Here is a 72089-nt window from a genome sequence, read left to right on the forward strand (position 1 = left end):
ATAAAAAAACTTTTTTCTTTATACATATGGGAGCACATATATTTTTATCTCTATTTTTATCTTTTTTGGGTGTGTGACTTGATTCTGTTTTCTTATCTTTCCACCCCCAAATGCACCGGCAATATAAAGTAGCACCATTTCTTCCTACAAAGACACACTAAAAAAAGGGGTAAGGTTACATATAAAAACAAGCTCTTATCTATTAGAAATAAGAACTCATACTTTTTACAACACAGGGGCATCTCCCACCTTGAATATACGTCATATGGACCCAACTTAGATGTCAGATGATTAGACACCGACTGTCCAGCCTGGAACCCTGTATCCAAAACCACAAACTCAGTTCAGAACTACTTGGTAACTTTGGCTTTCATGATTTGATAGCATATTCCTCATTACGTTTTCTTGCCATTCCCATTAAGGAACTAATTCTCTATCAGATTGAATATTGTAAGTAATCCAGACTACCTTTTTGACATAAACTTCTGTATTTATGCTAATCTAAATATTTTATTTTATATATAAATATTTTATTTGCTATATCTGATTATACTTTATTATTTAATATGTCTGCATTAAAATCGATATTACATTAAGAGCAACATTCTTTAGTAAGTATAGAATTAAATAGACAATATACAATCTCAATTAATCATGAAATGTTAACTTAATTTTTTCCTAAATATTCAACAAATGAATGTGATCATTCTCTCTCTCTCTCTCTCTCTCTCTCTCTCTCTCTCTCTCTCTCTCTCTCTCTCTCTCTGTCCCTCTGACACTCATTTTACTCAGCCTAATGCTCTCCATACCCATCCATGTATTAACAAAATGCAATGACTTAATTTTTCCTAACAGCTGCCTATTATTTCATTGTGTAGATGTATCATCTTTTCTTTATCCACTCATCTGTTCTCAGACACTTGGGTTTCCAGATTCTGGCTATTGTGAATAGTGCTGCAAAGAACATAGGAACAAATAGGGCTTTTCTGCATTGTGCTTTTGGACCCTAAATTCTATTCCTAGGAATAGTATTCTTGATTCATATGAAACTCAATTTCCATTTTTATGAAGAATATCTATATTGTTTTCCAAAAACAAAACAAAACAAAACAAAACTGGACCAGTAGACATATTCACCAGCTATGAATGAGAATTCTTTCCCAGCATCCATGCCAGCACTGGTTGTTACTGTTCTTTGTAATGTGTGCCAGTCTCTATAGCATGAGGTGCTATCTCATTGTTTTGATTTGCATCTCCCTAATGGTTAATGGTGTGGAGCATTTTTTCACATCTTTCACAGTTTTTCACATTGGGATATATTTTTTTCTTTTGTTAAGCTCTACAAATATCTTTATATCTTAGATATTAACTTCTTCTTTATCTGACTGGTATTGGGTGAATCCTTTCCCCCATTCTGTGGGTAGCCTTTGTATCCTTGTCAACATTTCCTTTGAGATACAGAAACTTCTTAGTTTAATGTATTGCCATTTGTTTATATTTGCTTCCATTTGCTTGATCAGTGGTGATTTATCCTTAAAGATGCCTTTTAACTTCACTATCATGAAGTGTTCTGCCTATGTTTTCCTTTATGTATCTGCTGAATTCAGGTTTGATATTAAGGTCTTTAGTTAATTTAAATTTGTCTTTTGTGCATGGCATTAAATAGAAATATGATTTAGCTTTTTTAGCATGTAGTTGACCAGTTTTCTCAACATCACTTATTGAGCAGGCTTTCCTTGCTTCACTTTGTAATTTTTGTTCCTTAATTAAAGATTAATCAATAACATAGACAGTAACATATTAATCACAGATTTATTTATATTACTTATTTGATATTTACAACACCCCTTTAATTAGGTTTATATATATGAATATAATTCTTGTTCAAATGCACATCCTAAACAGATTTTTCTGCTACAATTCTGGCAACTGTCACAAAAAATACTAGTAATACTAAAATAAAATGAATTAAAGGCTTTATTTATAAATTAAAATATTTGTTACATGATTGTTCAGTTATTAAATTAATAAAATATATTTATCTGGTATTTTATTAAAATTTTATTAATTAATAAAAGTAATAATGGTTTGGAGGGTCATTTTGGTCTTTTGGGTTCTAATATAATGCCATCATGATCATCACAATCACAATACTGAAAATAATACACAAAGAAATAAAATTTGGGCGTATTCAATATCCGTATTGAGAGTTTTTCTTACCAATTTCAATTCAATTGCAATTTAATCTTTTCACGGTCTCAATTTAAAGAATTCACAATCAAAGCCCAAATCTAGGAAATGCCTGTGACTGATATTTTCCTCTACATTAATCCCTTTTATCCTCAGATCTGAGTAAAGCTAATGGGTCTGGGAAGACCCCTCAGCAATCGCTCCTGTTTGGGGGACCATATGGGACGCCGGGGAATCGAACCACGGTCCGTTCTGGGTCAGCCTCGTGCAAGGCAAACTCCCTACAGCTGCACCGTCGCTCCGGCCCCAATTATTTGACTTTTCCTGAATTTCAGATGACAAACTTCAGGCTGTCAGACTGGACATTCTAAGGCCCCGCCCCCAGGTCCGCCCACATTTCTTCTCCTCTTTCTTCAGCCACGCCCCCAGCAAAATGTCATCACCTGGACTCTCGCGGGATCTTGATCGCCGGTCAAATTTTAGTAACCCGGAAAATGATCTCGCGAGAGGCTAAACCGGAACTACGAAGCAGGAAGCGAGACCCGTTCAGCAGATCCCGGAAGTAATTGTGGCCTTTAGTTGCACCCAGGTTGTCTTAATCCGGAGTCCGCAAAAGACTGCTAGGTTTCCCGTTTCATGGTGGGATCATGTTGCTCCGGGTGAGGGCTGGGGTCCAGTGGCCTGGGCGCCTCTGAGCCGTACCTGTTCTCAAGGCGGAAGTGGCGATGGACGGTGTAGGGAGGGGAGAAAGGGTCACTTTGCAAATTCTCGCTTCTGGGTGCAAAGTCTTCAAATGAATGGTGCAGAGTGCTCTGACGCTGGACCCTGACTTCTTTTCTTTTCTTTCTTTCTGTTTCTTTCCTTTTATTTTCTGTTTTTTTTCTTTTCTTCTTTTCTTTCCTTTCTTTCCTTTTCTTTTTCTCTTTCCTTTCCTTTCCTTTTCTTTTCCTTTTCTTTTTTCTTTTCCTTTTCTTTTTTTCTTCTTCCTTTTATTCTTTTTTCTTTTCTTTTCTGTTTTCTTTTCTATTTTTTTTCCCTTTCTTTCCCCCGTGGACACCCCTCCGCCCCAGATAATTCCACCTTGCAATCTTGCCGGTGGTCATGAGTTTCTTTTCCTTTTCTTTTCTTTTCTTTTTTTTTTTTTTTTTTTTTTTTTTTTTTTTTTTTTTGTTTTTGGGCCACACCCGGCGTTGCTCAGGGGTTACTCCTGGATATCTGCTCAGAAATAGCTCCTGGCAGGCACGCGGGACCATATGGGACACCGGGATTCGAACCAACCACCTTTGGTCCTGGATCGGCTGCTTGCAAGGCAAACGCCGCTGTGCTATCTCTCCGGGCCCTCTTTTCTTTTTTTGTTTTTCTTTTCTTCCCGTGCATTCTCCTCCACTCCAGATAATTCCTCCTGCTAATCTTGCCTTGCAGTCTTAAATTCCTTTTTCTTTCATTGTGGAGTTGAATAGTTGAATACTCTAGGTCTTGTTCACTTCCTGGGAATCTAAGAATAGTTCCATTAACATAACATAACTCTGATTATTTCATAAAAAATGATTTTACGGTTCTATTGTAATGGAGTGTCAAGGGGAAAAACTGGCGAATAATGTTTGTTTTGGGATAAATATAGGTGTAAAATAAAGTAGGAAAATTTGCAAATAGATGTTTTTTGGTCTGTTTCCCCTCAAGTTAACCTGTAAAATCACGTATTTAAACTGATTCTTTAACACACCTATCTTTATTATCTTTCAGTCTTTGCATCACATTTCAACTATAATCGTTTGGGAAACCACTTTATATAAGGAGTATCCATACAATGTAAATGCAATTATAGTAATATGAAAGAGGTGCTTCTTCTGCTGTTAGAAGTGTTAGAACTGATAATTATCAAACTTTTTGTCTTTTAAAAGGGCTGCAAATGTTGAAGTTCAATAAACTTGTCCTGGCAACTGTGTGTGAGCATTTTTTTCTTATTATCATAGCTGAATAAAAACTCTGAGCGGAAGTTTGCAAAACAGATTTGCAAAGTTGTGTTGGATCATTTTGAAAATCAATATTCTAAAGAACTTGGAGATGCCTGGAATACAGTAAGGTTAGTATAATTCCCCTTCATGCTTTGCCACAGAATGCAAGATATTGGTGCTATGCGAGTAAAATATGAAGGAGTCTAAACCTGGTTGTCCTTTCCAGTTGACCAAATGGGCAGAACAAGAAGTAAGCTGGCAGAGGTAGTAAGCAAAAGTTGTTATGCATTTGCTTTGGCTGTTGCTTTGATGCTTGAAATATGAGAGCCTTACATGACACAGTTATACTGTAAGTGGGGCCAGAGATAGCACATGAGGCAGGATGTTTATTTGCCCTGCACACAGCTGAACCCAGGTTTGATAACCCAGCATTCTATATGGTCTCCTGGTCATGCCAGACGTAATTTCTGAGTGCAGAGCCTAACCCCTGAGTCTGCCAGGTGTGCCCCCCCCAAAAGATATACAGTGATTGAAAAATCTTTAAAATATTTGGGAATTTTTTGACTTCTGAAATAGAAATATCTATAAATTTAAGTGCTTTCATATCAGCTAAAGACTCAGTAATCATACTTTTTTTTCTAAATCTGTTGCTATCTTTTGAACATGTATCCTGATGACATAAACACAATTTAAGTGTATTATAGAAAATACATTCAATTTGGTTTGTACGTCTAGTCAGTTTTACCTCTGCTCAGAATGTGTCTGAGTTCTTTGCAGTGAGTGCTTGGTAAATATATTGGGCCTTGTGGAATATTAAGAACAAGTTTGCACACATGCCAAGCTTGTGTGTTTATATGGGAGCAGAATTCTGATTACAGCTCTATAAGCTCCTATATTTGGTATTATAAATCACGAGTTCACAGGTCATCTGAGAAACAGGCAAGAGTAACTTTTTTTTTTTTTTTAATAACAAAGCCTGAGTGCCAGTAAATGCATAAGAAGCCAGTTAGTGATGGCTTTTTGGAGGTAATGGGAGTCTTAATGAAATTATAGGAAAACCAAGTATTTTTAGACTGGGAGAAGAGATATTTTGTTGAAGTTAGGGCCAAAGCCTAGTAAATTTTGCTGAGGGGAAAAATGATCTCATAGCTCATGAGTTTCTGTAAATAGGTGAGGTGGCTTTTACTTAATAATTTTTTTTTTTATAGAGGACAGCTCTAAGTATATTTAAAATAGTAAATATTTGTGAATAATTTAGGTGAGTCAAATAGATTCAGGACAATGTAAGGTGACTTAGAAACTTGGAAATCTTATAATATAAAAATACACTATATATCTAGTGTGTTTTTGGCAGTACTATGAGTCCTCATGGCTACATAATTGTGATCAGGGGCCATGTGCAAGGATTGACTTAGGGCTCTCATGAAATTCAGGTTCTCTGACACTTTCGTCATATCTCAGGATTCAGGTTGTGGTATTTATTTCAAAACAGACTGTCCCCTGTCATAGAAAAAAAGAATACTGGAGTGTAAGAAGCTCATGCTCCTAAGAAGTTTTCATAGAATCTAAGTAGCCAAGCATTGCAGGCTTCTTATGCCAGACAGTATTTTGCTTCTCATTTGTTTCACCAGATGAAACAGCACAAGTACCTTGCCCAGGTTTCCCCAGCTAAGTGGCAGCAATGGGATTTGTGCCCAGACTCTTTGTCTCAATAAAACCTTTAGTACTAACCTCTATTCTTTTTGTCTTGCGCACCTGGGATGTAATTAGGCATACCTGGATGATTTAAACAAAAAAAATTTCAAGAGGTATATTGTCTTCAGATTTTATAGTAACCTGAATACTGATAGTCTAATGAGTTATTTTGCTATTTAATGTGCTCAGACAGATTTATAAATTATTATTTGACCCTAAACAAAATGAGCAGCGAACCTCAAATCCATTTAATTAGCTGTTCCTTCTGCTTCACCTACCTTTTTGTTGGATTTTCATGGTACTTTAAGTTTTGCATAAACATGTGCTAAAATTTGCCATAGGCAAAATAAAGAATTTCTCAGCTCTAGAAATTCTGAGCATGCAAGGTGATATAGCATTATAAGAAAATAAATATGTTTGTGACTTTTAACAGTTTGTTTTCCAGGTGCATTTCTGACCGAGCTAGAAACTAGTTTTTTTAAGTTTTCTTAAATATTGGAGAAATACTTAACATCTATTATCAGCATCGTGTTTGGTAATATTCTTTCTTAGCCACTTTTTGAGCATCTTTTAAAAGTTGACCTTCACTCAGATTTCATGTTCTCTCTTCCTGTTGCATTCAGGTTTTTCTTTAGGTTGCCTATTTGCTGTGACATTGAACTTCTCTCAAAATGTCATCTCAACTTGTGCTACTTTCCCCAAACATTAATCCCATATTGATAAAGGTTTTATGGTAGTTTTGCTTAGTTTTGTATTATATAACAATACACAGAACTCAATGGCATCTTACTATTTTTATCTTAAAAACCTATTGCAGGAGGTGGAGAGATAGCATGGAGGTAAGGCATTTGCTTTTCATGCAGAAGGTCATTGGTTTGAATCCTGGCATCCCATATGGTCCCAGAGCCTGCCACGAGCAATTTCTGAACATAGAGCCAGGAGTAACCCCTGAGCACAGCTGGGTGTGACCCAATCCCCCCCCCCAAAAAAAAATAACAACCTATTGTTGTTTTTCACTTGCATACTTTATTCAGTGATATGCATTGTCAGTTGCTTCTTTTCTTCTCTATGCCTTCACTAACTATGTAGTAAAGACATTCTTGCTAAGCTTTTGAATGACACTAAGAATGTCATTGTTTACAGGGGTTTGGGGGGGGGCTTGGGCTACCCTGGCCTTTCTGTATATATGATTTACAATAGTAGTTGTTAGCTAGTTATCAGTTTTGCCTTACCAGAAGACTTGGAATCTAAAACCAAATAATCAGGAAACTTGTCTGTGCAACTTAAGTAAAGCTAGATACGAAGTCTTTATGAGTTCCTGTGGTTGGAATCACTTCTGTGCATATTGTTACACATCTTTTTAAGGAAATTATCCTTGATTATTATTTTATATTAACAGTTTATATTAACTGTTTTTTATAATTTTTGTAGTCTATTTTAAGAATAATTGCTCTCTTTTTTTAAAAATAATATATTTATTTAGTCACCATGAATACAAACATGGTAGTAGTTGTGTGATTTCAGCCTTGGTGTATATATGTGCACATATAACATAAAAAACACCTGCGTGCTGCATTTTTAACTTTTTTTCACCCAGTTTTTAACTTCTTATCCTGACCAGAAACATATCTTAACGTAGAGCATCTTGTAAAGATATTCTGAACAGAAACTATATTCATAGATTGCCCTTCTTTGAGATTTAAGAAGGAAACAGTGGCCAGAAGAATGAGAAAATACCAACTAATTGTTAGTATAGCCAAGGAATAAAGAAAAAATAGTTTTAAAATATACTTGATCAGACTTCCAGAAATTTTCCTCAAGTCAATTCGTTACCAGTCCTATACAGTGTTTGAGTGAGTGCCCTCTAGTGGCTAATAGTAGCAATAAAATAATTTAAAATAAAATAATTTAATGCATTAAAATGTATATATTTCATTATTTCCTCACTGGGAAACAGTTGCCAGGATTGTCTCAACATGGGAGGTTACACAGGGATTTGGGTGGTTTTTAAATCATTAGGCCTTTCTGGCACGTTCTCACTGGTTATCTTCATTGTGAAGGGTAGAACTGCCATGTAAGCTCTTAACCTTGTCCAAAGTATTTTTCTGGTCTCTTTTATCACTAAAATTTAAGTGAGTTCATAGGTCATTTCTTGTTGGTAATTTCTAGGCAACTGCACTTTTTTTTTTAATTTCTTTTTTTTTTTTCTCCAATGCTTTGTGTTAAATGGTTACTCCTGGTCATGTTCAGGGACTGTGCGATACTGGGATCAAACCTGGGTCTTTACAAGCAAAGTATGTTTTGTGAGCTGTCTTTCCAGACAAAACAATTTGTAGACTTATAATTAAGATAGCATTGTAGAGAAGAAATGGTGGGAGGAAAGACTAAAACAGAAAAGTGGGTTGAAAGTAATAAACAAGAAACAGTGTTCAAATAATACATTATATAATTTTTCAAGACTTATGTGGCATAGGCAAGTCACAATAATCTACTTAAAAATTCTCTATGTATGTCTTCTAGAAAATTAACTCTGCTTGGCTATATGCCCAAGCAAGTACTTATTCTCCTTTCCTTTTCTGTCTACAGTTGTCTCTTTCTTGCTTTATGTAAAAGTACTTTTTGGGAGCTGGAGTGATAGCACAGTGGTATGACATTTGTCTGGCATGTGTCCAATGAACCTGGGATCAATCCCTAGCATTTCATAGGGTCCCCCAGCCTTCTAGGAGCAATTTCTGAGCGCAGACCCAGGAGTAATCCCTGAGCACCACTTAATGTAGCCCTAAAACAACAAAGTGAATTTTCATTATCTATCATAATTTCCACACTTTATTTCAATGTGTTCAAAACCACCAGACGTCATATACTTAAATTGTCACTATAAGGGTTTAAAAAATAAATTATCTGGGGTGGACCAGGCAGTAGGGCGTTGGCTTTGCACGCACTAACCTAGGATGGACTGTGGTTTGATCCCCCGGCATCCCATATGGTCCCCCAAGCCAGGAGCGATTTCTGAGTGTACAGCCAAGAGTAACCTCTGAGTGTCACCATGTGTTGTCCCAAAACCAAAAATAAATAAAATAAAAAATAAATTATCTACTAATTATTCAATAGGTCAGATGAGTTCTGAGTTTTGCTTTTAATTAAAGAAGTTACAACTGAAATATCAATGAGCAAATAATTTAAAATATTTTGGTTATTAAGATATTTGGGACTATTACTCTACTTCCAAAAAATATAGGAAATATTGATATAAAAAGTTCAATTGTCATGCTTTTTTTAAATGATTTTTTTCTTGCCATTACAAAAAACAAATAGGAATAACATTGATACTATTATTTTTCTTTTGTTTTTGAGGTCACATCTAGAGGCTCAGAAGTCACTCCTGGCAGGCTCAGAGGACTCTCTGGGATGCCGGGAATCGAACCTCGGTTTGTCTCGGGTCAGTCAGCCTTGTGCAAGGCAAAACACCCTATCAATGTGCTATCTCTCCGGCCCCCTAACATTGACTTTGGTAGCTGTTATTAATATGAAAAAAATTCATTTGATCAATTTTTAAACTTTAATACAATAATAAATGATAATAATAAAATTAGATTAATTAGATTTTATAGTCAGTTAACAATAATTATACTAATATAATTACAATTAATTACATAAATCATTAGTCAACATAATTACTTCCATAGTTCTTTTTTAAATCTTTGGCATTTGAGCAGTGCTTTTGGCTTATTCCTTGCTCTGCTCAGGATCTATTCCTGGTAGTGGTAAATGAACTGAATATATGGTAAACTGCATGCAAGCAAACTCTACAACTTTACTATCTTTCTATACACTTTACTATAGGCTCATCAACATTTCTATTAAACTTTTCTTTTGATACTTTAAATTGATCAAATTTATAAGTTTTTTTCATCAATTTTATAATGTTTTAAAAACAATCAAACTTTTAGTGCTGGAGTGATAGTGCTATGGATAGGGCATTTGATTTGCATGCTATCCTCAATACCCTTGAGCACAGTCAGATTTGATACCTGAGTACAGTGCCAGGAGTAAGAACACCACTAGGTTTGTCCTAAAACAAAACAAAATTAAAAACAATTCTTTGGCAGGGCCAGAGCAGTGGTGCTAGTGGTAAGGCGCCTGCCTTGCACGCACTAGCCTAGAATGGACCGCGATTCTATCCCCTGATCCCCCAGCGTCCCATATGGTTCCCCCAAGTCAGGAGTGATTCTGAGCATTTAACCAGAAGTAACCCCTGAGCATCACCCCAAAAATTTTTTATTTGGTGATTTAAGGACACAGTGTAAACAGGGAAAAATATGATATTGTATTAAAGATTTAAAACAAAATATTCTGGGAAAATAGAATGTGAATGATAAAATTTCTTTCTTTTGAAAATGATTGTGATTTTTGTTTTTATTGTAGTAGCAGAAATCCAACTTAAAACCTTAAGTATGGGCTCTGCCACAAATGATAAATAATGGTATCATGTAACTCAGTTATTATGGTTTCACTGGATGCATTTCTTTTTTTGTTTGTTTTGTTTTGTTTTTTGGGCCACACCCAATTGATGCTCAGGGGTTTCTCCTGGCTAAGCGCTCAGAAATCGCCCCTGGCTTGGGGGGACCATATGGGACGCAAGGGTATCAAACCGCGGTCTTTTCTTGGCTAGCGCTTGCAAGGCAGACACCTTACCTCTAGCACCACCTCACCGGCCCCACTGGATGTATTACTAAAAAAGTAATGTAATTGTGTCAACTTTTATGGTATGCTGAAAAATGACATCTTTATATATGTGGAGAAGATTTTTATGTCAACTTAAAATTGAATGGTATATATATTTTTTCAAAATAGTATAAGTGTTATATTAGCAAGCCATTGGTCAGTCACTGACTCTCAGTTCCAGTTCTGTTGGCTGTTGATACATTTGATCATCTGACTTTAGAAACTAGTAAAGAACAAATTGAGAATATTTGTGAATCATTGGAGGTGGCATGAAGCAAAGCACCTGCCATTGTCTTCTTGAGACTTCTACTATGATCTCTGCCTGCCATCTTTTGGGTTTATTGCCATCTTTTAAGTTTCAGAGTTGCAGCAAACTGTCTTTCAGCTCCAGGCTTCAGCCATTCAGAGCAGGCACTTCAGGATATGTGTGTAGCAGGGAGTTATGAATAATGGATAGAGAAGTGAGTGTAGAAGAAGCTGTTACCCATACCCATGTAAAATTTTGCTTTTAAAGGCCATGCACCTAAGTAGCATAAGTAGACTCTTTAATGAACTAGTCCTATTGAAACTGTCCTCCAGGCACAGTGTGGCAAACTATTTTGCCAGACTCATTGTCTGCAAAACAGTCCTTTTAGGGAGGCCAGTACCACTGAAACTAAATGAAACATTTTCTGCCCTTTTCCTTTGTGTACCATTAGTACTGCAATAAGAGGGTTTTATTCCTATTTGACTTTAAAACCAGTCTTTGAATTAGGTATTTATACTTAATTGGTAATGTGACTTTGGGTACATTGGCACATCTCTGAAATTCTAAGTTGCCTCATTCCTAAAATTGAGTTAGCCATTCTAGTGGTGGACATGAGTGGAAAGGACGTTTTAGCTGAAGAAGGATTTCTGTTGAGACTGAAAGGACAAAAGATTCCAGGAAATTCAAAAACACTGTGCAGGATATGAGGGAATAGACATTTTTTTTCTAGTTGAAGACTTATTTATCTACTTGTTAAAGAATGATATCAAATAATTTCTCAGGATTTTGGCCTCATTCTGCTATAATTACAGTGTTTTTAATTTGATAAGATATTTTCCTTGCAAGTCAGTGACTTTCTTCACTTATTAAAATGTTTTTAAAGTACCTTATTTTACTTGACTTGTAATCTACACTGGGCCACACTAGATTACTTTTTAAAAGGTGTTTTATATATATATATATGCCCATGTGTGTATTATATACACACACATATATATATGAATTTCCATAGGGTCTTGTTTAAGTGATGCTTAAACATTTTTAACTAATTCTTAAGCTATTTAAAAGAATACACATTTATGGGCCAGAGATATAACACAGTGGTAGGGTGTTTGCCTTGCACACAGCCAGATGGTGGTTTGAATCCCTGAATCCTGGCATCCCATATGTTCCACTGTGCCTGCAAGGAGCGATTTCTGAGTACAGAGCCAGGAGTAACCCCTGAACACCACTGGGTGTGACCCAAAAAACAATAAATAAATAAATAAAAGTAAAAATAAACATTTAAAAATAGCACTAAAAATTTTGGAATGAAAAGTAATGAACCAATTGAAAGTATTCTAAGAGATTAATACTTTTAAGAATAGTCATTCCAGTCTGTATTAAATTATATTTCTGATCACTCTTCTCTAATATTACCTAAAACCCAGACTTATGGGCCTTGGGAGATAGCACAACAGATAGGTATTTGCATACATAGTGCATTGTCCCCCAAAGATTCAGTGCTAGGAGTGATTCCTGAATGCAGAGCCAGGAATAACCCTTGAGCATCACAAACTGTGGCCCCAAAACCAAAGATTAAAAAAAAAAAAAACCTTGGATGAGTATTCATGCACTTTTTTAGGGTAAGACTAGGATGGACTGATTTTTTTTTTTTTTAACAGTGGCATTCAGGGATTTTTCCTTTGGGATTCATTTTAAAGAATTGGCTCTCAAAGTGTTGTCCTAGAACTCTCCATTATCACACACACACACACACACACACACACACACACACACACACACACACAAAAGCTTGAAAATCTCAAGTTGTGCCTCAGACCTATTGAATCAGAAACTGCTTAGCAGCCTTCTACAAAACCGTGATGTTCACTAAATTTTGCAAAGCACATACTTAAAGAGGTTGTCATCCTCCAAAATAGCTGAAACAGATTCAGTGGTGTCTGTGACACACCATCATTGTAAGAGGCAGTGAAAGAAGAAAGCATTTTCACATATTAGTTTCCAATTGAAATGCACAGGCACACTTCAAGTTGCAGGTGTTCAGTTTCCATCCAACCATTTCTCACACAGGCAACTGCAGGGCGAGTAGCAGCTGGATTTTATTTAATTGACCATGGTTAATGAGGCTTTCGAATAACTCAGCCAGAAAGGTCAGCTAGTAAATAAATTAAATATTTCCTGCTGTATCATCTGTCAGTTCAGCGTCTGATTGTTAAGAGATCTGTTACACAGAAAGAAAAATCAGGAAGATAACTCTGTTAGCAAGGGGAAGCCAGTCTGCATTATCAATCCATAAGTAATTTTTAAACTATCCTTGGTTTTGTATCATCTGAGCCACTGATTGCTTCATTAACTCTGTTACTGTAGAGTTCATTGTAGTTAGCTTCCCGTAGCTTTATTTTCATGAGAGGAAATATTTAACACTGAATCTCTGATAGAGAAGTATGGGAGCATGTTGGCTTACTGTGTATGTTACAGGGGTACAATTTACCAACTCTTTAAATTGTGTTTTAACCTATGCTGACCATTAGCATAATCCAATGTCAAAACTACCACCAAATGCCACCCAGTACGTTGGGCCTCCTTTATTCTTTCAATCCTCTATCTCCCCTTTTCACCTTTGGCATCAGTTCTTCAGTCATGAGTCCAGGATTTGCTTTTGTTTGGCACAGTTTCTTTATAGATCACATATGAATGAAATCCCCCCATCTTTCGATTTTGACTTGTTACTCTTAACATGACTTTTTTTCAGTTCCATTTTGTCACAAAAAGCTATCCTTAATTTTTACAGCTGAGTCATATCCATTGTAATGCACACAACATCCTTATCTCTCCATTGCTCATTTGACTATTGTCTTGTTTCCTTTTAATATCCCTTTTTTGGAGGGGGGACGGTGGTTTTAGTTTTTTTGGGCCACACCAGGTGATTCTCAGAGATTACTCCTGGCTATGCACTCATAAATCGCTCCTGGATTGGGGGATCATAAGGGATGCTGGGGAATCAAACCGCAGTCCGTTTTAAGTCAGCCACATGCAAGACAAATGCCCTTCCGCTATGCCACCACTCTGGTCCCTAAATATCCCTTTTTTGTTTGTTTTTGGTTTGGGGCCACACTTCAGTGGTTTTCTTGGCTTATTTCTGGTTCTGCACTCAAGATTCATTCTTGATGGTGCTCTGATAACAATTTTGGGTGCTGGGCTTGAGCCCAGATTGACCATGTGTAAGGCAAGTGGTGCCCTACCCACTGTACTATCACTCCAGCCCTTCTTTAAATACCCTTTGATGGTAGAGTTTTTTTCCTAATAATAGTCACTAGTTTAAAATTTTAACTAACAAAACAATTCTTTGCAGAAAGGTAGACTAAAATGTATTATGCTTAATTTTGATATTTGTAAATGAAGGCTAATTTTTTACCTACCACACTCTTTGGTCTGACACGTCTGGTTGTAGTTTTATCATTTCTCATACTTTTCTTGTGCTATACTTATTATCTATACCATTGTTACTTTAAGTTTATTAGATACCCTCAACAGTGGTGTCTTTAAAGTTATGAGAAGTTAGTTTCTGCTTGCTACTGGTGGAATCTTTTGTGCTATTATTTTCACCCACTGAACTGGTAGGCTTCCAATTGGCTTCCATGGTGTGTCTGCTGTGCTCTGAGGGTGAATCTTAGTAGTTACTGTTTTGGAACTCTCTGAGTAAATAGGTTGACTGCTGCTCTTTTTCTTCCTTATTTATCCCCAGTGACTTTTGCTATTTCAGGTTTGTGAGTTTTGAGTCCCAGAATGGACTAGGAGGCTACTTTCAATTCCATCATGACCCTACCTCTCTCTTGCTGTGATTTAAAGCTCTGTGATTCCTTACTACCATCACTGCTCTTTTAGGGCTTTTCTGTGATAGAATGAATGGACATAGGAACAAGATATTCAACAAATGAGGTCAGCAAACCAAGGAACCATCTCTGCCTGAGTCTGTGTTCTTAGTAGGAGTTATAAATGTGTGCTTTGTGCTATGTGAAGTGAAGCTGAAGTACAAGCATCAACAAACAATGGGTGTAGGATCTTTGTGGGCTGTCACCAGAGATCCTGTAGTGAATGTAGAAACCTCAGTGGAGGGGAAGGGAGTCTGTTTTTTGTTCCTAAAAGGCCCTAGGGGATATCATTCAGGAGGAGGTCACCTTCACATAGAGGATAAATAAATAAGCATGTATGAGATGTGGATGTGGACCAACAAAGATAGCCTCAGGAGATATATATATATATATGTATATGTATATCTATGCATGCATGTATGTATGTATGTATGTATGTATGTATTCTGCTATAAGGTACTTAATTAGGCTTAGACTAATTCTTTCCTGTGGAATTAAAGATCCTAAAACAAATACTATTTCAGTGGTCAAAATTCAAACAAAAGGAAAATATCCATAATGAACATTAATGTTAAAGTTTTAAATAAAGATGATGCTGATCTGAGCCAAATGGAGCCTCAGAGAAAAGGAAAAGTACTGATTCTGGCTTTAAAAATTAAAGGTAAATTTGTGTAAAACTAGAACCTCTTTTACTTGGCTAGTAATATAAAATTATATTGATTTGTATAATATTAATGTTTCTTTTCTTGTTTTTTATTTCTAGGGATATACTCACATCTCCATCCTGTTGGCAGTATGCTGTCCTTCTTAACCGATTCAATCATTCTTCTGAATTGGAAAAGGATTTACTTTTGAAGGGCTACCACACACTATTTCAAGGGTCTTTGCCCTACTATCCCAAAACATTGAAGTGTTACTTGAGCCGAACTCCTAACCGACTGCCTTCAGAAAGGCACCAAGTGGGAAATTTAAAAAGATACTATCTCCTGAATGCTGCTTCTCTTCTTCCAGTACTGGCTCTGGAATTAAGAGATGGGGAAAAGGTTCTGGATATGTGTGCTGCTCCTGGAGGCAAATCGATAGCTCTATTGCAGTGTGCTTATCCAGGTATTTTGCTTCAGTTATCCACAGCATAGTACTTTCTTCTCTGGAGAGAAATGTATAATTGTGCTTGCAAACATTGAAAGTCTAAAAACTAGGATATATGGAGAAGAATTATCACTGCCAACTTTCTTGCAACAAAAGAATTGACGTTTAACAGCATATTTTTTTGTATCATCTGATTGAGAACTTTTAAGATAGTTTCTGTCCAAAATACATATAATGGCAAAACACACCTATAATTATATGTTTTTGATAGTCTGTTTATTTGGGCCACACCTGTTGGTACTCAGGATTATTTCTAGCTCTGTGCTTAGAAATCACTCCTGGCAGGCTTGAGGGAACATATGGGATGTCAGGGATTGAACCCAGGTCAGCCATATGCAAGGCAAATGCTCTACCCATTAAACTATCACCCCTATCCCTGATAGTCTATTTTAAAGAGCATAAACAGGTAAAGATGTTTTCATTATAATAAATATATTTAAGGCATTATTTTAAATGTGATAAATATAAAAATTATTTTAGTTGGGGGAAAGGGGAAAATTATTTTAATTATATTTTTTGGCATGCTTCCAAGCGATGTGCAAGACTTTGAAGTCCCTTCCAGAACTTCTTAGTTAATCTGGCCAGTGGTTCAGTAGGCCCAGAAAGCAATTGCTTGGGCCACTCTGGTACTACACAGGGTTTCTATTACTGCCATCATAGTGCTTGGTTGGGATCAAAGTGGGTCACTTGCATCAAGTCTTGTACTATCTTTCCTCCCTACAAACTAAGGATTTTTTGTTAATGTGACATTTTACATATTCATTTTAATTCTTCTAAATTGGTACCTATTTTATGTTTATAAGTAAATTTCAAGTGTTCATATGGCAAGTGGATTGAGTATATGATAATGCAACCTTAAAAGATTCGAAATGTTATTTTGAAGTGACTTTTTACTATTAGTTGCTAATATGAAAATAATGAATATATACTTATTTTGTTTATATTGCTTGCCATATTCAGTGGGAATCAGGTCTTAATCCTGGGTTTACATTTGGGGCTCACTTTTTGAGAGGCTGAGGATTAAATGGTATACCGGGGGATTAAACCTGAGTCAGCTACATGCAAAGTAAGCACCACACTATTTCTCTGGAAAAATTTATATTTTTAGAAATATTCTTACGTACGAGTCAATATTCATCATACAATTTTTTCTAATAGAGTATATGAATTTTTAGTTACTTTAAATTTCCCTGGATGAATGTGACTAGAGGAGATAGTATTCAGTATCAGGTCTGTCTAGTTTTTGTCTAGATTTGTTTGATGGATTTTTTATATAAATTTAAATGTAGTTAAATAATAATAAATAATAAATGTCTTTATTTATATATATTAGATCATAGATTCTCAAAGTTAATTGGCTTACTGCCTTTCTTTTGAAAAACAAATTACCCAGTGTCTCCCTGGAAATCTACTTTTTTTTTTTTTTTTGGTTTTTGGGCCACACCCATTTGATGCTCAGGGGTTACTCCTGGCTATGCACTCACAAATCGCCCCTAGTTTGGGGGACCATATGGGACACCGGGGGATCGAACCACGGTCCGTCCTATGCTAGCGCTTGCAAGGCAGACACCTTACCTCTAGCGCCACCTTCCCGGCCCCGGAAATCTACTTTTTTTATGGACCCAAACAGAAAGTTTGTTCCCCAGTGTTACCTGAAGCAACTACCACCCTTCTGTTTTTCTCCCAGTGTCCAATTGGGCACTTCAGGAAGGGATATACAACTTATGTAGTATAAAACTTTCACAAGTTCTTTCAACTCCTAAGTAAAAAACTCAGATAACATAAATGATTTTCATCAATCATTTTTATTTTACTTTTTAAAAATTTTGGTTTTGGGCAACACCAGTTTGTTCTTGAGGGTTATTTTCTAGGTTGCAAAGACATGGCATGTTCGTACATAGCAGCAGAGATAGCACTTACTTGTGTTTTTCAGGGGGATTTGAACTTGAAATGATATGTGTGCAAAACAGGTCCTTTAAGGCCCTATGCTAATTTCTCAGACTCAAATATTGGTACTGTTGAAGTTTTGAAGACTTGCGACAACTTTTTGAATAAGATTTCTGGATTGGTGGAAAACTTTCTTAAAGTTAGTGAAAGATGATCTTGAAAAGAGATGTCATGTTCTTATCCTTCTCCATCTTCATGATCTTCTCATTCTCCTCCTCTTTCTTTTCCTCTTTCATCCACTTCCTCTATACCTCCTCTTCCTTCTTCCTTCTCCTTTTATTAAAAAAAATAAGGATTTAGGGTTTTTATCTTTGTCCACACCAAACAAAACTTCACATAGGAAAAGGGATATCTTGACAAGAGATCATCTCCAATAGGAAGTTAAGAATTGAATTTTTAAAGTATTCAAGCCTACCTATTCATTTAAATAGATATCCCCACTTGATAGATATCTTCAAGGCCAGTTTGATGATTGTTCATTTCTTTCCTTTCTTTGAGAGCTCTTTTTGGAAATAGTTTATCTAAAAATGTTCAGAACTGTGAATCTATTTGAGCTAGGTATTATTAAAGAAAACATATTGTTTATTTTTAGAATTATGACTAAATATGCTTATTGAAACGCCGTATTTTTGTAAGAAATCAGATATTTTTTGTTTATTCTAACTTGTATGATGTTTTATGAAATCATGTTTTATAAGGAGATTTGGTCTCACTTTCCATGTTTGTCAGTAGCATCCTTATTTTGGCTGAGAAATCTGTTTGAAATACAGAGTTTTTGGTATTGTAAATGAAGGGAGAATGTCAACTCTGGGTCCCATTTTGAAGAGATGACACTTAATCCTAAAATTAGGCTTATTAGTAGGCTATAAATGTTTTAACATGCCTATGGAAGGGAAGGTGATTTGATTAGGAGTCCAGAGGCAAACTGGTATATTTTGGATTCAAAGTGGAGAACAATCTTCCTGTTCTTACATCAAGGGCAATGAACTACAGGCAATGTTCCAAGTAAAGTAGCTTTACATCTAAGTAGGACTAATGATAATGGTGTACTAAGAAATACAGATGTCTTCATGCTGATGCTCAAAGCCCAAATTAGGTTAGCAACAGTGCTTGAATTTGGAATGCAGAAGCAATGCTAATCAAAGCTTTTATAAGCAAAAGTAAAAATGATGGTTGCACTACTGTGTATCTCTATACCAAATTTCTTTAGATAATTTTAAGTCTGTAGTTTGGCCCAAGAGCTTTGAATGATAAAATAGCTCAAGGTTTAGGTTAATGTAAAAATTATTCTGCTGTGTTTTTGGTCTTACCTTTTCCCCTCTCCTTACGTTAATACAGTGATAGACTGTCACACTTTTTCTTTTTCTTTCTTTTTTTGGTCAGCACGTCCTTTACGATGTTCTGATTATAGCAGGAAATGTACCTAAATATTCTGATTCTTATAGGAAAGCATTAACATAATAAGGATGACCAAGCTTGGAATAGTAATTTAATCACCTTTCTTGCTGAGTTCTAAATCCCTTCAGGCATGAGACTTTCTTTGCTGTCAAATTTTTGGCATCTAGTTAGCCTGTACAGATAGAGAAAACTAGAAAGAATTCTATCTTTGTCCAATTATTTTGCATCTTTGTTACTTCCTCCTACCTCCAAAGCCTTTTTTCTATACTACAGGTATGATTTTCTCCATTTTGCAAACTTTTTCATTGTTTAAGTTTTGTCCTAGAAATGACTTTCTTTGAAAGCATTGCCTGAAATCTCCATGTTAGATTACTTCATCGTGCAATGATTTAAATAATATATATTTTTGAGCAATACTTTTGTCAGTGACTATATTAATCTTATTTCACAAATCTGTGTTTTCTAAAGTGTTTCAGTGATATATTTTCCCCGAATTTAGGTGTTTCTCTATATAAACATCTTTCTGGGAAACTATGGCTCTGAGGAGCAGTATGACTCTCACTGTGTATATCTCATTTAACTCTGCAATTTCATTAGCTGGGCATTAGTAGCCCCATTTTAAAGTTAAAGTGGAGGTAAGGGGAAGAGCATGAACTCAAGTTTTCATTACTGTGCTCTTGATTCTGTTTTGTCATCTTTATTTTTTGTTCAATTATTGCCTTGCTTAGTGACATTCATTATCTTGAGGACAAACAACTTTTACTTATTTGACTGTTGCATCAAGCACTTTAAGTGGCCATACTATATTTTAATCCATTGTCAAGTTATGTTTTAAGAAATTCATTATTAACATTGGTATGTTAATTTATTATATTCTTTATGGATAGCTCAAAGAGTCTTAATTTTCACAACTTTTAGTATATGGACTATATTATTTCAGATTTTTTTACCAGCATATCAAATGATCATAATTATGGCTTATGACTCCAATGAGTAATTAGCATGTAAAGTATATTTTCTCCATGATAAGAGAACTAAAATAAATTAATAAATGAAAACAAAGTCACCAGTTTAGTTTCCATATATGGATCATTGTCCAGATGCATAAAGCATAAAGGGATTTGTCAAATGTACACCTTTTTTTGTTAAGGTGGAAGAAAACTATTTTAGATAAAATGATCTCAAATAAAACTATTGAAATTTTTGACAATTTAAGCATGAAAGTTATTTTATTTCATTGTACTAAATTTTAGTTGAGTCTTGGATTCTGATACCTGTATTGCATAATTTCAACTGATAAAAATAGCAGTATAAAGCTCTGTTTCAACCAGGAGCTATTATGAAATTTTTACATGATAATATGCCCTATCCTGATGGCAGGTGTGGAACTGTGATACTTTTAGTGAACTAAGGATTCTGTTATCTGCATATGATAAATAATATGCTCACTAAACCTTCTATAGAAGAAATAAATTTCATAAGGAAGAACAAAGTTTTTTATAAAACTTCTGTTGTTTTTAAATAGTCAGTAGTGAACTTTAAGAAGCAGTCAAAACTTAGAAGGTAAGCTAACTTTTGACTTAGTAGTATTTGCTTAATTTGAAAATTTTCTTGTTGATTTTATTTGCTTTGTGAAAATACTGGAATGGATGATAAAGCCAGACAGAATCTTCCCAAGCATATCTAAATCATCATGAATCTGAGATTCATAAATTTGAGACTCGTAAATCTGCCTCCCCTCATGGAGTAAGCTAGGATGAATTTTCATCTCCACAGCACTAAAAGGACAACTCTACCTCAAGTTAGGTAGTGGGTTAGGTTTAGTGGAAATTCCTTCAATATTTGTTATTACAACAAGATCTATGCATATCATTATACTAAAGTTGCAGAATGTGGTCCAGGCATTTGTCTTTCACATGTCCAACCTGGGAGGATTTAATCCCCAGCATTCCTATTCTTTCCTGAGTCCACCAAGAGTGATAGAGTGATTCCTGAGCACAGAGCCAGGGGTAAGTTCTGAGCACTTCCAGGTTGGCCCAAAATTAAACAAACAAACAGGGAAAAAAATTGTGATTGCAGAACATTGAGAATAAGAAAAGATCAAGGTAGGATAAATTTCCTTTAAAGGAACAAGAGTTAGACTGACCTTTAAGAACAATAATGTAAATAAACAGTTTCTTTATCCATTCATCTTTCTTGCATAGCTGGGTTCTTTACAGATGGTTGTATATAATGAATTATAAATAGTGATGCACTGAATATAAGAGCTCAAACAAGACTATAGGTTTTAAGTAGTTTTAATGTTATTCTGTAATTATTTCTGCATTTAAAAGAGTTCATATTTGATATAATTATATAGTATAGATAATTTTACTATTATTTAGTAAATATGCATGCATATTAATGACTATCTAGATATATATAAGTGAAACAAAAGCAAAGGAATAGTTACCAGGAAGAGAACCATTTACAGAAGCATTTTAACATTGAGAAGCAATATAGCAAAGTACTTAATTGTTATTTGTGTTTGGAGCTAAATAGCCAGATTTCTTACTACTTGATTTCTTATTACTCTTAGCCTCAGTTTTATCATCAGTAAAATAGAATTAATATTAATGATAGTGGTTCCATCATAACTTTGTATATATTATAATGCATGAAAAGATTCTTATCTCAAAACCTTGCACATAATGAGGATAAAAAATTTTTCAGTTTTTATTATAACTCTTGTAGTGTTATAAAGGATAATATGAAGTTTTCAGTTATAAATAGCATTTCTCTAGTAATCCATAATTGGAGCTCTTATTCTCCAAGATTAAATCTGTTTATGTAATGGTGAGAACATCTGAGAAAATATATAGACATGATTTGTGTTTTATGTCTTGTTTGCATATTTCTAGTTTTAGCGATAATATAATAATTACAATGTTTATGCCTAAGATCTAATTCTGTATGATTTTGATGGATTGATTTTTTTAAATGAATTTTAATGTAAGTACAAATTTAATTATTTATTTGCATTCACTTAAAGGCTTATTTTCTTTTTTACCATTCAGGTTTTTTTCATTGTAATGAATACAACAGTCTGAGATTGAGGTGGTTGAGGCAGACCTTGGAATCTTTCATCCCACAAACTTTGATAAATGTAATTAAAGTATCTGAATTGGATGGCAGAGAAATGGGAGATGCACAGCCAGAAATATTTGACAAGGTACTCATATTTCTTTGTGACAAACTGATAAGACTCCCAATGCTATCACTGACATGTTGCTTTGTGTTTTTTTTCCATCTGCTTTGATGCTTTAGCCTGACAGAGTTTCTCAGGACTCTGGGAAATACTGATAAAGTGACCATGGAAACAGTTTTCATTTGTTGGTCTGCATGGTTCAAAGGAAGTGGTACCACTGTGATTGTTAATATAGAATGGTCTTTATTTTCAGGTACCTCACAGATACTCAGGAAAAGATCTGTTATTTTTTGGGTCAGTAGACTAACATGTGCAATGCACTGCTTTCATTTGGGAACATTTCACTTTAAAGAATGATGGCTGAAAGAAAGTTGCTTTCAGGAAACTGAAATCTTAGTTCTTAAAAAATAAGTCCTGAGAATTCAGAAAAGAAAGGAATATATGTTTAAAATTCATATCTGTCATAAAATATTTTGCTGTAGTTATTAGAATATATGTTAGACTTGTAGTTCTCACCTCTTTCTTTTTTTTTGTTTCTTGGTTTTTGTTTTGTTTTTGGATCACACCCAGCTGCATTCAGGTGTTATTCCTGGCTCTGCCCCAGAAATCACTTCTGCAAGGCTCAAGGGATCATATGGGAAACCAGGGATCAAACCCAGGTTGGCTTCATGTAAGGCAAATGCCCTACGTGCTGTGCTATCGCTCCAGCCCCATATCTTCCTTTTTTTAAAAAGACAATGATAAAAAGGAAATAAAAACCAAGCCTTGAATATACACAGTACTCTTCTGAAAAATATTAGTAAAGAAATGTTATGGAGAAGATTGACTTTGTTGTGTTTTGATTTTACAATAAATGTTTTAATTTCTTGCTATTTTTTCCCTGTTTTACATTGCTTACTTAAATATATTGTATCTAAGCATGCATTTCTGTCCATGTTAACATTATGTGTCTTTTCCTTCAGGTGTTAGTTGATGCTCCATGTTCAAATGACAGAAGTTGGTTGTTCTCTTCAGATTCTCAGAAGGCAGCTTGTAGGATAAACCAGAGGAGAAATTTGCCTATCCTGCAGGTAGAACTCTTAAGGTGAGGTGTCTAATAAAACATGTTTTTTTTGGTTTTAAATGTTAGATGAAAAAGGCATGATTTAATATACATCAATAATAGACTTTAAGGGACCAGAGAGATAGCATGGAGGTAAGGAGTTTGCCTTTCATGCAGAAGGATGGTGGTTCGAATCCTGGCATCCTATATGGTCCCCTGTGCCTGCCAGGGGTGATTTCTGAGCCTAGAGCCAGGAGTAATCCCTGAGCACTGCCGGTGTGACCCAAAAACCAAAAATAAATAAATAAATAAATAAATAAAATAATAGACTTTATTTGGTTGATATTAAGTAAACATGACACATGGAAGTTCCCAAACATAGTTTCCTATGCAGGGATCAGTATTTTATGCCAATTTTAAAAATGATCCATCTTTTTCTTTCGACTTTCATGAGGTGCTGCTCTCTTTTCTTCTGTGACATAGTTTTAGGTGTTTGTGTTTGTGTTTTTGTTTTTTTTTTATTTTAGTCAAACATCTTTTTTTTCCCTTTTGATTTTATTAGTCACTGTGAAATGCAAATTTATTCATGATTTGTTTCAGGCAAATAATATTTCAATATCAGTCCCTTCATCAGTGTCCACTTCCCTCCACCAATTAACACCTGCCTCCCCATGTTTGCCTAACATCCACCAGTCTGCTTCTATGAAAAGCAATTTTTTCTGCCACACCCAGTGAGGCTCAGGGGTTACTCCTGGCCAGGTGCTCAGAAATTGTTTCTGCCTTGGGGGACCATATGGGACCCTTGGGATAGAACTGAGGTTCGAGGTCCGTTCTAGATCAGCTGCTTGCAGGGCAAAGGCCCTACCACTGTGCTATCACTCAGGCCCCAATAAGAAGCATTTTTAAAAAAAAAATTGGCACTGCTGTTTACAGTACTCTTAGGGTTTTATGCATAACAGTTTACTACCTTTGCATATTTTACTGTTTCCCAAAGTGGGCAGTACCACCCCTGGGTGCAGGATAAGTGCACTGAAATGATCCAGGATTCTGAATAACCTCAGCTGAAATTGGTAGGTACTTTCTAGAAGTTTATTTTAAGAAAGTTAATTTCTGTTGGGCAAGGAAAGGTGCTCTAAGTTGTTTTTTGTTTGTTTGTCTGTTGTTGTTTTGCAAGTGGTCAGTGTGTTATATGCTTGGGAACGTCTTTTATTCCAAGCCTAGAACATCATACTATTTCTTTCATCAGAATCTGAGCAGTTATTTTGAAAGCAGGTTTGAGCAATGTAGTTTTATGTGTGCGTGTGAATGCTTTTTTATTTTTTACTTTCCTATTTCTTCTACCACCTGTAATGTGGACCTGTGCCTGTCAGTAGGTGTAGAGAGGTTGAAAACCAATGGCCTACCACTTTGGTTATAACTATGGTGTGTGGATCAATAAACAGGACAGGTGCTGGTGCACAGGTCTGAAAAGATTGAAGAACCCAAGTCCAGGTGACTCAGTTTCCTAGGTAGTTCTAGCTCTTTGTTTATATAGCTCTCATTTATCTCCTCTTTAAAAAGTTTCTTGAACAGTTTCCTTCACCACTAAAAGATATTTGATAAGATATTTTTACTACATTTTTGTTTGTTTTTATTAATATCTTTATTTAAACACCTTGATTACAAATATATTGTAGTTGGGTTTCAGTCATGTAAAGAATACCCCCCTTCACCAGTGCAATATTCCCATCACCAATGTCCCAAATCTCCTCACCTCCAGCCCCCTACTTGTACTGTACTCGAGGCAGGCTTTCTACTTTCCTCATTTATTCACATTATTATGATAATTCTCAGTGTAGTTATTTCTTTAACTGTAAACTTTGTGGTGAGCTTTATGTCATGAGCTGGACTTTCCAACCCTCCTCTCTTTGTCTCTGAGGATTATTGCAAAAATATCTTTTATTTTTCTTAAAACTCATAGATGATTGAGACTATTCTGCATCTATCTCTCTCCCTCTGACATATTTCATTCAGCATAATAGATTCCATGTACATCCATGTGTAGGAAAATTTCATGACTTCATCTCTCCTGATGGCTGCATAATATTCCAGTGTGTATATGTACCACAGTTTCTTTAGCCATCTATATGTTGAAGGACATTTTGGTTGTTTCCAGAGTTTGACTATTGTAAATAGTGCTGCAATGAATATAGGTGTGAGGAAAGGATTTTTGTATTCTATATTTGTGTTCCTAGGGTATATCCCTAGGAGTGGTACAGCTGGATTGTATGGGGGCTCAATTTCCAGTTTTTGGAGGGATCTCCATATCACTTTCCATAAATGTTGGATTAGATGGCATTCCCACCAGCAGTGAATAAGAGTTCCTTTCCCTCCACATCCCCGCTAGCACTGCTTGTACTCATTCTTTGTGATGTGTGCCAATCTTTGCGTGAATTGGTACCTCATAGTTTTGATTTGCATCTCCCTGATGATTAGTGATGAGGAGCATTTTTTCATGTGCTTTTGGCCATTTGTATTTCTTCTTTGTCAAATTGTCTGCTCATTTCTTCTCCTCATTTTTTGATGGGATGAGATGTTTTTTTCATGTAAAGTTCCGTCAGGGCCTTGTATATTTTGGATATTAGCGCCATATGTGATGGGTATTGGGTGAATAGTTTCTTCCACTCAGTGGGTGGCTTTTGTACCCTGGGCACTATATATATATGTCTAAGATAAGATCTTTCTCTCCAGATTTATTTATTTAATTTCCCATCCTAGAAATCCTTTTGGAAGCCCATGAATCTGCACAAAATCAACTTGTCTTGAGGGAACTTAGTGGTAAAAAAACGAAAGAAAGAAAAGAAAAGATTACCAGTGGTATGAAGTTGGAGGAAATGAAAAGGTAGACAATATCAGGATATTGTTAGAGGATCTTACGCAGTTTGGTGATGTGAGGTGTGATGATTGTGTATGTTAAAACTGTAATTAATACCATTGTAATCTGTTAACTAAGCTATACTAATAAGGAAAAAATAACTTGCATTATTTATAGTAATAAGTTAGATTGCTTCTGTGTCTTTATGAAAAATTGGTACATTTTCATATATTTTGCGTTGATCTTATCTTTTTTATTGTGAGTTGTTTCCTTGCAAATTGGCAAATCAAATCAAAATGGAAGCCCCATCAACTTGCATTTATTTCTTCTTCTTTCTTAGTAATTGCCACATGACTATTCATTTGCCTAAGTCAGAAATTCATCTTTAGCTCCCCTTTGTCTTATATCTAATCAATCACGAAGACATTTCAATTGTATCTTATTGTTCTCTCCATCCTTAAGAGCTCATCTTAAGCCACCAACATCTATCACGTAACTGATTTCAACTGACCCCTCAGTGCCCTCATATCTTCAGGTATGAGTTCTATTTCACTCTCCGCAGTAAATGTGGAAAAGTTTCAGGTATATTTGAAATGTAAATCTGTTCATGTTACTCTCCTTGAAATCTTGCAGTGGTTACCTATTATGATTACTACTTAAGACACCATAGTAAGCTATTCAAATCTTTTTTGGTATGTTTCCTTTTTACTTCATCAACATCATCTCAGGACTTTGCTTCCAATTAAGCAATTCCTCATTTTCCATATACTGTGTCATATCTGAGGCCAGTGCATTTCCTGAACTTTATGCTTCAAACTTTTTCTAATTGATCCTCCAGTATAAGGTATGAAAACTAATTTGTTTCAGTTCTTTAGGAATTATTTCTTCCTCTTTAGGATTAGGATTGATAATTAGTCTCTTTATATTCTTACTTTTCATGTACAGGTATAATGATGGACAATTTCTCAGTTTGACATTTTCTCAGTATTTATCTATTCAACAGGACAGTCAACCTAACGGAGCAGATAGTGTCTTAATGTTTCTGTTCGCTGTAAATTATTTGGTATTTAGATTTGAAAGGGATCAGAAAATATGGGTTGAATATTATAATTGATATCTCAAATTGGTAGCAAATTTAGTCCGATAAATGGTCAACATAAATTTAAAGCAATTTAAAGAATTCATTTTGATTATATTACTGTATATAACCAAAGTATGATATTTTAGTCTTAGTAAATACTTTCATTTAGTATGGTAGTAAGTCTTTTATTATACAGATGGACATGTTGCTTTAAACCACTTATTCTTTGGGTTTATTTCTGGCTCTGTGCTCAGGGGGCATTTCTAGCTGGCTTAGGAGACTATATGTAGTTCTGGATATCTAGGTCAGCCATGAGCAAAACAAGTGCTGTACTCTCTCCTGCTTTAGTATACTTTCTTTAATATAGCATTTTAGTCATCAAATATGAAGATCATGCCAATAAATAAATCTCATAATAGCACCTTATATCATAACAAGTAAAAAACATTTTTTTCACCATTTTCATAATCTTCTACCACAAAAGGAATGAATTTAGATCTACATCACTGTAGTAGTATGTTGGCAGGGCACAAAGCTGATTATTACAATCACAATGAGTATATATTTTCATGTAACCATGTATGATTAGAAAAGATTATCAAATTAACCATCTTCTATTCCTTTCATTGATGCAAGTCTGCATTGCCTGCTCTGCAGGCAATGAGACAGTTCATCTCTTTTTTTCCTCTATACTTAGGGCTCTGTGCTAAGACATCATTCCTGGTTGTTCTTTGGGAAATATATGTAGTGCCAGGTATTGAACCTTGTTTGATTGCATGCAGAGAAAGCACTCTACCCTCTGTGCTATCTCTTTATCATTATTTTAAATAAAAAGGCTTTTCTCTAACATATCTTTGAAATCTTTTTCTCACTTTGTTAAAATATTCAATAGTTAGAAATAGAAGTTTTAAATGTAAGCATGAAAGAGAACAAGTTTGGGTCTCATGATTTTAATATTATTGATTCTGTTGTGGTTTGGACAATTACTTCTGTCTTTCCTTACCACCAATGATGTTCCTGAATCTTCTTGACCCTTGTCTTCTGCCATTATTTTCTTCCATTCCTTCCATTCTACTTTCCTTCTCTTCCTTGTGCTTTGGGCCAAGAGTCATCTAGGCATAGCCCCTTTAACCGATTCATTCCAACATCCAATTAGTCTAAGTACCGCATATAAATGATATCATCCTGTGCTTATCCTTCTTCTAACTTACTTTATTTAACATGGTATCTTCCTTCCATCCATGCTGCAGTATACTGTATCATTCATTATAGCTGTGTAGTATTTTGTTGATTTTCATGATCTACTCATTTGTTGTTGGATATTTAGGTTAAATTCCTAATCTTATATATTATACTGGGTGCTGCACTAAATAAGCATGTGCCTATGTTCTTGAAAATGAATCAGTTTCTGTCTTAGATAACCAAAAGTAATATCTCTGGGTCATATGACAGCTCAATTCTAAGTTTAATGAAAACTTTTCTTTCTGTTTTTTGTAGGCCCAAACAACATTGTACAGTTTTGGCAAGGATATATTTTATCTGTATTTGCTCCCAAATATGGCACCTAAAATATTTATATCTTCTATAATTACATATTCAGTTACTCTGCCTTACTAGAAATTATCTACTTTAAACAGAATACTGTTTTAAAAATATTTTATAAAATATTTAAAAAAATTTAAAGGATATTATAGAAAAATGTATTAATCTTACATATTTTTTTATGAATTTGTAGTCTCACACTATCTATTGTTGTGCTGACTAAAAGTTATACATAGGGGATGTAGTACTCATACAGTTTTCCATTGGAATTGTACTCTTTTAGTTGTGATGCTTGTACACATTCTAGATATACTGCTTGTTCAGGGTTGCTGTCAAACTCATGCACATTTTGCAAGGGTTTGCACTTCTGACTATAGTGTTTAGCCAACATTTACTTGTGATACTGACACTAGATCATGCTATAGTATATTTAGTGATCACTTGAGTGCCAGGAATCTCAGACAGCAAAGCTGCTAGGCAAAACAGTAAGGCTGCTGGAATTTGTATATACTATGGCATTTAGAGTCAAACTCATGGCCTCAAGCTTGTAATACATCACTTGCAATGATCATTCCTAGCGATTATTATTTTAATAGAAGTTTTGTGATGTTAAAAAAAATAACGGGGCTGGAGCAATAGTGCAGTAGTAGGGTATTCGCCTTGCATGCAGCTGACCACAAACCTGGGTTCGATCCCAGGCATCCCATATGGTCCCCCAGCCAGGAGTGATTTCTGAGCACATAGTCAGGAATAACCCCTGATCGTCACCAGGGATGGCCCAAAAACCAAAACCAAAAAAAAAAAAAAAATAACAAATAAAAAAAAAAACTGAACCCAATAATATTAGTTGATATGAACTATACAACTATACAAAGAGGAGTGAGATCTGGGAAATTGGTGATGGGAATGTTGCACTGGTGAACGGGGGTGTTCTTTACATGACTGTAATCATGCAACTATAATCATATTTGTAATCACGGTATTTAAATAAAGATAATTATAAAAAAAAGAAATTAAAAAATGATCAAACTTAAACACCAAATCCAAAGTCAATGACAACAGAATCGGTTCCCAATTTACAACATACTAGACACAAAGAGGACCTGGTCGCAACCTCTGAGCCAAATCTCGCCAAAACCACGATTGAAATTTATTTTGAGAGCCACACAGGGAGCGCACTGATAGGGGCTAGGAGAGAGTCCTAACTCCTGGAGCAGCCACCCGGCAACCAGAAGAGCCAAATTAAAAGTGTAAAGAGCCACATGTGGCTCGAGAACCACAGGTTGCCAACCACTGATATACCAACAGCCTGGGGGGTAAAAGAGGGGCATATAGGATGCATGCTGGGAACAGGGCTGGAGGGAGGACAACATTTGTGGTGGGAACGCTCCTGATTCAATATCACAATGTACATAAAATATCATTGTGAAAGATTTGTAATCCACTTTGATTAAAATAAAAAAATGAGGGAAAAAATAAAAGAAAAGCCATAGGAAGGGTAGGAACAACAACAACAACAATAACAAAGAGCTGTGGAATAGGCTTTTTAGATGGTAGAGGAGGTTTGCTTTGCTGCTTACTCGCCCAGCATAAAGGGAGAAAATCTTCCTGCTCCCATTCTGAGAAGGCCACAAGTTTTCAGCCTGAAATTGATCTACCTGGGACAATTTGGCACTTTGTTGTAAATTATTTTTTCTTAAACGTAACTTCTGTTTTGCAATAGTTTTACTTCCACTACAATCAATTAATTGATTTACCTATATAATTACTCTATTGATCAATAAATAAACCTTTTTGCAATTTAAAAAAATATTAGTTGATATGTAAGTTTATAAAATTCCTTGAGTAATTAATGTTAGAATTATATATAATCATGAAATGAATAGAGTAACATGACCTTTTTTCATGCGAATTTTACCAGAAACTATAATAGATGATCCCCTTACCAAATAAGTTTATCAAACACTTATTGAAGTCTTCTTTTGCCTTATCCATATAGAAGTAGAAAGATTAGAATATTCTATTGAACTTTTGGTATATCTTTGAAAATATTTTTAGAAGATAAGAATAGACAAATATAATGTATACTTGAACATTCACCATAATCTGTTTTTTTATTAGTGGGGTATTATTTTTTAAATAAGAAACAAATAAAATTTACAAATAATTATTTAGTGTGTGTGTTTATTTTTAAAATTTATTTGGGAAAACTTCCAAACAGTATTCAAATAGCCTGAACATCACTCCCTATGATGTTGTGCCAGAGATTTCTATACTTAGAGCTGAAGATGCTCCAGCCCCACAGTGGCTGGAGGTAGAGGCTCGGCCACTCACTAGTGCAATCTCAATGGTGCTAGCGGACCCACTCCAACTACTTATGGTCGTGCTCTAGAAGCAATGCTTTTAATTTGTTTTGGTTTGGTTTGGTTTTGGGCTACATTCTTTGGCATTCGGGGCTACTCCTACCTTTGTACTTAGGAATACACTCCTAGCTGGCTTGGAGTTTCAAACCTAGGTCAGATCCATCCAAGGCAAATGCCTTTTACATTTTTACACTGTGCTATCACTTTTTTTCCCCTCTTTTTCTTTTGCCATGCCTAGAGTGCTCTTTCTACACTCAGGATCATTCCTATGGGCTTGTCAGAGAATGCATGGCATGTTGGGGATTGAACCAGGGTTGGCTGCATGCCAGGCTCCCTACCTACAGTGCTATTGCTCTGACCCCTCAACCATTGAGTTTTAAACCCAGAGCTCTTTTTCCTCTTTCTCTTCCTCATTCTCTATTCCTGTCTCCTTTTCCTCCCTGTATTTTTGATACTGTATATAATTAAAAAACTTTTGAAATGGTTTATGTGTACCTTCCTTTCTAAATATTTATTTATTTATTTATTTATTTATTTATTTATTTATTTATTTATTTATTTATTTATTTATTTATTTATTTTGGGGAGGACCTTCTGGTGGAGACCAGAAGGCCTGCTGGACAAATTCTAAAAGAGCTATAACACTCTAAAAAACTTTTTTTTAACTTTATTGAAATACTGTGATGTAATGATTTCATGTGTACATCAATTCAATACCATACCCACCACCGGAGTATCTACTTACTTCCACCAATGTCCCCAAAGTCCTTCAACTTTTTTTTCCTTCTTTCCCACCTCAGTTTTGTGGACCAGCTCTTTTTAATTTTGTTGCCTTTGATAAAAAGGTACTATCTGAGTGTAAACTTTCATTATATAATTTCTCAAATTAATTTTACTAATCATTAGTATATTTGTACTACATAATTATAAGAAAATATAGCAAATACACTGATTATATTATGTATATTATATAATCATTTATATATACATATATGTACATATACATGAATATATGTATATATGTGTATATATGTATATAATTCAAAATACATATTTATATATACATATGTGTATGCATATACATATTTATACACACATACACATATTTAGAAGTAGTTATATTACAAAGTTGCCTGACTGAAGTGATAGCATGGTGGTAGGGTGTTTGTTTTGCACTTGTCTAACCCAGTACAGACCTGGGTTAGATTTCCAGCATCCCATATGGTCCCCCAAGCCCTAGGAGCAATTTCTGAATATAGAGCCAGGAGTAATCCCTGAGTGTTACCGGGTGTGGCCCGAAAACTAAAACAGAAAAAAAGTTGTCATATTTGTGCAAGCAAAGTTACCTGAATTTTATGAGGGAGAGCATGATCTAAAGAATGATTTGTGGGGCCGGAGTGGTATTACAGTGGTCAGGCATATATTTGTCTTGCATTTGCCTAGCCCAGGATGAAGGCTGGTTCCATCCCCAGCATCCCATGTGGTTCCCCCCCCCCCCCAAGTCAGAAGTGATTTCTGAGCACAGAGCCAGGAGTAACCCCTGAATGCCTCCAGGTGTGCTTCCCCCTAAACAAAACAAAACAAAAAAGAATGATTTGTAACAAAAGTAGATCTAAACCATTTTCTCAGTAAATCAATCACACTTAAAATACTGTGTCTTCCTGGTTTCTCTTTTTCACTATTTGACAAATATAATCCAATTTGTGAATTTACTGAAAAAGGAAGTTTTGTAATGTCTTAAAATATTACATATATAAATCATTCAGATAAAAATCCTAAAAATGATATTGTTACAGCAAAATTTTATTTTAAAAGAAACATTTAAAATTATGATTCTTACTATTATGCTCTTAAACTGAGGTTAAAATTATAACTAGAGACTGTTGAGCTTGGACCTTCATCATTGGTGGACAATACTATTGGAAACAGTCTTTGGAGATATAGTTCTAGTTAAATACTAACTTCAAAGAAGTTAGTATTGTCTTCTTAAAGTTCTACTAATTTTGTTAACTTTGCATATTATCATAAAATGTGTTAACGTATGTCTGGAAAAGAAAATAAAATGAAGATCCTACAAGTACTCTTACTATTTTTCTTCTCAACTTCATTATTTTAGTGGCAGAAATTTTAAACTCAGAAGTCCTGAGTTTAAAATTTTTTAATTTGCTGAGAGCAGAAACTACAATTTAAAAATATTAAATACCACCCATTAGGGGCCGGGTAGGTGGCGCTGGAGGTAAGGTGCCTGCCTTGCAAGCGCTAGCCAAGGAAGGACCGCGGTTCGATCCCCCGGCGTCCCATATGGTCCCCCCAAGCCAGGGGCGATTTCTGAGCACATAGCCAGGAGTAACCCCTGAGCGTCAAACGGGTGTGGCCCAAAAACCAAAAAAAAAAAAAAAATACCACCCATTAAATAAAATTATTAATACATTTTAGAAAGGTTGAGGAAACCACCATCCCTGTGGTTTGTTGCAATTGTATTTTAAATGATCAAAGTACACCTCGGATAATGAAAATAACATTTATTAACATTTTAAATAGTTGGTTATTAGCTATGCATGTGACTATTTCTTTTTTCTGGGGGGGGAGGGGGCAGGTCACATGTAATTTGTTTGATGGAGCACGGAGCCGTAGGGCTCCCTATGCCTTTCCCCCTCTCCAGGCGATCTGAGATGGAAACTGAAACTGTTGAGGTCAGGAGGTTCTGGTACTTTCAGTGAGTGGAGGAAGGACTCTTTATACTCCTCTTCCTCCAGTGCTCTTGCTGGGGCTTCTGAGGTGGGCCTCTTACTCCTTGGAGGCCATGTAGACCATTAAGTCCACGACCCTGCTGCTATAGCCATACTCGTTGTCGTACCAGGAAATGAGCTTGACAAAGTGATCATTGAGGGAAATCCCAGCTTCAGCATCGAAAGTGGAAGAGTTGGTGTTGCCATTAAAGTCAGAAGAGACAACCTGTTCATTGGTGTAGCCCAGGATGCCTTTGAGGGGCCCCCTGGCAGCATTCTTGATGACCTTCTTGATATCCTCATATGTAGCAGCTTTCTCCAGGCGGCAGGTCAGATCCACAACCGACACGTTGGGAACAGGGACACGGAATGCCATGCCGGTCAGCTTCCCTTTCAGCTCCGGGATGACGTGGCCCACAGCCTTGGCTGCCCCGGTGGCAGCAGGAATGATGTTCTGAGACGCCCCTCGGCCATCACGCCATTGCTTTCCAGAGGGGCCATCCACGGTCTTCTGGGTGGCAGTGACCGCATGGACTGTGGTCATGAGCCCCTCCACGATGCCAAAGTTGTCATGGATGACCTTGGCCAAGGGGGCCAAGCAGTTGGTGGTGCAGGAGGCATTGCTGACAATCTGCAGAGAGTTGTCATACTTCTCATGGTTGACGCCCATCACAAACATGGGGGCATCAGCGGAAGGGGCAGTGATGATGACTCTTTTGGCTCCACCTTTCAGGTGAGCACCAGCCTTCTCCAAGGTGGTGAAGACCCCCGTAGACTCCACTATGTACTCAGCACCCACCTCACCCCATTTGATGTTGGCGGCATCTCGCTCCTGGAAGCTGAAGATGGGTTTTCCATTGATGATGAGCTTCCCCTCCTCTGCCTTCACCGTGCCCTTGAACTTGCCATGGGTGGAATCAAACTGGAACAAGTAGGCCATGTAGTTGAGGTCAAGGAAGGGGTCATTGATGGCCACGATTTCCACTTTGCCAGAGTTAATGGCAACTCTGGTGACCAGGCGCCCAATACGGCCAAAACCGTTCACTCCGACCTTCACCATGGTTTGTCAGGAATGCGGTTGGTCGGCCGCTGTGTAAAAGAGGCGGTTTCTATGGAACGTGGAGGAGCAAGTAGCCAGTCATTGACTGTTTATTATTCTATTAACTGTTATCAAAATTTGGAGGTTTTCACGTTAAATAGGGTGATTATGAAAAATAATAAGCTTGTAGTATATAGGGAATAGTGAGGTTGCTAAGGTAGCTAAAGTGGGCATACTGAACTTTGCTCAGCCTAAGGATGGAGTGAAATCATAACTATTTTACTAAATAAAAATATTACAGATTTAATTTAAATCTGAAGATAGGCTTCTATAATTGGTCCAAATCATGAAAATAAAAAAAAATCTTATGTAGCATTCAGAGTTTGTCAAAATATATAAAGAGTAAAATAAATAAATATTGAAAGAAACTATAATACAGATTTTTATATTTTGACTGCATGTGCATTTAAAGTGACAAATCAGAGATGCAAAGTCATACATGTTTTAACTAAATTTATTGTTAGCATTTTTTATTTTACTTTTTTAGGGGTGGGGCCACACCTGCCATGCTCAGGGCTTACTACTGGCTCTACGCTCAGAAATTGCTCCTGGTAGATTCTGGGGACCACCAGATGGGGTGCTGGGCATTGAACCTGGGTCTATCTTGGTTGGCTGCATGCAAGGCAAACACCCTACCATTATGTTATTGCTACAGCCCTTATTGTCAGCATTTTAATTTTAAGTAATTTTTAAGGACATACTTTTGAAACAATTAAATTATATTAAATGACATATATTCACTTATTTATTAAAGTAGTCTAATGTCTCTAGAACTAAACTTTCCTGATTGAATCTAATCAATGCAAGACGTAGTTATAGAAACATCTTAATGGATGAAAACATATATTTTTTATGACTGTAAGAACCTAATTACTCTGTGTGGAAGAATTTAGCTACTGGTCTGTATGTCTTTTTTTTATTTTTTCTTTTCTATCTTCAGGGAAACACTGACTCAGAAACAGGGATAAATCAGAAAGTTCTTGAGGAATTCATTAAAATTTTGCAAATGAGTGATGATTATCAGTAAGTTTAAGATGTGTTAGGTATTTTGTTAATCCATGTAAATTCATTAACTATCATGTGATTTATTGAGATGATAGGGGCTTAAATTATTTTTCTTAATAACTTGAATGCCGCTGATTTATATCAAATTAAACTAAGCAAGGGTCAGAGAGATATTAAAGTGAATAAGGTGCTTCCCTTGCATGTGGCCAACCAGGTTCTATTTCTGGCACCATATGAACCTCAAGCACTACCAGAAATGATTCTTAATCAGAGTCAGAAGTAATCACTGAGTACTACTGGTTGTAGACCAAAAACAAAAAAGGAAAAAAAAAGATGAAACTAAGTAACAATAGCAAATTATTTTATTATAATAAAAAGTAAATAACATGCATCTAAAACACAGGGACACATTTTTTATTTTATTTATTTCCCGTAAAAATTTCTCTTAGTGACTGTTAAGTATGGAAGAGTGTGATATGGCTGGTTTTGATCTGGGAAGAAGCACTTTATTTTTTATAACCATTTGTGCATTCCTGATTATTATAATTTAGCTCTAATGCTCTTTTTAGCTCCCCTGAATTGTTTGTTTGTGTGTGTGTGTGTGTGTGTGTGTGTGTGTGTGTGTGTGTGTTCTGTGGAGAGTGGACATGGGCATGGAGTACACATATGGCAATGCTCAGGGCTACTCTGACTCTTCCTTTAGGAATTATTTCTAGCCAGTATTAGAGAACCATATGGAATTCTGGAAAAGCCAGACTTGGCCAAATCTTATAGAAATCCTGTGACTCTTTATTTTTTCATCCAAAAGATTTTGATGGTATTGGTGTTATTCTGTCACTTGCTATAGGTATCTGAACTCACCAGTCTATTGATCTAAATGGAATTACTAAACTGTTTTTAGCAAACTTTATGGTCTTATTATTCTGGTATAACTTGGCTACTGTGGAAATCAAAAGACTTGTTTTTAGAAGGAGATAACTGTTGTTTTATTCCAAAGAATTTTGTAGAGCGGTGATTCTCAACAATTTTTCTGAGTGTGCCCCTAATTGACTTTGTTTCTTTCCTGCTGTGTTCCTATTTTATTAGTTGCCCCATGCCCCATACCCATTTACATTATTTTCATTTGTGAAATACTTGGAATATTCCAGGACCCCACTGAAATCCCTGTGTCCATCACATTAAATTTGTAGGAGTTCATTTAAACTTTAAAAAAAATGTGAAAAAACTATCATAAATCTGATAAATAATCCATACTCCCATTTACCATAAAGCAAAATTAAATCTGTTCTTATGATTTTCTTTAAAGTTTCTTTTTCTTTTTCTTTGAATATGTGGGGACATTAAATTTAATAATAAAGATCCCTATCTTGAAATTAGACAAACTTGTTGTATTCTGTTGATACTCTTCTTTAACCTAAGTGACAAAAGAAAAATGGATTTTCTATTTCAGACTTAGCTTGGAATTTTTAATTCATATCTCACCACTCCCTATAGACTTTGTTAGCAGTTGTGAAGATACACTAACCTTGAGATCTCCAAGTTGGAACCTTCAATAAATATTTAAAATATTTTGTTTTCTCTTGACAGGAAAGTGTAATCACTATTTTTTTTACCAGTACTATATTAAAAAATATTCCTTCTTCAAGGGAAATACATACTACCTGTATTGAGAAGATAATTATCAGCATTGTTTTGTTTACTAGGCTGACAAAGGAAATAGCTTCTGGGTATGATATAGCTGAAAATAGAAAAGTCATATTTCTTTACTTGAATTTATAGAACATCTCTGATAATAAACAGTTTGATACTGAGAAATTTGATTACTTACTGTGAGCTCAGAAAAGGGTACCCTAAAGCCTTGTAAAATAATGTATTTAGAACTGATGATAGTATTGGGTAACTAGACATATCTGTTTTAGATGTTTATAGTACCTGAAACTTAATTTTCAATCTACATTTGTAAGATGGATTGTGCATGAGCTTCAACTTTTCACCTTAATGTTTTCTTTGTAGTATATAGTAGTGATGGGATTTTTTTTTTAAATTTGCTTTCCTGCCCAGAATTTGCTAACAGAAATAGCAAACTATTGCAAACAGTAAACTTATGAAAAACAAGCAGTGGAAAATATGAAAGAAATGGGAACTACAGAAAAGGAACAAAAATAGAAACACTAGAAAGAAATACTAGAAGCTAAAAATGTAATGTGAACAAAGGAAATGAAACAACTACCTGAATTGCTTAAAGAAAAAATATAAAAAATGTAAAGGAATGAAATATTTAGGAGTGGGTGGAAACAAAGAAGGAATATTAAAAAAATTAAGGTTTTGAAGCTTATAACTATTGGTTGAACATATGATTTTATTATTGTAGTAATTTAGATATTTTTATTGATATATATATATATATATATATATATATATATATAAAATGAAGTCAATGCCTTTTTAAAATGACTGTTATTTTCTTCCTCTTTTTTTTTTTTTTTTTGGTTTTTCGGGCCACACCCGTTTGATGCCCAGGGGTTACTCCTGGCTAAGCACTCAGAAATTGCCCCTGGCTTGAGGGGACCATATGGGATGCAAGGGAATCAAACCGCGGTTGCGATCTTTCCTTGGCTAGCGCTTGTAAGGCAGACACCCTACCTCTAATGGCACCTCGCCAGCCCCTATTTTCTTCCTCTTAAATTAGAATGACCACCTCATCCTATACCCAAATAACCTTATTTGAAAGGTAGTCACACTTTAGGTATCATATATCTCAATTTTAAAATAGTGGTCATGATATTACACAAAGTCAAGTTTATTACTATTACCAAATGGTTCTACTTAATTAGAAATAAAGCCAAAATTGCTAAATAATAATACTTAATCATATGCAATATTTTGTTTTCTATAGAAGTTTTTCTATGATCTCTATGGTGAGAGGAAAATAGTTATTATTTTGTAAGTAACTTATTGAAGAGGTTTATTTTTTATAAACATGTTGTTTAATACTTAACAACTATCATTTAATCAATTTTATAAGAAAAGTTTTAGACTGAGGAATTCATGTTATCTACTACTTAACAGCTAACTAATCAATTTTATAAGAGAAGTTTTAAATTGTTTGAGGAATTCCTATTTGGAAATTTTAATAACTACAGTGAAATATATTTTTAGTTTGTGGATAATCCATTTCCTGATTTATGTTTTAATTAATGTTGAAATCATTTAATTATTTAAGATACTTTGAGAATATACTTTTGGGTTGTGCTATGCATTAAAATACAAAAATATATGATTTTAAATAAATCTTGTTTGTTTTTTTTTAATCTTGTTTTTAATCAGGTGAAAATTTATTTGTTGAGATAAAAAAGAAGAGGAGGGAATTCTATGGAGAATCAGTGTAGTTTTCAGAAGCTCTGGGGGTTTGAGATGGGTCTCTTGAATAAAAATTTACATGGTCAGAAGGGTACTGAAAAATAGTTGTACATGAATCAAAATTTTTCAAGTATTTAGAAAAATGGATGGGAATGAGTTTCAATTTTTTGTATGGTTAGGCAATTATACCTAAGTGTCTTTTATTTTATAAGAGGCAGAGATATATCTCACTCTAAAGAGTTTTATCAAAGAAGAATCCATGTGAGTTATGTAAGAGATTTCTTAGAAGAATTAGATTGTATTGAAGCAAGGGAACTAATTAGGCATTCAGATCAGTACTTCGTAAACTCTCTCCACTAATGCCCCTCATTTAACCCTAAAATGTTTGCATGGCCTTAGTTACAAATATATAAAATAGGTGTATAAAGCAGGCATTTACTGATAATAATTCATAAGGAAATTAATTTCATTCCAATTTTCTTGTCTGCTGTTTATTTATTTTGAATCTCTTTTCTAGTTTCTGCTATTATCTGAAATCTCATCCTCCAGTACACTGATTTTGTTTCTTCTGCTGACCAGACCTTTCTGTGAGTTCTGCCATCTCTGTTTGTCACTTTCTCATTTCTGTGATCATATCCTCTTATTTTTTTATTGGCTGCCTGTTATATTGTTTCTTTAAGTTCTTTAAACCTCAACATTTCCTCTCTGAAGTCTTTGTTAAATCATATATCTATGGTTATTCCTAGTTGAGTCTTGAGGGCTACCATCTTCATTAGTAAGTTTGGTAGGGTTTGGTATTGATTCCCCATTGTGACTTTTGTACCCAGGAAGTGTATTTTTGTGTATTTTATGGAGTTATAACATTAATGTATCTTCTCTGTGAGATAGTATAAAGTGAAGAAATGTGCTGCTGCTTGGGGGAGAGATTTCTGACAGGAGGCCAAATTTGTGGGGTTCTAAGAACAACTTCTTAGCTTTGGGTTCTTGGAACTGGGGATAAGGCTTTCCTGGGACTTTGGAGGAGGGGCTATAGCCTTGTCCTGAATCGGAATAGCACAAGAGAATGAAAAGAAATTCATAAGAAAATCCTTTTTTAAGAAAATAAATTTGAAATAATTCAATGATCTAGAAATGAAATGACAAAGGTCTTAGCTAAGTGAATGACAATTTATTAGAGACTAGTAGTCAGCCTTGAACTGTTTTTTTTCCCCAAAATAATATTTATTTTTAATTATTTTTTAAACACCATAGTGGTTACAAGGTTGTTCAATATAGTCTTGATTCCTTCCTCCCCCCACAATTGCAAAGTTCTTCATGATTGAGTTTCAGCCTTTCAATGTACAATACCTTTTACCAGGACACATTTCTCACCACCAATGTACCCAGTTTCCATCCCTTTCTCACTTCCTACATGCCTCTGAGACATTTTTCTTCTTTTTCTCTCTGTCTCTCTATTTCTCCGTCTCAATCTCTATCTCTGTATCTTTCTTTTCTCCTTTTTTCCTTTTAGACACTATGGTTTGCGAAATTGTTGCTAAAGGGGTATCATGCCTATCACTTAATCTCCTTTCAGCACCCAATTCTTGTCCCAACTGATCATTTTGAACTATCATTGTCATAGTGCTTCCTTCTTTGCCCTAACTACACTCCTCCACTATTTGTGGCAAGCTTCCTACTTGGAATGTTCTTCCTGATCCTCGTCTTTATTGTCTCTGGATATTAATCATACTTTATTTTTTTTATTTTTTTACATCCCATAAATGTCTATCCCTCTCCCTCTGACCCTTTGTTCTCATCATAATATATCCATATTCACTCATATATAAGGAAATTGGATGATTTCATTTATCTAATAGATGCATATTGTTAAACAATGGAATAACGGTATTTTATTGTTTATAAGTATTTTTACTGAAGAATTAATTAAATTTATTGATGGTATCAGAAATGGGAAGGAAAAAGAAGTTACCAAGAATATCTGGTTAAGGCATGAGCTGTAGAACTCTATTGCCTTAATATAAATTCTGCTTTGGATACTTCCTGAGTCATTTTGAACAAGTTGCTTAACACTCTTTCATTTATTTTCTCATCTACAAACCTAGTATGATAATTCATGCTCAGAATTAAAAGAGTGAATAAAGTAACATCTGACTTTAGGGGAAAAAATCAAGAACAAAGTTCTAAGGAGTATATATTTAAGGAATGAGAAGAAAGAATAGGCAGAAGGGTAGTAATTTAGCTAAAGGGGAAATTCAAAGAAGTAGGAGATGAATAAATGTACTGCCCAAGAAGCAACATAAAAAGAATGTTTATTGAAAGTGGATGAAACAGATTCAGGGGCTGGAGTGATAGCATAGAGGTAGGGCATTTGCCTGCATGTGGCCCACCCAGGACACACCAGGGTTTGATCCCCATAATCTCATAATGCCCCCCAAGCTTGCCAGGAGGTTGGCCCCCAAGCACACACACACACACACACACAAGAAAAGAAACACAGATTCAAATGTTGTAAAATGAAGCCTGAAATATCCTTTTAAGGTAATGTTCAGTTTTTTTTAAGAAGTTTTTAAAGGAAACATAATTAGGAAGGTAAAATTTAGTTGTAGTTTATGTTGACCTTAAATAATTTTTAATTAACTCTAAATTAGTGTTGTATTGTTTTTAGTAGTTTCAGTCTTCGTTGAGTTAAAATTCTTTAATACTAGAATGTTTGTGATTAATCTTTAATAAAAAATTAAAATTATGCATGATCATGAGATGTTTGCTTTAATTTATTTCACCACAAATTCTGTACAATAGCATTTTATTTTATTTGTGTGTGTGAGGGGTTTGGGGGTATACTATAGTGAATACTCCTGTCTTTGTTCTCAGGGATCACTCACTCATCACTATGCTTAGAAGGACCATATTTGGTTCTGGGAATTTAATCCAAGTCAGCTGCATACAAGACAAGCACCTTAACCACTGTACATATGTCCAGCCCAATAAAGCATCATTTTAGCAGGTACTCATTTATGTTTTAGTAGCTATTAGGAAATAGGTAGCCACAACTATCAAGCTTGATTCTAGTAGCATGAGGTAGCCACTATTTTCAGTTCAAAGCTTAAGAACTATTAATTCTTAGTTTTGAAATTGACTTAAAATATATATTACTTTTTGGTTTTGTTTTGTTGTTTTATGGCCACACCCAACAGCACTTAGGTGTTACTCCTGATTCTGCTCTCAAAAATCACTCCTGGCAGGCTCAGGGGAACCATATGGGATGCTGGGGATTGAACCTGGGTCTGCCACGTGCAAGGCAAATGCCCTACCCACTGTACTTTGTATATCACTTCTTTACCATCACGGAGTATATGGCAAGATAAAGAGATATAATATATGTATGTGGTATCCTATGTCTCATTGCTATAGATTCCTTACTTAACTTTTTTACTCAAATATTTGCTTCAGGGTACATAACAGTGGTAAATCTTACAGTTCTTTGCATACTGTTAAGTGAGAGTGATAGTTCAGTGTTGCACTCATTAGCCCTGTAACTTTTGTAAGGTCACTATTGCATCTTTGCGACCTTCCATCTGATAAATTGTGCCAGATTTTATTTCCTATATATCACATAACATTTTCTAGAATACTGTGTGTAATGCTCTTTATATGAAAAATATGGGGCCAGAGGGATAGCACAGCAGGTAACTTTTTTTGCCTTGCACGAGGCTAACCTGGGTTCAATCCTTGGCAACCCATATGGTCTCCAGGGCCTGCCTGAGCAATTTCTGAGCACAAAGCCTGAAATAACACTTGAGTGATACTAGGTATGTCCCCAAACCAAACAAAATTATATGCATAATAAACAAAATATTAATATTAAATATATCATTTCCCATTCACTCATTGAACATAGAAAGCAACAACACATTTGATTCCTGGAACAATTCTATATTCCTGTTGATTTAGGAATCTTATATTAGAAAACGTAAAAAATACTTTCATGGAGAAATTTGTGCTGGTACTCTATGTCCTCTGGACACAGCTCACTTATTTAGTTTGTTATTTTGGCAATGAGATATGAATACTTCCAGGAGTTTTCATACCTTTCTTTTTTCTCTTTTTGGTTTTTGGGCCACACCCAGCAACACTCAAGGGTTACTCCTAGATCCATCTGCTCTCAGAAATTGCTCCTGACAGGCTCAGGGAACTATATGGGATTCCAGGGTCCATCCTGAGTCAGCTGCATGCAGGGCAGCTGCCCTACCACTGTGCTATTGTTCTGGTCCTCATTTCTTACATGATTTAGTATATAACATTTTTGTTTTTATTTTTATTTTTTGATTATTTTACATCTGTACCAGAAATTGTTGATGAAGTGTCAGTGATTGTAATAATTTCAAATGTATTAAAGGGAAATGTAAAAAAATGTTTATTCTTACAAGTTCATAAATAGGAGGAAATCACTTTTTGCTTTGGTCAAAAGATGGCACTATTGCCGTATTGATGCTCTCTTCTACAAGTTGGGCTTGGTCTTTTTAATACAGAATTAAAGCTAATAATCTTATAAACACTACCCCACCCCCACAAAATGTCAAATTTCTAATCAAGGACTGGAAAAAATAGTAGAAAATGAAATATGCATATATACTTTTTAATTATTTTTTTAAAAATTATATTCTCTTTAGATTTAAATTTGATGTAGAAACAATAGGTTATCCAGCATCATGCTTTTAATTGCTTATTTTAAAATACCTTTCCTTTGGAACTTTGATAGTTGTTGGGGCTTGTGAGAAACTTTACTATTTTTTTTTTTTTGAGGCTACATCCAGCTGTGCTCAGTGCTTACTCTTGGTGGAGGATCTCTTGGGTCCATATGCACTGCTGAGAATCTAACCAAGTGAGATACATGATAAGCACCTTATCCACTATATCCTCACTATGGCCCTAGATACTTAAACTTTTTGGTGAAGATTTTTAAAGTTATTGAGCTCATGCTTTCGGAAATGATTTGTTTCTTTTTTTCTGTCACTATATTTTTTGGGAAAGGGGGATATCTAATGGTTCTCAAGGGCTGTTTCTAAATTCTGTGCTCAGAAATCTCTCCTGATGGGCTCAGAGAACCATATGGAACTCCGGTGATCAGCTGCTTTTAAAGCAAGTGCCCTCCCTGCTGTATTTTTGCTCTGTTCCTATCAAGCAGAGTTGATATTTGGAGGGGTATATGGACTGTCCAGAATGCAAAGGTAATCTGTCTTGTGCTAGGAAGTAATATGTGTTCTCATCTGGTTTCTAAGCCAATCTATTGACTATGGCACTAAAGGCTTAATTTTTCTGTTTCTCTAAGCAGATTTTTCAAAGATAAGAAAACTTCAATGAAAAGTACTGAACAAATTGGAAAAATGGCTTTATTGATTGTGAATTCTTTAAAAGTTACTTCTAAACTAAACCATTTTGTGTGAGGCAAAGATCTGTTATATTACAATGCAAAGCAATCCAATTGTCTTTTTTAATTATTATTAGAATAAAAATACACTGATGAATCCTTCATAGAGGTGGCATAGTTATCTATCATGATTTTTAAGGGTAACATATAAATTATTTACTTTTTAAAAGTAATTCAGTTTTTATTAAATATATAATTCATCATTTAGACATAGTACAACATGTATTTTATATAATTACATAACTTATTTGAAATCTAAAGCTGAATACAAAATCTTATTCTAAACCTCTGAGGCCAAGTGTGTTTTTAGAATTCTGATATATTTTGAATGATATAAAAGGTAACAGAGTATATATTTGGAATATTACCTCATTCACTCTTTCTGATATAAACTGGAACAGCACCCTATATCCAAACATTATGTTTCAGTGAGACATAGATTGCTATGCCACACAGGCTTTCTTGATCATAAATAGCCTTACATCAAGTCAGTTGAAAGTTAAAATATGTTTTTTATTTAAACCATTGTGATTTACAAAGTTATTCATAGTTCTAGACATACAGTGTTTCAGCACGAATCCCCCCCACTAGTGTCAACCTCCCTCGCATAACATGCTAGGCCCATTTTTAATTTTTGTTGTTAAAGTTTGTGCCTCATGATTTCATTGTTGTTGACTTGGCTTGAAAATTTAGTTCTGTCTTTACTTAACATCATTAATATATGAGACAACTTGTCTCCTTGGTCCCATCCTTTCATATTTGTCTTTTCTTCTATTCAATTTCTTTCCTTCCCCACACTATATTCTGGGGTCGAGTGTTCTTGACACCCCCCTTTAAACCATTGCATATCTCCATGTTATTCTAAATATCACATATTAGTGATATCATCCTATATTTATCCTTCTCTTTCTGGATTCATTTAACATATTATCTTTCAGTTCCATCCATGTTGCAGTGAATTGCATGATTGCATCATTCTTTACAGTTATGTAGTAAGTATTCCATTGTGTATATGTACCACATCTTCATTATCCACTCGTTTGTGGTTGGCCATCTAGGTTGATTCCATCTCTTAGATATTGTATGGAATGCTATGATGAATAGTGGTGTGCATACATTTTTTTGGATCAGTGTTTTACTGTCCTGGGGATAGATACCCAAAAGCAGGATTGCTGAGCCATGCAATTAGATTCTGAGTTTACTGAGAGCCCTCCATATTGTTTTCCACAGTGGTTGGACAAGGCAGCATTCCCACCAGCAGTGGATGAGAGTACCCTTCTCACCACATCCCACCAACATGAATTGTACCAACTATTTTTGATATATGCAGTCCTCACTGGTATAAGATGATATCACTGTTGTATTAATTTGAATTTCCCTAATGATAAATAATGATGAGCATTTTTTTCATGTGCCTTTGGCCATCTGTTAGTCAAGTCAAACTATTCTGCCACACTTAGGGGAAATCAGCAAGAACTATAACTGTAGATTGCTTAGATGTTTTTGATTTCACAGTAGAATTTTAGGAACTGGTAGGCCTGAAGTATCATTCAGATATATTCATATACTGCTGAACATTTATAAAGGTTTTTCTCTTTATATGCCAAGAAATGTTAAGTTGACATTATATTCTGTATAAAAGTTAATCTTTTAAAATAACATGTTTTGTTTTGTTTTATTTTTAGCTGCTTTTATTGTCTCTGTGGTTTAAACCCAAAATGCATTTCAACACATTCCATAATACACTTAAGGGCAACCAAAGATTTGGAGAGACTTATATAGCTAACCTCTATCATAAAGCAAGTGTACTTGGCATATGTCCTATGGCTAAATAATCAATCACCCTTTTTTAGTTAGGAGTACTTGGGATAAAGCATTTCCAACTCTATTTTATGCTACCTGTTAATCAAGACCAACTTTATTTCCTATAGTTGTGTTGTGAGATGGGATCATATTTCAAGTTTCCTGTAGGGTTAAACCTGATTAGCACTTGGGCAGGAGACTTCTGAGGGAAATATACGCATTCGGAGAAATGATAGATGGGGTGTGTTAAGTGGCAATTCTCCTTCCTTTAAAAGTACTTCCCTCAGCTCTACATTATAGTTGGACTTTGTATATTGAATAATATATAAAACCCAAGATAAATGTCTGCTAGCTTCCATTTAAGTTTAAAGTATTAGATTAAAGTACTTAATCTGAACAAATAATACTTTCACTTCATTTTCTATAGTTTGTTTCAGTTTTTTTCTGTCTTCTTTCTGTATGATTAAGTAATAAGATCTATTCATCTCTGTAGCATGAATTGTAATTACTAGTAAATAATACTAGTCCTATATAATTAAGTTGCAGTTTCTTTTCCTGCAATCTAATGGTCTAACACAAGTGAAAAAATAGAAGGTAATTTAGATTGTTGCTAGCTGTAAAAATCTTTGAGAAATAAAGTTTCCAAAATCTATTTGGGAAAGGTTTGTAGAGGGAACTTTTTCTCAAAAAGACTTTGTTTTGTTTTTCATCTTATTAAAAGAATAAAAGAAAAAAATTAACTGTGCATAGTACCAAAATTTATATTAGCATGCTGAATTATATTGTCTTATACAGGATTTTATATCCAACACGTCCTGTTTTTCTTCCTAATACTGAGTAATGTTTTTCTAAGATCTTTACTACAACTGTTAGTTTAATTGGTACTCTTAAAGTATTTCTAACTCCAATATATGTTATCTTCCAGAAAGTTAAATTTGTTGGTGGACTTGTTAATTTATTCTTACTTAAGTGATACTTTTGAAATATGTTTTGTTTCTTTCTGGTTGGAATAATGTTTAAAAATATATGTATTGACTTCTGTGCATTTTGAGTAAATTTTAAAATAAGAATAGTGTCAGAGAGATCATATAGAGTTTGCCTTGCAAACTGCTTACTGTGGTTCAATCTCCAACACCACATATAGTTCCTTAAGCTAAGTTCCTTAAGATAAGTTCCTTTCTGCCTAAGAAATCCTTAAACACCTTACCAGAAGTAAGACCTGCAGTACCTCAGTATGTGAGTCCAATTTCTTTTCCCAATAATAATTATTTGATTCTCTCTCCTTCTCTCTCCTTCTCTCTCTCTCTCTCTCTCTCTCTGTCTCTCTCTCTCTCTCTCCTCTCTCTCTCCTCTCTCTCTCCTCTCTCTCTCTCCTCTCTCTCCTCTCTCTCTCCTCTCTCTCTCTCTCCTCTCTCTCTCCTCTCTCTTCTCTCTCTCCTCTCTCTCTCCTCTCTCTCTCCTCTCTCTCTCCTCTCTCTCTCTCTCTCTCTCTCTCTCTCTCTCTCTCTCTCTTTTGGATTTTAGACCACACCTTGAGGAGCTCAGGGGTTACTCCTGGCTCTGTGCCCAGAAATTTCTCCTGGCAGGCTCAGGGGACCATATGAGATGCCAAGCATCAAACCTGGGTTTGTCCCGGGTTGGGCCTGTGCAAGGCAAAAATCCTACCGCTGTGTTCTCTGGCCCATAATTATTTGTTTGTTTGTTTTAAAATATGTGATTTGTAAGTTGGTATGGGTATATATGTACTAGTTCTACTGAAATTGGCTGAATAGTATATACTCAGATAATTATATTTTAAGATGTTGGTAATTAAAATATAAATTTACTAAATTATAAATAAAATATTATAATTATAAAAGTATGTATAATTATAAAGTATAATTAAAATATTATAAATTTACTAAATTTATCTCTTAATTTTATTGTAATATCAATAAAATAATTTTGGTAACAACTTTGAGCTAATCTAATCTAATTGCTAATTTAATCTAATCATTGATTTGTTAAAGATTAGCCATAAATTGTATACATTTTACCATTCATGAACCCAAAACTGTAAAACCTATTAAGTGTATTGATAAATGCTAGTAATAGGAAAAGTGTTATACTGTCTGGAAAATTAGATTTGGACATCTACATGAATTGGTTTAATGCATAAGAAAAATACCTTTAGTGACACAGTGACATTTTGAGCTATATAAGCTCTGGGAGATCTTTTTAGCCCTAGATATCCTTTTATCTTTTTCTTTGAATACCAAAATATGGCAGTTGAAATCATAACTACTACAAACAAAGGGACATATATTATATATATATTTCAGTAATTCTCATCATCAGCAAAATAGCAATATCTGTTATATAGAGTTCAATATTACCATTTTGCCTAGGGTCTTGTGATTAACTCAAATTATAAATATGTCTTTGTATTGTTACACACAATTTTATGTTGTAAATTAGTGTATTTAGATAATACTGTTTTAGAAAATCATGAATGTCAGAATGAGAAGAAAAAAGCGTGATCAGAGCAATAGCGTGGTGGTTAGGGTATTTGCCATTACTCGGACCAACTGAGTTTGATCCCCATCATCCCATGTGGTCCCCTGAGCATGCCAGAAATGATTTCTGAAGGCAGAGCCAGGAGTAACACCTGAGTGCTGCCAGGTGTGGCCCAAAAGCAAAAAAAAGGCAACAACAGCAAGAAAACAAAAAAGAAGCAGCCTATATTGATGATATAGAAACTAACTTGAATTTATATCTAGCCAGGTACATATTACTGGTCAGAAATAACATTTCTATGCAACTGTAATTGCATAGAAACTATAGTATGCATTTTTATGCAACTGTAATGAGAATTGTTCTTAAACAATTTGGTATTGACTTTGGTAAGTTTGAAGAAAGGCTCAAAATAAGTACAATAACAAATAATTCTTGCAGGATACCTCTATCTTTATAAATCATAGTTTATGTAACTTGCTTACAACAGTTTTAATTTTCCTGATTTTTATGAAGTTATTTCACTTCACTATTACCAGACTACTCAGTACTCTCCATTAATGCCATTGTGTCTACTTCTAGCCAGTTTTTTCTTTCTTAATTCCATGTTTTCCACCCCTCACCTCCTCTTAGTATTCTCAAATTTTCAAGGGCAAAGGTTTGTCTTCATTTGATATTATCTATTCCAAACTTTTGTTTCTCTGTTTTACAGAGATGTGTGAACAAATCTAGTCCATTGTTCTTTTACACTATACTTTTTTCACTTTACATAATATACTCCTGTTCTATCTGATTGCACCAAACAGCAAGAGTACATCTTTTTTTATATGTACATAATATTACATTATGTACAGATAACATGGATTTTGAATCCAATCCTATGTCTTTGTCTGTTTGGATTAGTTCTATATTTTAGTTATTGTACTAGGTGCTCCAATGAGCATGAATGTGTATATATCTTTTCAAATTAAAGTTTTTGTGTTTTGAAGATAAGTGCCAAGAGTTGGGATCATAAGGTCATCTGGAATTCCTATTCTTAGTTTGTAAGGAAGTATACATGCTGTTTCCTACACAGAATAAACCAGACATTTCTAGCTACTCTTAGAGGATTTCTTTTTCATCATATCCCCATCAAAACAGTTTTCTTCCCCAATATTTTTGAAATATGTCACTCTCTGATTTGAGTTGAGACGTGTACATTTATAGTGATAGTTCATAGAATATTATTTAAACTTAGTGTAATACAAAAGATGTCAGGAATGTATTTTTTATTGCTACTCTTATACATTGCCTGAAATGTATTGTCTTAAAACCATACACAACTATTATATTACTACTAATTTTTTCAAAGTCTGAATTACAAATGTTATGTGCTAGCAAAGCTTTCAGAGGTTCTAAGGAGTGGTATTGTTTCTGTGTTTATATACCTCCAGAAGCCATGATCTAAAGACCTTTAGTCACATTTGCAAACTTTAATTCTAAAGATAATGATGGTATTAGGAGATGAAATCTTAGGCGTGATTAGGTCATATGAATGAAGCACTTAGAAAGAGGAATAGTGCCCTTTTGGGAAGGGACCATGTAAGCATTTAAATCAAGCATTTGAAAGAAAACCTTAGTTTTTTTTTTTTTTTTTTTTACTATGTTAGAACCAAATCTATGAACCAGAAATCAGTTCCTTTTAAGGAAATCATTAAGATAATGTCTTTATTACTTTTTGTAAGATAAGTATCTTTATTACCCTATTGCACTTCCATTTTTTTCTGCCTTTCTAATTACTGTGCTTTACTACTTTGATTGTTTAGATATCATTGTCTTTATGAAATGATAATTAAACAGGCACTTTTTCATGTGGCAAGTAGAAAGGCTCTGTAAAAGGCTGTACAAAAATGGCAGATATTTATTATATCTATGGTCAGAAATAAGTAGGTGGGATAAGACTATTAGCAAAATGATACCGTATTTTTCATACCATAAGATGCACTTTTTACCCCCAAAGTGCATCTTACGGAGCGAATGCCACCTGGAGCTGAAGCCTGATGAGTGCAGGGGAGGCAAGTATCTAAAAAATGTGTGCATCTTATGGTCAGGTGTGTCTTATAGAGTGAAAAATGTGGTGATTTAGGCAAAATATTTTTCCTTGGGGGAAGGTTTAGTTGTCTTTTGCAGATTACCTCAATAGTGCTAACTTAGAAATACTTTGATTGAGTTATGATTCTGCTTTTTCTCTTTAATATTTGAAGAAGCTAAACTGCAGTTAAGTATTAAGTTTTGGTGGACTCTGCATTGTTTCTTTTCTTCTCTTTAAATAGTGTTTAGTTGTCAATACTGATAGTTTTTACCTTTTTTTTACATAATTTTATGTTATGAAAAATTCTAAGATTGGTTTATGGAGTGACTAAATATAATAATCATTATTTTTTAATTTTAATGATATTTACTACAGAATGGAATGATATGGTAAAATTAAATTTTCTTCTCAATTGTTTCAATATATATGGGAATACTACTGAAAGGTGAATGGTCCATTGAAGAAATTTCTTATTCCTTCCACACCTTTCCCTTCCTGCTTTGCACTTGTTAAATCTTCTAAGTTTTCTCAATTTGGGCATTTTATCTCTTCTATTCTTTTATGTTTTGGAGAGATTTCCTCTTACCCCAATTTTCTAGGACTCCTGTGCAGTGACCATTTTAGAATTTCATTCTCCTTACTACTCTCCTATGTTTAATTCATTGTTTTCTGTATCATATTTCTCTTTCTTATACTTCCTCATTTTGCCAGAAATATAAACTATTAATCATCAGATATATGAATATTCTTCTATCTTTCTTGACAGTTGGCTAAAAATAGGATGCAATGTAAACTGCTTATTTTTTTATTATAGGATTTGCAGTGCATTGTTCATGGGAGCCAGTGTGATTTCTAGATCTTTTTAGGTGAACTATTTATCTTTTTTTGAGGTATTTAACATCTTCCCTTTGTACTCAAAGTTCTAAAACTTAATAATGTTTCATCTTAAGTGAAGATGTCCTTCATCCTAAGGTTAATTTTTAACAGTATCACATAAAATCTACTGTACATTTTTTAACTCTGTTCTCATCTCATCCTGAAGCTCCCTTGTTCACTTCATTTCTCCTATGATGTTCTCTTTCTTAGATAATGCTTCATTACATTGACTATTTCTTTTGTATAGAAGGCTCTTCACATATCTGCATGGCCTAATTTCTTAACTCTTCAGGTCTTTGTTCAAATGTCACTTCTAAAATGCCATCCTAGTTAAATTTATAATCTATTCACTACTCAAGTAGTTCTAATTCTCTTATCTTGGTTTCATTTTCTTCATGGAATCTATTATGAAGTAAATGTATGCAAACCTATACTGCATTTATGTATTTGATTCTTTTTTTTTTGGGGGGGGGCTCCAGATCAGTGTTCTAAAACGTTTGTAATTTCCTAAATAATAGATTAATACTGATATCTTTTGTTATTTCATCCGTTTTTATAAAAGAAAAAGTGTATTGTTATTCAGAATAAGTGCCTTTCAATAACACTTAAGTTTATGTGAATAATATCATTTTTAGAAAATCGCTAAAATTGAAGAAGAGCTGTTTGCTACTGAAAACTACCACATAACTAAAAGGTTAAAACTTTAGTACACCCAATATCTGTCTCCCAGTAAGGAAGAATAGCTAGAGATTTGCTCAGTAATCAATGTCCAATGACTTATTCAATAATGTTTACTTAATGAAGTCTTACAAAACTCTAGGATATACCATACTGACTATGCCTGATGTCATTTAATTATGAATGCTAAGCAGGATCAGGTTTGGTTGTACTGGGTTGGAGTGAAACTGGAACAGAAAAGATTTGAAAGTTTTTTTTTTATATTTTTTCATAGTTGTCAGTAGGTGGCATAACTGGAGAGGGCATTCGTCACTTTTTCCTTGCAGTGCTTTTTTCATATTTTCCATATAGCTATTGTCAAATTGTATATTTTACAATATATAAATGATCCAGCGAATACAATTTCCTAAGATCTTAGTCAATCTTCTGAGGTAATGACAGTGAGCAGGGGACTAGGTGACCCCTGATTTGTAGCCTATTTAGTAGAGCACTGAATGCCTGAACTTGACATTTAATGTCTAAAATATTGGGTGATATTATGGGATTGAGCCTTTAACTTGTGTGATTTGATGTTGAACTTTGACAGTGTCAACTGTGTAGAATGGTAGGACATGCAGTCAGTATCTAAGAACTGAGATTGCATGATAAAATAAAGCATACACATACAAAAACATTTTATATATGTATATTATAAATATGAATCTATATTTATATAAATGTATAAAGTATTCATATATACTTCTGTATGTTTATATATACCTATGTAGTTTAGATTAGTTTTCTATGAATTCCATAACAAAATTAATCAAAATGAAATAAACAGGTTTGTTTTTTCAGTTTTGAAAGTTAGAAGTATAAAATGTAGCTTTTCTTGATTTTTTTTTTCCTTTGTTAATCAGTATCTAAAAAAAGTTCTTTTATTTATTTGGGGGGGGGGGTGGGCCACACCAAGTGATGCTCAGGGATTACTCCTGGCTATGCGCTCAGAAATTGTTTCTGGCTTGGGAGACCATATGGGACACCAGGGATCAAACCCAGGTTCATCCTGGGCAGCATGCTAGACAAGCCCTACCACAGTGCTATTAATTCAGCCCCAATGAAGTTCTTCTTTACAGGAAACCAGTCATATTGAATAAGGTCATACTTCAATGGCCTTGTTTTATTTTAATTCTGTTTACCTTGATAAATATTTATACATGCATTCTTTCCTGGCTATTCTGAGACATGTATCATTAGATGATTCCATTGATAGGTGAAATCATAGAGTATAATTACATAAACCCAGATGTAATAGGATTATACAATCCCTATTATTCACCTAGGGCTATTTGGTATAGCCTATTGATACTATTGTTACATATGTCCTTCCTTCCTCTTTTCCTTCCTTCGTTCGTTCGTTCCTTCCTTCCTTTCTTCCTTTCTCCCTCCCTCCCTTTCTTCCTCCCTTCCTCCCTCCCTTCCTCCCTACCTTCCTCTTTCCCTATCTCCCTACTGGGTTCAAACACAGAATCTTACACATGTAAGCTCACTACTATTGAGCTGCATCTTTGACCCTGGAACATGATTTCTTGGGGTAAAAAAAATGTCCTGATGAGTCAAGTTGTTCTATTATTCTCTTAGTAGTTAGCCTTGACTTCCTCTTCAATTTATTGTTAAGTCATTCTATCACAAATTTGTATCTGTCTTCAGATACTCTATTTCTTTTTTCCCCCACTCCCTGATACTTTTGTTTCACGTTCATGCTATCATGTAGTTCCCAATGAAGATTCAGAAACTTACCTCTTTTTTGGAGGTAACTTCCATTTGAACTCTAGAGTCCTGTTATTGTTCTTGATATCTATCTCTACAAATAGGTTCAAGACTTTTCACTCGGTCAAGAATTGGGTGCTGAGAGGAGATAAACTGATATGCATAATAACCTCTTCAGTAACAGTATTGTAGACCACAGTGGCTAAAAGGAAAAAAAGGAAGAATGAGAGAATGAAAGAGAAGAAAAATATCTTCCATAAAGGCAGATAGTGAGGAAGATGGGGGAGGTTGGGAGGGAAACTGAGGACATTGGTGGTGAGAAATATGACTGGAGAAGGGATAGGTTTTAAAAATTGTATGATTTAAACTCAGTCATGAACAACTTTGTAACCATATCTCATGATTATTCAATTAAAAATTATTCAAAATTTAAAAACAATCATCCAACCAAATGTAACTGAGTTTGGAACTGAGGAACTGAGTGCAGGGTGCTGAAGTAGGAATGAGCCTTAAGGTAACAGTAAAGTGATGGATATAATACTCTGCAACTACTAGATTAATGACATCAGTGCTGTGATAAATTTATCTTCAAAAATTCCTTTTTCATCTTTTTTCACTGAAACTTGTCTTTCATCTGTAAAATCTTAATTTCCTTTCTAATGTGCTTCCTTTATTTTTATTTAAAATTTTATTGATATATATATGATTTACAATGATTTATCATACACATAATTCCAACATCACACCCATCACCAGTGCATCCCCTCACTTTCCTAAGGACCGAAAATCCCTCTTTTTCAAGCCAGTCCACCCAATTTAGTTGTATGGATCAGTTCTTTTATTATGTTGTCTTTAGACTTTTATTGCTACCTTACTATGTATTTTTAAGTCCCACCTATGAAAGGGATCACTGTCTACCTCTTTCCTTTTTAATGACTTCACTCAGTATAATATCCTGTTGTTTCAATCATGTTGCTACTATTGCATGGTTTTATTCTTTTTTAAAGTTTCATAGTATTCTGTGGCATATCTATGCTACAAATTCTGTTTGTTTGTTTATTTGTTTTGGGGTCACACCCATTGATGCTCAGGGGTTACTCCTTACTATGCACTCAGAAATTGCTCCTGGCTTGGTGGACCATATGGGATGCCAGGGGCACAAACCACGGTCTGTCCTATGTCAGCCACGTGCAAGACAAATGCCCTACCACTGCTCTACTGCTCCTACCCCTATGCCACAAATTCTTGATCCATTCACATGTTGGATGTTTGGTTTGTTTCTATATCTAAGTGCAGCAATGTACATAGGTATACATGTATTGTTTAGAATTAATGATTTTGTGTATCTGACTTGTCTCCCTTCATCTTTGCTTTGTCTACCTTTTTCCTGATTTCTTAGTTTTAATTCTGATATGTTTCCATGACTTCCCTTTTCACTGAGCCTTTTCTTTTTTTTTAATCTAGAAGCCAATATTTTAATTATATGCAATCAATAAGAGCATTTATCTGAGTTCATTATTAATACATGAGGTGACCTTATTTGCTATTATTATTTTCCTACCAGCACAAGAGTAAGGCTGTTTCTTTTTCAAACACTCATTTTCACATTGTTTGGACAAATGTTTGTTATAGGCTCTATTCTAGACAATGGTTATAATCAATGGAAATAGACAACTTATTTTGTTCGCAGATAATAAACAAGTAATTAAAGTTATTTTTAAATGAATTTTAATTAAATCAACATGATATAATTAAAAGGTTGCCCATGATTGAATTTCAGTCCCACAATGTCCAATACTTAACCTTTCACCAGTGCACATTTCCCAAATCCAATGTCCCCAGTTTCCTGTGCCCTTCCTGCTCATCCCCCTTCTCCCTATTTCTATGGCATATATTTTTATTCTCTCTTTCTTTCCTCTTCTCTTTTCCTTCTTTAAACACTGTAGTTTACAATATGTTGACTGAAGGGATGTCATGCATCCATGTGTATATAAACAAATTTCACGTTTTTATTTTTCCTAATAGATGTATAGTATTTCATTGTGTAGATGTATCACAGTTTTTCTTTTTTTATTTACTCATCTGTTCTAGACCATGGGTTGTTTCCAGATTCTTGATATTGTGAATAGTGCTGCAATGAATAGAGGAATGCAGATGCCCTTTCTGCACTGTGTTTTTGTGTCCCTAGGTCTATTCCCAGGAGCATATTACTGGGTTATCCAGAAAGTCCATTTCAGTTTTTTGAGGAATGTTCTTATTGTTTTCCAAAAAAGGCTGGACCAGTCTACATTCCCATCAGCAGTGGATGAAAGTCATTTGTTCTCTGCATCTGTTCCAGCATTGCCAACCCCATTTCTTAAGTGCAGATCTAATCTTAAGTTCCACACAATGTAGTCAACAACCAATGCATTATTGCTTGTTCTTATATTGCTTGTTCTCCTTTTGGTCTATCCATAAAAAAGGAAAACAAAGTAATTATTAAACACACTCTTTCCCATATTGGTTTTATTAATGTGCTCCCAGTGATCTGAGATATGTCATATATAAATAGCCATAAAGCTAGAAGACATTCATAATCACAATAATTTGAGAAGGATTGACAGGTTAGATTCCACAGTTTTCTTTTATTGTACTGACCAATTTTTCTACATTACCTGATTACTGCAGGTCTGCAATCAAGGCATTGCGTCCCGGAGGGTTATTGGTGTACTCGACCTGTACACTTTCCAAGGCAGAAAATGAGAATGTGGTCAATGAAATTTTAAACACCTGTAATAACGTAATGCCTGTGGACATCAGTGAAATGGCAAAGACTTTCTCCCAAGACTTCTCTTTTGCTCCCAATGGCCAAGAATATGGACTCTTAGTGATTCCAGATAAGGGCAAAGCTTGGGGTCCAATGTATGTAGCCAAATTGAAAAAATCATCAACTGCATGAAAAGATGACATGTTTTTGTTAATTGTGAGAATGTATTATTAAATGTATTTGTCTAAATTCTCTACATATTACTGTTTATTTATTTTTAGGTTTTGGTTTACACCCAATGAGGTGGTGTTCCTGGTTTTCTCTAAGCTTTCTCAGGGATCTCTCCTGTGGAGTTGGGGATATTGGAGGTGCTGGAGATCAAACTTAGTTTGGCTGTTTACAAGCAAGTGCCCTATCTCATTTACTATTGTTCTAGTCCCACATTACTGTTCAAATAATTATGGTGCCACTTTCCTTGAGTCTGTTTATAATACTCTATAGTTAATAATTTATCTGAATCTAGGATTGAGAAATGTCTAGGTGCATTTTCTCTCTCTCTCTCTCTCTCTCTCTCTCTCTCTCTCTCTCTCTCTCTCTCTCTCTCTTTCCCCCTTCCTCTCCCTCTCCCTCCCTCCCTCCCTTTTTGGTTTTGGGTACCTGGCAGTGCTCAGGAGTTACTCCTGGCTCTACGCTCAGAAATCTCCTGGCAGGCTCAGGGGACCCTATGGGATGCCAGGATTCAAACCACTGTCCTTCTGAATGCAAGGCAAATGCCTTATCTCCATGCTATCTCTCCGGCCCCACATTTCCTCTTTTATTGGTATGGGGGCCACAGCCATCTTTGCTTAGAAATTACTACTCTCTTGGTTCTTGGATTAGGGGGAGCTCTCATTCCAAAGCTTGGTACCATGTGGTGGTGGGAATATTACCCTTGGGACTCTGATATATAAAACATTCCCTCTAGCACTTTGAGCTGTCTACCCATATCTGGTTGCATTCTTTTTCCCTAGAAATTTATCTCTAGCAGTGATTTAAGGTGCTACAGATGGTGTTTGTTCTATATAATAAATCTGTTGTCTTTTAGTTGGCATTTTGTAGTTGAATTAGTCAGAATACATAGTTTTATGCATATCACGTGGAGATTGCATTCTATCCATGATGTTGGTGTTTTAACCTTTAAAATACACATTTGCTGGCCCTCTCATTATTTTTCTCCTTATCAAAATTAAAGAATATTTTTTCAGAACTTACCCCCATCTTTTTTTTTCTGTAAGAACTGATTGGTATTCTAAGACTAACTTTGTAAGCAGCACTATTTCTACTTCTAGCAAAATAGGTTTCTTATTTGCCAAGTTGTTTTTCGTTAAGGACTATCTTCTGTTTACTGCAAAGGTCAGTGACTCTATTGACACAAGCTTTATTTCTCCACTTTTTGTGTGCATTCACAAATACAAATTGAAAGGGTAAATTATGTTGAAAGGCCGTTAGAACAGCAGACTCACATGCACATGTTTGACTTTCGACATTTAGTTTGTAGAATAATGGAGTCTATCCAGCAGGCTATAAAGCAAGTACTTGAAACTAAACCAGAATGATTAATAACTGCAATAACCAAACTATATTTGGAGAGTTTTCTTACATAATTGCAGGCATGATGAGCACTACAGAATCTGATTATTCAACAGTTGCAATTTGGAGAGGCTTTTTATTTCACTCCTTTATGAAATTTTATATGAAAGTATGATGTCACATATTAATACGCAGAGAGAGATGCCCAATGCTAGTAGATTATATTACTATTAAAACTCAATGCCACTTACTAAGTGGCTCTCCTTATTTACATCAACCATTCAAGTATTATATATAAAATCTCTTTATATATATTGAGAGTTTTAGCTTCAGGTTTGAGTCATGTATGTTCTTTAGAAATTGTTTCTCCTTCACCTATAGTTCAAAATGACTATTAAGGAAAATTATATGATATACACAAGTACACTTATTTGAGAGTCAGATTTTTTTAAACAAATGGTATAGAAATGCAAAATTTGAATGAAAAGTGAACCATTTTAAATTGTTTATTACATACTGTGCATTTAAGCTAGTCTACTTTTTCATAAATAGCTTTGTTTCTCAAGTATATGAACATAAATGGGTTCATATAAATGAAGTGCTAGGCAGAATGTCTTTTTCATATCTTCAAGTCATTATCTGCTTTTCTCTTTTATATATAATAGATACACGCAATGTCAAATCTGTTGGACCCAGTCAGATATGGTTAATGGAAAAAAGTTTTTTTTTAATATAAATCTTTATTTAAGCACATTGATTACAAGCATGTTTGTACACCACCCATCACCAGCACAACATTCCCACCACCCATGCCCCTCTCCTCCCCCACTTCTGCCTGTACTAATGACAGGCAGGCAGGCATTCTACTTCTTCATTCTTTAACATTGTCATGTTAGTTTTTAGTGTAGTTATTTGCCTAACAGAGTTCACCATTCTTTATAGTGAGCTTCAAATTGTGAGCCGGTCCTTCAAACCCTTCCAGCCCTTAACTCTATTGTCTCTGGGACTTATTAAAGTAATGTCTTTAATTTAAAAAAAAAAATAAAAGTTCATTTTAATGGAATTTTTTTTAAATTTGCTTTTGGGTTTAGCATGTTTTGTTTATCAGATACAGTAGATAAAATGATTGTTTATTTAGATTAATTACAAAGTTGATTTTCATGCTGCACTTTTTTAAATTTCATTATTTTCCCAAAAGAGTACCTAAAGCATAATTTTAGTACATTGAGTGCTGTTAGATTAGACTATGCTCTAATTATGGAAAAATGCAAATTTAGATATATAATTTAGCTTATGTATTCTAGTAATTTACTAAAATAGTTAATATTTATTAAATATTGACTAATTAAATTATTATAACTATGCATAGATGGATATACAAATAAATCTTTAATGTCATGTAGATATGAGTATTGGAATCTCCTTTTGTAAATAAGAAAGATATTCATAGCTTATTAATCTACACTGGTAAATAAAAGGTACCCAAGATTCCAACTCCTTTAAACACCAAACTCTTCTCCCAATACTATGCTAGCTGATAAGATCAAGGTTATCAAGCAGCTCTACCCTTTTTTTCCATCATTCAATTTCTCACTTGTATGTAATTCTTCATTCTCAGAACATCAAGAAATTAGACAGGGGCCCAGAGAGATAGCACAGCGGCGTTTGCCTTGCAAGCAGCCAATCCAGGACCAAAGGTGGTTGGTTTGAATCCCAGTGTCCCATATGGTCCCCCGTGCCTGCCAGGAGCTATTTCTGAGCAGACAGCCAGGAGTAACCCCTGAGCACCGCTGGGTGTGGCCCAAAAAACCAAAAACCAAAAAAAAAAGAAAGAAATTAGACAGTACTTAGTCAGGTTGTATTGTAGAGAAATACCTAGAAATCTCCAATCTTCTTTGCCTTCCTTTCCTTTGCAGATTCTCATCTAAAAAAATGAAAATTTGCACCAGCCTTGTGATGATGTCAGTTGAAAACCAAAGAGTAATTAATATTACTGATAGTGGCATTGAGTTACTTTAAAAGAACTTTATAAAAATTTAGGTTGCTTACCAGTAAACACGGTAATCACAGTAGCTTCTCTCTGTAATTGGTACACAGAACAGGTACTGATTTCAGAAACAGACTATGAAAAAAAATATACCACATTTAAATGGTTTTAAATGCTAGATCTTAAAATAGCAGATATTATCAATGGTTTGGAATTAAGTTAATCTATAATCTTTAATCCTATTACACAGGTCTATATAGTCTTATAATCAAAACTATGTTACTCTTTCAATAGTTTTGTGAAAAATATCCCTTGACACAGTGTGACTAGGCATAAAAGAATATATTAGAACACTTGCTACATGACTAACTGAAGTAATCCCAAATCTAATAGCCCTTATTCAAGAGGGCTTTATGCCTAGGAGATAAGCACCAGATAATCTGCATAGGTTAATACAATGCATTTGGAATACAAAGAAAATTGGAGCAGTAACAACAATCTTATTAGATGCCAAGAAGTCCTTTGATGCAGTTGAATAGAACTACTTGTATTATGTGTTAGGGAAATGTGGCTTTGGGGACAAATACAGTAGATAGCCCAATTTATTTTCAACCCATTTATATGGTTCAAATCAATGGTTCACAATCTACTTGTCCTTGTCTTATTGCTGTACTGGGGAGGCAAGTAAGAATGATTCCCATTACTGATGTTACTCATTGGACTGACATTGGAGCTATAATATTACCCAGATCCTATGGGTATCTGAAAGATATTCGAATAGAGTTTCACAAGACAACTAATGTCTGCTGCTAATCTATGCTTGTGCCTAACGCTCTAAAGCATCTATCCTGAAAACATTAGGTGCCATGTTAGAATTTGGAATTGCTTCAGGTTGCAAAGTAAGTAGGGGAGAATCTAAACTGCTATTGTGACAGGATAAATCCTATTTTTATATAACAATTCAAGTAAAATAAAAATATAAAAAGTTGATTTTGGATTCTGATTTTAAAAAGATTAAAAAATATAGTCAAAGACAAATTTTAAAAATCGACCTCAAATTCAATGCTAAATATTTTTAAAATGGACTTGGGTAAATCTAAGAAGAAGAAAAATCTTGTAGAGTGTCTACCTTTTTGAAATGTCAGTAGCTTACTCAAATAATAATATATCATTCTGTAACTTTTTACAAATGAAGTAATATAATTACTCATATGAGACCATATAGTCATGTTAAAATTTGGTGATAGAATATGCTACCTTAGGAAAAAGACTGTTTGCCTCATTGAGAACTACTTAATGGCATACTTCATGACTCAATTAAGCTTGCTATGATTTGTTGAAAGGAATTTTTTGCTGCATATTGTTATCGAAGAGCTTATTATGCACAAATAACTATGCAACTTGGCAGAATCAACAGAGTTTAAAAATGTATAGTCTATTGAATAAAGAGAAATAGAATTATAGAACCAGATTCTACCTAATTCTTGGAGTATAAGTAAAAGTGCAGTAATAGAATTAATAAGAATGGCCATTAAAATTAAATTACAGTAGCATGACTAAGAGAAAAAGGTGACTTGGCTTGTTTCTGCTTCTCATTAGTTTTTAGAGAGAACTCTCTAGTTATTCATCCAAATTGAGTGTTAGCCTTTTTAAAATGAAAAACCTTTCCCCTTTCTATTATTATGAGAATCACTAAAATGATTATCAGTAAAGTTTGCAAGGAAGGATTACTGTGGATTTGTAGCCCCTAACTTTCAGTTGTCCAGAAAAAGGAATAGAGCACCTGGTATGACAACTAGCTATTATATAACTACATATTATTCAGTGGAATTTATTTTTGAAAGCAGGTGGTGGTATTGGGAAGTGCTTGTTGGTATAGAGCTTACTCTTCAGAAATCACTCCTGGCAAACTTGGGTAATCCAAGTGTACGACTAGGGAACAAACATTGGTTGGTTGCATGCAAGGCTCTACCCTTGGCATCTACCACTCTGGCATCTCAATTTTTAGCCACAAGTATCTATATCCCATGTTTAGCTAATTTAATTATTTTAGCATAAGAGCTAGGAATTTTTTAAATCAACATAACTAGCCATCCAAATAGCCACATTATACTTAATCCCCTTGAACTGGTCATGGAAAAACTTCACTGTAAATTCTAGGTTGTTGCAATTAATTTTAAGAAGAGTAGTCAAAAAAAACTGCTTTGATAAAGATTGTTTTATTCACGTACCAACTTTAAAAAATGTCTGTTAATATTTATGTGGCAATTTAGCTCTATCTGTAGGTGTATTATCAGTTCTTTATTTTCACTGAGCATAAGAGTTAACTCAGAAGATTCTTTTTATATTTTATTTTGAGTTAGATGAAGCCACAGTTTTTAGGAGAGGTGAATTTGGACTGGAACAATCATTGATTCTGGATCATCAATGGATTAAGGCTTTGATTGAATTAGTCAAGCATGTATCAGAAGTATTCTACCATAAGCCTGAAAGGTATAGATCACACTGATATTGAACACATTACCAAAACATACTTGTTCACCAATCTTCTCAAGCTATATGTATTTACTGTGGACTTTTGAGAATTGACTCCAGCCTAACTCCTCCTCAGGGTTGAAATCAGCATCTCTGCCAACTTTTTACAACATATAACATTTCTTATTGTCTTATTGTCATTTTCTCTAAAATCTGACATGCTTGGGTATTTTCTAGCACTTAGCATTATTTACAGTCACATTTCCCATGGACCTTTCTGTCTGATGGTCCATGTATGTATTATGTTATCTGTCTACTACACTATAAAATACAGAAAATGTGGTATCTGCTGCTTATAAATGCTTCAAAGATGGCTAATAAAATGAAAATACACATTTTAATTTAAAGGTGTCAATAATCATAGTTGGCTAGTGGTTATCACATTGGACAACATAAGTTTAGAATTTCACCTTTCAAGAAAATGTTATCTCAGTGTGTCCAGTATCCTAACTTAGTTACTCAGAAATTCTCATTAAAGCTGTAAAAAAATTTCCTGGATACCCATAGTTTTTAAAGCTTTATTCACTTAATATTTTTCTTTTCTTAGCATCAGAGGGATAGCACAGAGTTTAAGGCTCTTGAATTACATGTGACCCTTCTCTGGTTCAATCACCAGTACTGATCAGGCTCCCTGTACTTCATCTGGAGTAATCCCTGTAAGCCTAAACATCATCAGGTATGCTTGCCTCACCAAAGTACTGTTTTTATCTTGTCTCCCTCCCTCATCCATCTTGAACCTTCTGATTAATGACTTAACGCTTTTTTTACAGTGTTTTATATCATATTTTTGCATTCCTACTGTATGTGTTATTTAAGCTTACAACTGTTGGAGCCAGATAAATAGTACAGTGTAGTATAGTGGATCAGGTACTTGCTTTGCACTCAGCGAGCCAGGGGTTTCATTCCTGGAACCACATATGATCTGCTTAGCCTAAGCAGAAGTAAGCTTTATGCACCTCTGGGTGTGTACCCCACCCCCTATCCCTATGCCCTCACCACCTCCAAAAACAACAATACAAAATACAATCAATTTACAATTCTAGGTGAATTCCGTAGTCCATGCTTATAGCAATAGTTTGATAGCTGGGCATTATTTGAATAAAAGCAAATCTTGAAGCAATGCAGGTTGATGTCAGTTTTGCAGACCTGCACAGATTGCCTTTAAGGCAAATTCATGTTAACTAGCCAGACTGTCACACTCTTCAATCACTCTGCTCTTCAATAAATTTCCTTGTCCATACCCATCAGTAACCTACAACTCTTTCAGCAACACTCTTCTTTCAGAGGATGTCCGTTCATCCTAGTTCCTTAAGGAAATCATGAGCCCCAGAGTGAATGTTCTTACCTAATGTTCCTGATGGAGACTCAGTCTTACATAAAAGCGCAGCAACAATGATTTTTGTCTCCCAGTTAGAAACCCGGAGTTATGATCAATATCTTCCTTTTTTTCTTTTGCATCCTTATTTCTAGTTAATGACTATAAGTTTTCATTAAGTTTATTTTCCTTTCAGAATCAGTGTCATTGCTATCACCATAAGTAAATATTCTGCCCAATTTATTCTGCCTCAAACATCACAAGCCTAAACTCTGTTGTTGCTTGAGAGCTCTTTCTATGACAAAATCATATTATGTAAAGACCCTCAACATTTTCTCAATAATACCTAATATTATCTCTAAGATGAAGTCTAAACCCGTAGCATTTCACAGATTCCTTGCTGTAAGATGTGTATGTCTTCTGTCTCTTCATCTTCTCTATAATTCTTGATCTTTCCTATAGATAAATATATACATACGTTAACTTCATAAAATTTGAATAATCATAATAAAGGGACCTAGCCTTGCCATGTAAAAATGTCCCAGTATTGTGTGGGATGTCCTTTAAATGACTTGTTATAGTTTCCACTCTTTAATTACCCAGAGTTCTACTAGGAGACCTGATTTTATTTTAAAATATGATCTAATATCTCAAAATAGGACTTTTTTATCTTATACTTCTGTCTAAAAACAACTTAGATATATTTTGAACTGCAATACTTAATTTTTCCATAATGAATTGAAAGAATAGTCAGGCCAATTTCAATAGCTTATGCACTGGACTGAGAGATGTAAATTAAATAGAGACTCCTCTATCATACGAGCATGCTTAGGCATGCATACAATGTGGGAAAATTTCAAAATGAAATAGGCTCAATAATAAGGTCGGAATGCCAATGGATAAATCCATAATTGTCTTCTGGAGGATACTTCAAACCTATGAGGAATATCCAAGGGCAGAACAGCAGATGAGAATGTCTTAAAATAGAAAAAGAAATTGCACATCAAGGACAGTCAAAAATAGCTGATTAAAGTAGCATTGCAGAAACTATACAAAAAACTTATTATGTATAAATTTAACAGGGTACTCAAAACTTTATTATTTGAAATTAACAGGTAGAGTAATTTGGAAGTACATATGTTAACTTGACTCTGACATTAAATAGGTCTCAATCTTTATATAACTTTGGATGCCTGTAGTTTTTGAATAAAATAATTATCTCTGATGGAAACGGGCATATTCTGGATCATTGTTATGTAATAGTCATTTTCATTTTTTTGTTTTGTTTTGTTTTTTTGGGTCACACCCGGCGGTGCTCAGGGGTTACTCTTGGCTGTCTGCTCAGAAATAGCTCTTGGCAGGCACGGGGGACCATATGGGACACTGGGATTCGAACCAACCACCTTTGGTCCTGGATCGGCTGCTTGCAAGGCAAACACCACTGTGCTATCTCTCCGGGCCCGTAATAAGCATTTTCAGTTATTTATATACTTATAATATTATTTATTTTTAAATAATCTTTAACTGATCTGTAACTGTGGTTTAGGCAAAGGGCAAATACTGTATGAGAATCTAAGGCAAAAATAGATCACAGTGCAAAGCCATAGTTCTAAAAGGAATTGAATGGTGAAGTTGGCACAGACAATGGTATAGAAAAGCAGGCTTAAATGAAAACATCCACCCGCCCATGCTAGTTCAAGTTATGGTAATTACATTCATGGGCGGGTAGTTGCTTTCATGTAAGCTCTGCTGAGATTGATCCTAAACAACAGAGCCAGGCATAAGTCCTGAGCACAGCTCAGTGTAACCCCAAACAAACAGTAATGACAACAATAACAACAACAACACAACAATAACAATAAAGATGAGAATGAACTGTGGTGTGGACCCTTCATATGGCACATGTTAAGTTTGGAGGATACTGATATCTGTCCAGAAAGAAAAGGCACTGTTCATCCCTTAGTTGAATATTGACACTGAGATCTAAGAGGCTCTAGGTTTTCCAGGGAAAATAGACCTAACTAGGAAAACTCTAGGAAGTATTACACTCGAAATGACAACATTCAAAAAAAGAGACAAAATATTGAAAGCGGCAAGATCAAAAAATGTAACATTTTTTATTAATTTTGTTACATTTATAAAGTTTTTTTGTTACACTTGTTACATTTATCAAGTAAAGCCTAAAAGGTGTAGTGCAGGTCTATTTAATGAGGCCATGAGACAGAAAGTAATGGAGGATACAGTGAAAATTTCAACCAAATCAACAACTCACCAAGTATACTCTTTCCAGCTGTATCCACATCCTCAAACACTACGTCCAAGTTTAAACCAGGCCAGCTTCATAGACTCACTCCTTTATCCAATGAGATGTAAGTTGAACTGTGAAAGATTTTGGCTAACTGACCCATGCAGCACAAACTTGGCCATCTCCAGGAGAGGCAGGCTAAGCCCCCACCCTGCTGAAGCCACACTTGCTGCCTTTATCACCCAGAATCATCATTTCCCAGATGGCCTGTCTTATCACTGACCCTCTACAATTCCCTGTGGAACCTCAGTCTGACCACACTTTCGGTACACCAGTTGTTGGGCTGACGTCACAAGAGCTTTTTTTTTTTTTTTTTTTTTTTTTTTTTTTTAACAAGTGGGGACACCCTCCCCTGTGTCTTCTTCCTTCTGGGAAAATCTGGCAGCCCAAAAAGGCAGTTGCCATGGTTGAATCAGGCCTTCTTCCAAGAGGCCCTGCATCTCAGTATATGCCCCTAAAATTCATAGTATTTACAGCTTTAAATTTTTGGACAACTTCAAATGTTTGATGCTGTCATTTCTAAAGGAACACCCCAATTTAGCAGACTGGACATAAAAAAGAGACCTTACAAACCTTTCTGTCATCGTATTAATGACTTCATTGGTGATACAATAATTTTTGCAAATGAGTTTGCTACTGTACTTTTTCTTTTTTTATTTCATTTTATTATTTTTTTTACATTTTTTAAATAAAATAATCAAATAAAAAGAATACTCCATCCAGCTTGATTATCATTTATATTTAAAAGAATAGTACAGGCTTCATGGGCAGGCAACGTCTTAGGGAACTTATAGTCTTAAAACTAGTTTTGCATTAAGTGATAAAAGTTTGTTAAAAACCTGCCAAAGAGGCAGGTTGGGGAGTGGCAGGGAACCTGGGGATACTAGTAGAGAAAAGGGGACATTGCTGGTGGGATTTGTGTTGGAAATTTGTATATCTGAACAATTCTATTATGAACAACTTTGTAAATAGCTGTATCATAATAAAAATCAAAAAGAGGATAAAAAAAGAAAAACGTTGAAAATAAAATCAAAATACAAAGCATGAGTTTGATATATCAAAGGATATTATTTTGTTAAAACTATGGTATTGCTTTCAAGTAATGTGCGTTGGGTTTTGTGTATACTGTAATGTGGGAGTGTATCATTGCTATATATTCCCAGCACAGACTCAATGACACTGAAAATATGAGATATGACTACAACAACTAGACTGAAAGGTGGCAGGCAGGGTAAAGGGAGGAATTCAGAGTCAACATGGGAATCCTGGTAGATGGAAGTTGACACTGGTGGTGGTGTGATTTGAAACAGGTGTTTGAATATTTTATGCCTAAATGCTTATATCAGCAACTTTTTATTTTGTGTCTTTATTTTTTTAAGTTATGTTGCCACTTAAAGTTTGGGTTTGGTACTTATTACTAAGTACCACATTAGACTGTGACTATCATTTATTTTTTTGAATCTTTTTTTACCAATTTTCTTTAAATTAAAGAAGTGCTTTCGTTTTTGTAATATTCTGCGATCTCATTTTGTCTCTGACTTCTTATGAATGCAAAATTTATGTATCAAGGAAAATTTTAGAATTTTAAAATTATTTGACAAAGATTATATAGTTATTCTTGATTTTAATTTAATGATACAAAACATCTAAAAAAATAGGAAGTATTACAATGGTTTTGGATTTATATAGAAAATGCCTACATTGTATTTTTTTTAAAAATTAGAATTGCTTCAAATAAAATACAAAATTACCAGACTTTCATCATAAACTCAGTTAATAGAGATTCATCTGAGACTCCATATGTCTTTAAACTTTAGTCGGAGAAATGCCACTCTGATCTTTCTTGACATTCTGATTTGGAAGATGTGGAATTTCCTCTAACAAGTCTTTTACCAGGAGAAAGGAAGTATGGAAAAATCACAATTTAAATAAAAGTGTAGAACATCTATTTTTTTTAAGTCAGAAACATTTTTTCCCTTGCATATAGCAAGGATGACTAGGCAAGTTTAATTTAACCAGCATAATTTTGATAATAAATGGATAATCTTTTATTATTTATACCAAGAAAACCTATGTAACCAGGACTAGCTTGGGCACATGAATCCCATGGTCACCCTAAATATGCACAGGGGTGTTACAGGCATTTGAGCAGATCAAATAGAGCATGGGCTGCATGAAGAATGCTTTTGTCATTGTTGAGCACATCTGCAGTTTCCTCTCTCTGCCAGATATAAGATGCTCCTCCATCTCAACACAAATAAACATCTCTTTAATTTTAACATAAAATTATTTTCATATTTATGCCTGAGGTCTAAGAAAGACATGAGAATATTTTTAAATCAACAACTCAGAATGCCAAGGATTTCTTAGTGTGACCCTATTTTCTACTTGATTTGGGGCCCACAACTTACAGTGTGACTATGGTTTACTCATGAATCTATGATCATGGTTCCCTCCTGACAGGGCTGTGGAGTCCATCTGGCATGCTAGGCAGCAAACCTAAATTAGCTACATATAAGGCAAATAGCCAACCTGTTATAATATCTTTCCAGACTTGTGTCACTATTTTTTATAGGGTTTGACCAGTTGAGATTATTGAGTATTTAGTGAGAATCAAGATGAATTACAAAAGGTAAAAGAGTGATTTTAAATTAAAGTAAAATATATGAATTATATTTACAAGATGACAGACAAATATAAAACCATGTACATGATATACAATATTTGTTAAGACAATCTTAACTTGAGATGTGTCACACACATGAGCACTACTTATATGCCTATGTACATATATAAAGCATATTTATGATTAAAACTCAGTTTATTTATGACCCAATAATGACTTTTTGTGTTATGTTTGAAAACCACTCTTTAACTAGTCATTTCCTTTTATGTCAATGTAAATAAAAGTACACATCAGTATTCTATGTCAATTCACTTATATATGCCTTAAAGAAATGGCCACTTACTATTTTTCTTGGTTTAAATAAAAATAAATAAATAAATAAAGTCAAAAACAGATTTAAAAAGAAATTACCTTGTCATTGTTTGTTATTGTACATAGATGGTGCTAGACATGGATATAGCTATACACCATGAAATAGCCTTCTTTTGTACCCAAAACAAACACTCTGCTCTAGTTTTTTTCCCACTTCACCTACCATTTGAGATGTAAAAGACCAACCTAGACTTGATTAGCATGAGATAGGTACTTTGGTCTGTTACATCCAGCTACTCCCCTCTTCCTGCCCTGCCTTCCTTGTGGATAAAGCTTGTACAATAAAGATTGCAGAGGAAGGTCTGTCTGACTCACTCTCTGTCTAGGAATCTGGAAGCCCCCTGAGATCTATGCCCTTTCTGTCTCCCATATGGCTGTCTTAATTTAGTAATTAAATTCTTGCAGTGGCCCTTTCTCCTGGGGTTGGATGACAGTAAGTGGAGCCTTTACAATTGAATTTTACATTATTCAGTGTTCCTTTACACTATGTAAAGACTATAATTTTTTTTATATTTTAGTGGTTTTTGAATTAGAAAGTCCAACAATCACCATGATACTTTTCATTTTACATTGGATATTAGCTAAAAAGCAGTAAAATTCTATAACCAGGTGCAAAAAAAACCACTTTCTACTTTTATTCTCATTCTTTACTAATGGCATTTATTTCCACTTTATTTTCTCTTTTTTTAATAAAATGGTAATTTTCTAGGAAGTACTTTGTATGTCTGGACCATATTTTGACTTTTTGAACTTCATTTTTATATGTTTTTGTGGTTGTGTGATGTAACCTTCTCTTAGTTTCCTTCTCAGTAAAATTATAATTTAAAAGACTAAATCAAAAAAGTCGACTTTTATGAGAACTAAATAATCTGTTTTCTTTTCCCCTTTTCTTTTGCTATTGTTTCCGTGAAGATGGCACTTTTACACACGGCTATGTTCTCTTACTTTTATGGTTGTATTGCTTGTCAGAAGTCTAAGTATGGGACTGATACTTTCAGTTGTCATGCTTGTTGGATGTTACAAATTTTATCCTTAATGCCTGCACACACTTTTAGTGCAGGAAAAAGACCACATTCTTTTTTGTGGTCCTGGGATTCCAAAAATTAGAAATCTGATTTGAGCATATAGGTAAGATTACAGGGCCTAACACTTGACTTCACGCATGCAATGCAAGATTCTATTGCTGAGCCATGCCCTTATCTTAAATGAAATGATAAATGTTTAAGAATGTAAAATATTGTTTGACTTGTAGGAAGTCATTTAGTAAGAAAATGGTAACTAAAATTTTTGCTAAAATCATTTTAAGTTACAAAAAGACTTTATAGAATTTCTTTATTCTCAACTTTATGGAACCACAAATATTCATAATTGTGAAATTTTATTTAAATTTAGTTTATAAATATGTCTTTACATTATTTTCCTGTAAACATACTTTTTTCAGGTGAATTATAGATGAATATTGAATTTTCAATGTAATTTTTGGGATATTCCTTACGAGTTGGTAATATTTGTTAATTAATTTGTTAATGGTAATATTTGTTATTTTCTTTCTTTTGAGTATTAAGACACATGAGGGTCAGGTGTTGCCTTATTTATATTTGAATTATCTCAGTGCTTTTTCCATTGCTTTCCTTCAGTGGGTTTTTCATAAATTCTTAATAAAATAAATTAACAGATTTTGTCCTTTGCCTATAAAAATAAGAATGTCCTCAGTAACAGAGTGAGGATCCATGCAAAGTTTTATGAACCACAAAGTTTAAGGTTCAAATCATTAGCTAAAGTAATAAGTAAGGTCAAACTAATGGCTCAACTTTGCTATCAACAGCAATTAAAAACTGTAAATCTGGGATAGAAAATCCTGCCTTTGTCGTGTCTTCATTATACAACTTGGAAAAATTATGTCACCTCTTTACACTTCAGCTCCTTCACCTCTACAATACAGATCATTAAAATTTGATGAATTTAAAATACCTAGCACATTAGGTTCTATACAGAAAATAGACATATTAGGCTTTCTTATGCTGTAACAAATTTCTCAGTACAAATAAATTTAGTTTCGTAATTCCACAAGTCTCATTAGACAAGAATTTATC

The 72089-nt window shown here is 34.6% G+C and overlaps 2 protein-coding genes and 1 non-coding gene across 3 annotated transcripts; 1 reads left to right on the forward strand and 2 right to left on the reverse strand.

The window, feature by feature from the left end:
* Positions 1-2768: 2768 nt before the first annotated feature.
* NSUN3 (NOP2/Sun RNA methyltransferase 3) lies at positions 2769-57502 on the forward strand. The gene is made up of 6 exons (XM_049785718.1): positions 2769-2849; positions 4164-4273; positions 15451-15794; positions 22238-22392; positions 23331-23452; positions 57209-57502. The coding sequence occupies exons 1-6, from the start codon at positions 2838-2840 to the stop codon at positions 57477-57479; spliced, it is 1014 nt and encodes a 337-aa protein (XP_049641675.1). The 5' UTR covers positions 2769-2837; the 3' UTR covers positions 57480-57502.
* Positions 31836-31897, reverse strand: LOC126026926 (U7 small nuclear RNA). The gene has a single exon (XR_007502111.1). It is a non-coding gene; the product is annotated as a U7 small nuclear RNA (small nuclear RNA).
* Positions 34038-35039, reverse strand: LOC126026010 (glyceraldehyde-3-phosphate dehydrogenase-like). The gene has a single exon (XM_049785717.1). It carries the CDS (start codon positions 35037-35039, stop codon positions 34038-34040), a length of 1002 nt encoding a protein of 333 aa, XP_049641674.1.
* Positions 57503-72089: the final 14587 nt, after the last annotated feature.

Source organism: Suncus etruscus, chromosome 13 (genome assembly GCF_024139225.1).
Source record: "Suncus etruscus isolate mSunEtr1 chromosome 13, mSunEtr1.pri.cur, whole genome shotgun sequence".
Lineage (NCBI taxonomy): Eukaryota > Metazoa > Chordata > Mammalia > Eulipotyphla > Soricidae > Suncus > Suncus etruscus.

Coding starts and splice junctions, on each gene's coding strand:
- NSUN3 (XM_049785718.1), top strand. Junction 22,393..23,330: donor AGCCAGAAATATTTGACAAG/GTACTCATATTT, acceptor CTTTTCCTTCAG/GTGTTAGTTGATGCTCCATG. Junction 23,453..57,208: donor CTGCAGGTAGAACTCTTAAG/GTGAGGTGTCTA, acceptor TGATTACTGCAG/GTCTGCAATCAAGGCATTGC.
- LOC126026010 (XM_049785717.1), bottom strand. CDS start 35,039: ATGGTGAAGGTCGGAGTGAACGGTTTTGGCCGTATTGGGCGCCTGGTC.